Source organism: Pipistrellus hanaki (assembly GCF_964339955.1).
Source record: "Pipistrellus hanaki genome assembly, chromosome: 16".
Taxonomy (NCBI): domain Eukaryota; kingdom Metazoa; phylum Chordata; class Mammalia; order Chiroptera; family Vespertilionidae; genus Pipistrellus; species Pipistrellus hanaki.
In genome coordinates, this window is record NC_140518.1 from 7,564,762 (window position 1) to 7,636,275 (window position 71,514).

The 71,514-nt window shown below is 42.0% G+C and overlaps 4 protein-coding genes across 8 annotated transcripts in view; 3 read left to right on the forward strand and 1 right to left on the reverse strand.

The window, feature by feature from the left end:
* Nucleotides 1–2,512: 2,512 nt before the first annotated feature.
* ORMDL3 (ORMDL sphingolipid biosynthesis regulator 3) lies at nt 2,513–9,396 on the forward strand. 5 transcript variants are annotated; one of them, XM_084863740.1, is made up of 4 exons: nt 2,513–2,671; nt 5,980–6,172; nt 7,107–7,258; nt 7,897–9,396. In XM_084863740.1, the coding sequence occupies exons 2-4, from the start codon at nt 5,999–6,001 to the stop codon at nt 8,030–8,032; spliced, it is 462 nt and encodes a 153-aa protein (XP_084719866.1). In that variant the 5' UTR covers nt 2,513–2,671; nt 5,980–5,998; the 3' UTR covers nt 8,033–9,396. The 5 variants fall into 5 exon arrangements, with proteins under 5 accessions (XP_084719866.1, XP_084719864.1, XP_084719865.1 ...); XM_084863738.1 differs by having other exon boundaries at nt 2,533–2,671; nt 5,975–6,172; XM_084863739.1 differs by lacking the exon at nt 2,513–2,671 and adding an exon at nt 2,866–3,213 and having other exon boundaries at nt 5,975–6,172.
* A 2,326-nt stretch (nt 9,397–11,722) lies between these two features.
* GSDMB (gasdermin B) lies at nt 11,723–17,380 on the forward strand (the record flags this gene model as incomplete). Its single annotated transcript, XM_084862332.1, has 6 exons — nt 11,723–11,929; nt 12,444–12,591; nt 12,875–13,116; nt 16,478–16,663; nt 16,785–17,031; nt 17,277–17,380. The coding sequence occupies exons 3-6, from the start codon at nt 12,889–12,891 to the stop codon at nt 17,378–17,380; spliced, it is 765 nt and encodes a 254-aa protein (XP_084718458.1). The 5' UTR covers nt 11,723–11,929; nt 12,444–12,591; nt 12,875–12,888.
* A 1,952-nt stretch (nt 17,381–19,332) lies between these two features.
* On the reverse strand, nt 19,333–28,697 carry ZPBP2 (zona pellucida binding protein 2; the record flags this gene model as incomplete). The annotated part of the gene is made up of 7 exons (XM_084862333.1): nt 19,333–19,341; nt 23,249–23,331; nt 24,173–24,391; nt 25,361–25,522; nt 26,849–26,974; nt 28,462–28,527; nt 28,649–28,697. The coding sequence occupies 7 exons, from the start codon at nt 28,695–28,697 to the stop codon at nt 19,333–19,335; spliced, it is 714 nt and encodes a 237-aa protein (XP_084718459.1).
* A 3,537-nt stretch (nt 28,698–32,234) lies between these two features.
* IKZF3 (IKAROS family zinc finger 3) overlaps nt 32,235–71,514 on the forward strand; it is a gene marked incomplete at its 5' end in the record, with an annotated part of 73,685 nt that continues 34,405 nt past the window's right edge. Inside the window, 6 exon segments of the mRNA XM_084863695.1 lie at nt 32,235–32,318; nt 32,321–32,369; nt 32,372–32,534; nt 32,536–32,552; nt 52,419–52,472; nt 53,862–53,963. Of these exon segments, the coding sequence (XP_084719821.1) occupies nt 32,235–32,318; nt 32,321–32,369; nt 32,372–32,534; nt 32,536–32,552; nt 52,419–52,472; nt 53,862–53,963 (469 nt within the window).

Sequence of the window (71,514 nt, forward strand, 5' to 3'; positions counted from 1 at the left end):
AACCTAGCATTTTCCCACACTGCTACATCGTTTTCACAACCACTTACTACATGGCTTCATACTATTCTATCCAATGGATATACTATTTTTCTTGGGCATTTAGGTTGCTTTTGGTTTTCCACTATTATGCATAATGCTGGAGGGGGTAGTTCAGTTGGTTAGAGCCATGATTGTGGGTTTGATCCCTAGTCAGAGTACATACAAGAATCAACCAACGAATGTGTAAATAAGAGGAACAACAAATTGATATCTCTCTCTCTCTCTGTATCTCTCTCAGTTTTCCTCTTTTTCTCTAAAAATCAATAAATAAAATAAATAATGCTGGAATGAACCTCCTCACATATAGTAAGTTCCGGGGGTGCTACTGGAAATGCAGTTCCGAGGCCTGAACGATTTTCCAGCATCTTGGCCCATATTACCAATTATTTGTCCAAGGGGGTGTGCGTTCCCCAGCACCACATAAGAGTGCTGCCACTCATCCTGCACAGTACTTAGGCCTATTCATTGCTCAAGGATGTTTGGTGAAGACATGGTAATTATGAGGGCAGAGAGCTGCAGAAGGAGAAGGATGATGACAGGGACTCGGGCTACATTAAGCAGAAAGTGATGTACCATTTACCACAAACCTAGAGTGAGTCAGAACTCTATTCATTTCCATTGTGAAAAAAAAAACCTTGATAATAGGAGTTATTAATAGGGCATGCCCGTTCAGTTATCTTTCCGTCAGAGTATGCATTAGTCAGAACCTTATTTGAGATGTGGGTCCAGTCGAGGTCAGTGAACTTCACTGGCAAAGACATAGACAACTTGATGGAGGTTGGAAGAACCCCAGAGAGAAGTCAAAGTACTCAAGTAGGCTCCACTTTGTCTGTGTGTGCGGAAATATATATATATATATATATATATATATATATATATATATATATATATAGCCTGTGCATGAATTCGGGTCCGGCCAGCCTGGCCAGGGGGAGGGAACATGGGCGGTTGGCTGGCCTGCCTGCTGGTGGAACTGCTGGTCGAGGGGACAATTTGCATATTAGCCTTTTATTATATAGGATGTACACGGAGGGGCCAGATTACCATGCGTTCAGAGATCATAATAATCTGGCCACTCCGTGTATATCCTCAATGTTCTGGAGGTTTCTGCGGGGAAGACAACACTCAGTTGTTTGCTTACGTCTTCAGAAAGCGGACTGTAAGGAAAGGGGCCTCCAGGAACCAGGAGAAAACTTCTGTAGGACACAGGGAAGAACCTTTTCGGTCTCCGGGGTGATTATTTAGCCTTGGGATGAGTGCTCTAGGGCCACTGGCCCTGGCAATATTTGAGAAGCAGCCTGTTCTCCTGCCCCGAGTGCTTCCGATATGCACCTGCTCAGTGCCCACTAGGTGCTCCCCGGCCCCACTCCAGGTCTGTGACATCTGCTTCCTGGCAGCCCTCTGGAGAGGGGTGGGTGAGGTCTGAAAGGAGTGCTCCCCAGACTGCCTGGGCCAGCCTCCTCCTTCTGTCCCCTCACATTCACTTCAGTGTGTGTCCATAGCCAGTCTGGTGGGCATGTCATGACGTCATCTGACCCTGCTGTTCCAGCCTGCCATGCACAGTGGACTCAGAAAGAAGCTGGGCAGGGCTAGTGGAAACTACTCAAACAAGGCCCTCTTGGTGACTCAGGAGACCTCAAGAGCCATTTAGTTCAACCTCCTACAGAAATAGCTTTCTACAGTGCAACAGATGCTTTACATACATTCTTTTGAATTTGCACAACGTTGGAGGGAAGGTTTCACAAGTGTGGAGTTAGAGACTGAGACAAGTTATTTGCTAGTAGAGGAGTGCCTGCTGAGTCTACATGGCAGTAAAATCTGTGTCCTTGTATGCAGATGTGAACACCGCAGGCCAGAGAGCTGGAGCCTCCCACCCAAGGCCACACATGCCAACCTGGGACTGGAATTAAGGGTCCTAACTATTCTTCAAGGAATCCTCCCAAGACAGGCATCCTCTTCTGTCGTTTAACGTGGGAGGTCAAGGATGTGGCCTGGCCTGGGCCAGCCTGAGCCACCTGTATCTGAGCAGCCAGGCTCCGGACAAATGCTGCCCACAGGCCGCGCTCTCGGCTCTCCAAACTCTCGTTCTAAGCCCGCTTCCAGGAAGACAAAGGGCTGGGCTAGTCCGATTCTGGAGGAGCCACTCTGGGGCCAGGGTGGAGGCAGCGAGGTGTTATTGAAAAACTCTGACCTGAGATCAAGTTCTGGCTTGGGGCCCAGCAAGCCACTTAAAACTCCGAGTTTCCTCATCTGCAAAATGGGGGATGTGTGTAAACTGCACTTAAAGCGGGCACGAACGCAAAAGCAGTTATTCTGCTCCAAAGCAATACCATCTGATCTTTGCATCCGTCCTAGGGAATCGCCTAGAGAAGGTGGGCGCCGGGAAGGAGACTACAAGTCCCAGGTGGCGTCGGGAGGGCCGGTACGAGGGCAGGGGAAGAAACTACAACTCCCAAGAGGCACCGGGCAGGTCGGCGCTGGGCGGTGACGCCACGAGGGCCGGCGCGGGGCGCTGATTCGGCCGGAGGGCCAGCGGGGTGGCTACCGCCGCGGGTTGTTCCTAAAGCAGTGGCCCCCGCCCCCGGGCACCTCTCGCGGGCCCTCGAGGGCCCTAGACCCCCGGCCCCGCACGGTGAGTCCGAATGGGCGGCCCGGGTGGCCGAACTGGGAGGCTCCTGGCGCTCGAGGTGGGGCGGGAGGGGAGGTGGGAGCTGCAGGGGAGGCGCCCCGAGCTGGAGGGGGCCGCGGCCGGGCGCACACGGAGGTGGGGGCGTGCGTCTGCCCGCGGGATACCCAAAGGCGACCGTGGGGGTGGAGGCCGGGGGTGGAGCGTGGGGAGGAGCGCCGGAGCTCCTGCTCGGGGTGAGGGGCCCGGGCGGCTGGCTGGGCTTCGGGGATGAAGGTTTGGCCGCTTCCAGGGCTGGGTGGACGCGTGGAGGTGGGGGTGAGGCTCCGGACCCGGCCAGGCTCCGAGTGCGAGGTCCCGGGCTGGGGAGCGGAGCGGGAGGTCCCCCATTCGGTTTGAGGTCCCACTAAGGAAACCCAAACAATAGTGAGGACCCCGCCTCTGTGCTTCACCTTCTCCCCGGGAGAGTAGGGGGTTCGCCCCAGGATTCGCCTTCTTTCCATTCCCACCGCCCTCCGGAGCCCGGGAGGCAGGGCCCGAGCTAAGAGGTAAGCGACGGTGGTGAGGGGTGGGCAGAGAGACAACGGCATCGTGGCGTGCTGCCAGCGACTCCCCTTTGGGGTCCATTTGCAGGCTTAGGTGTTTTGTGCTCCTCACCCCGAAGGGAAAAGGTTTGCGCTTAAAGGGCTGCCCTCCTTGAGCGAGAGAGTGGGCATTGCCCACCTGGCAGCTGTCCTGGGACACGCTATGGTCTTGGCAGGTGTTTGACAGACACGCCGGGCGGGTGTGTTTGTGTGTGGAGTCGGGGGGAGGGGAGGGAAGTAGTGGGGAAGAGCTACCAGCAAGAAAGTAGTTAACAACAGAGTTGCTGGAGGCTCTGGTTTGAGGCAGGTTATGAAACCACTTCAGGGGCTGGCACGGGCGGCCACCTGCCAGCTGTGGCCGGGGAACTTTTCAGCGTTAGCTGCTGAGGACTTGCTTCTCCTCTGCCAGCTTCTTCTCCCTGGCATCTCTCCTTCTGGGCTGGGGGCAACTGGTTAGTGTACAGAGGGAAGGGAAAGGTACCCTAAGCCGCACACAAGCCGCACACAAGCCGCACACAGAGTGCTTCCTGGCTGCCGATCGTTTTCTCAGGTTATTGATCGGGCCTGTCTTTTTGGGAGGCTGTGGATCTCCTGGGATTCCTGTTCTCAGGGCAGACAGTGTACAGGTTCAGGAAGAAGCTTTCCAGAGTGTCCGTTAGGCCCTAAGTGCAGGCCCCTCCTAAGCTCATCGGGCTTCATCGGATGCCCAGTTCCAGCCAGAAAGGGATGTAGAATGAGCTGGGATTCAGTAAGACTCCTGGCGCTCCCGGACAAAATGCCAGAGAGGGCTAGGGGTCTCTGCTTCTACACCTTGGAGGTCCAGGTAAGGGAGTAGGGGGGAGGGGCAGCAGCAACTGGTGGACTTGGGAACTGCTTCTCTTTCCTTAGTAAGTCCTTCAGAGCCCTCACTTCCTAGCCAGCCCCAATCTCTCTCCACCTACCCCCCCCAGGCGGAGGCTTTTGCATAGTTGGTTCCCAGGAGCGTCCATTCCTCTAGGACGCACCCTGGGTCATCTCACGTATGTTTGCACATCGGAGAGGTGGGTTGTGTGTCCCATTTCCCCTGAGGTCTCTAAGCTTCGAGTTGTCTGAGAAGAGGGAACTTGTTCTCATTATCCTGGACCTGAGGAACCGATCCTCGAGAATTCTGGCGCCAATACAGGCTTGGCCGTGATCCAGTCAGAGATTGATTGCAACTGAGTCTGAGGGGGTTCGTTGGAGCAGGGTTAGGGTGTGGCCTTCTGGGCACTTCCAGGACACCCCCACCTGGGACCCCGTTCTGTGTCCCCAGGAAAGATGGGGCTGTAACCATGGTGATGACCTTAGGTCTCTATCAGGCGGGACCCTCCCTCAGCTCTGGAGGTGAGCCAGTACAAAGGCACCATCTGTTCCACCTCCTGCTGGTCACAGGGCCCTCAGGGATCTGGGGACAGCGGAGCTCTGGACAGGGACTGCTCCTTCCCTTCATCCAGGAAGGCAGCTGAGCTGCATGGTCACCTGGGCACCAAGGGCAGTCCTCCTGGTTCCTGGCGCTGCATGCTTCTGCCATCAGGGCTGGGCCAGGGAAGGCACGTGCTTCGAACACCTGGAAATAGGTGGTGGGAACGGAAGCGGAAGTGAGGGTGGGTGGGTAAGGGAAGGAGCAGGAGAGAGGCCGCAGGTAGGTTTGGTGACATTGAGAGGGGTGTTGATGTGGGTTCCAGCTGCTGCGGGAGCTGTGGGTGTTGGCTGTGTTCTCTGTCCTCGCCTCTCTGGTGAGGAAAGGCCCTGTTGGTTTGGCAGCAGAGGGGGTGGCATCACGAGGGTTAGCCTGAGCTGCTGCCAAATGGATAAAACATCTGATTGGGCTGTTCTGTGTCACCAAGAAGGAGGCTTCCAGGTCTGGGCAAAGGTTGATCCCAGTCTGTCATTTTCCCTTTTTTTCTCTCCCACCTCTTTTTTTTTTTTTTTTTTAAATATATTTTATTGATTTTTTTACAGAGAGGAAGGGAGAGGGATAGAGAGTTAGAAACATCGATGGGAGAGAAACATCAGTCATCTGCCTCCTGCACACCCCCTATGGAGGGTGTGCCCACAACCCAGGCACATGCCACTGACCGGAATCGAACCCGGGACCCTTGAGTCCGCAGGCCAACGCTCTGTCCACTGAGCCAAACCGGTTTCGGCACTCTCCCGCCCCCTTTTTATCCTGTCAGTCCTCCTGGGTCTGGATTGTAGACCCAGTATTGGAGAATTAGGGGAGCTGGGTAGAAGCAATGACCCCCTCCCCCCAAATATTTCATCCAATGATCTCCTTGCCTCTTTTTATCCCATCTGATGAGGGAAGTGGGAAAGGGTTAGGTGTCCATATCAGCCCCCGTGAGAGCCCAGCAGGGTTTGTGCTGAGTGATTCTTAGGGTACAGGCTTTGCGGGAAGAGGGCTCTGGTGAGAACGCTCTGGAGGATGAGACTGAGGCACGGGCAGTGGTTTCTCTGCTCTGGGGCTGGATGCTTCCTGACCTGTCCACCAGGCAGTCTTCCTGGGAGGGGACTGTCCTGATGGGTGATGGATGGTGCTTGTCCCATCCCAGCACTTGGGAAATGTGTAAGTTAAGACTTTCTCTGGCTTCCTTGTTTATGAACCAACACAGTAGAACTGCCTGGAGTTCTTGGGGAGAGCAGGGTCTGGAGGGGGCGGGGGCAGAGGAAGCGGGGTGACCTGTCTCACCTGTGCGCGTGCTTGCAGAGCAGCGGCAGGAGGGGCAGCAGGATGAACGTGGGCACGGCGCACAGCGAGGTGAACCCCAACACCCGGGTGATGAACAGCCGCGGCATCTGGCTCTCCTACGTGCTGGCCATCGGGCTCCTCCACGTCGTGCTGCTCAGCATCCCCTTCGTGAGCGTCCCTGTCGTCTGGACCCTCACCAACCTCATCCACAACATGGTGAGGGCCGGCCTGCCGCCCGCCGGCCGGGGGGCTGCCTGTGGCGGGGCTGAGGAGTACAGGGGGCCCCAGGCCTGGGCCAGAAGGCAGGGTGACATCTGGTAACATCTGTCACCACCGTCCAGACCAAGCTCTCATCTCTGACCCACTCCCCCTCCTGAGCTCCCTTCCTGTGCACTCCAGTAAGAGGACTAAAATCTGTAGATTTGTCCCATCTCCAGGATGGGGTAGTTTGTGGACCTGGAGGGTGGGCCATCGAGAGCTGAACTATGAGTCCCAAAGGGCCCCCGGGACCCAGGTGCCAGCCTGGAGCAGAAATGCCCCTTTCCCAATTGAGGGTCTCACATCTCCTGCCTCTCTTTGCTCTCTCACCACCTGCCTGCTACCTTTCACTTTAAAATATATATATATATATATATATATATATATATATATATATATATATATATATTATTTATTTTTTACAGAGAGGAAGGAAAAAGGGATAGAGAGTTAGAAACATCGATGAGAGAGAATCATCGATCAGCTGCCGCCTGCACACCCCCCACTGGGGATGCTCCTGCAACCAAGGTACATGCCACCTTGACTGGAATCGAACCTGGGACCCTTGAGTCTGCAGGCCGATGCTGTATCCACTGAGCCAAACCGGTCAGGGCTACCTTTCACTCTTTGTGGCGAGGCAGGGGCCCAGTTCCTTCCCATCAGCTTGTCCCCTCCCAGCTGGCACCGGGAGGCTACCCCCTTCCATGCCAGGCCTGCCCTCTCACCCTTATTCTCCTGCCAGGCTCCGGGTCCGGCTGCTTCACCCTGACTTCCAGCCATGCCCCGCACAGAGGGAGGCGCAGGCCACCGGAGCCCACTGCTGTGCCGGTGGAGGAGCGGAGCCGGAGGGCCTGTGCCTTTTGTGTCCTCTGATGCAAGCCTCTCCCTTCAGGGCATGTACATCTTCCTGCACACGGTGAAGGGGACACCCTTCGAGACCCCGGACCAGGGCAAGGCAAGGCTGCTGACCCACTGGGAGCAGATGGACTACGGGGTTCAGTTCACAGCGTCGCGGAAGTTCCTGACCATCACCCCCATCGTGCTGTGAGTGTCCTGGACAGCGGAGGGTGCTGGCAGGCGGGCCAAGGCCCCGGGGGACCCGGGGGCCCCACCAGGTCTGAAGCCCTCCAGTTTGACTCTTAGTGTGGGAATGAAGAGAGGAAGTCAGAGCATCCCTGGCCATGTGCTGGGCTCAGGCCTTGTGCCTCCCTGACCCTTTTTTCTTTTCTTTTAAAAAAAATACATTTTACAGAGAGGAAGGGAGAGGAATAGAAAGTTAGAAATATCCATGAGAGAGTAACATCGATCAGCTGCCTCCTGCACACCCCCTACTGGGGATGTGCCCGCAACCCAGGTACATGCCCTTCATCGGAATGGAACCTGGGACCCTTGAGTCCACAGGCCGACGCTCTATCCATTGAGCCAAACCGGTTTCGGCTCCCTGACCCTTTTTTCATTTGGGGTTTCCTTCCTGCCAGTGAGGTGGGCCCACAGGCCTGGGGGGCAGCCGGGGGACTGAGTTGGGAGGGGTCTCTTTATTTGGGGAGATCTTGCTATCTTCTGTCCCGGGGGCCTTCCCCGTAACTTCTCAGCTGTCAGGAATTTGCCTCTCCCCGCCAGGGAGTGAGGGAGGAAGGGTCCTTCAAACAAAGGCTCACACCTCTCCTTAACCTTTCCCGCAGGTACTTTCTCACCAGCTTCTACACCAAGTACGACCAGATCCATTTCGTCGTCAACACTGTGTCTTTGATGAGCGTGCTCATCCCCAAGCTGCCCCAGCTCCACGGAGTCCGGATTTTCGGAATCAATAAGTACTGAGGAGAGAGCCTCTTTCCCTGACCAGATGGCGGGAGAGCGGTGGAAGCTGTGCTGTGTTGCTGAAGACAGGAGTCTCCGGAGACTGCCAGAGCTGGGGGCTGAGCCTCCAGGCCGTTTCCCTCACTTCCCCCGGTAGCCGACTTGAAGTAGCTTGTAGCCGGGTTGGGGTGGGACCTCCCCCCACCCCTCATCCCCCGGACTCTGACCGTCTGATTTTTTGAGAATCTTTCTTTTGCCTTTTGGATAGAGACTCTGAGGGGGTGGTCATGGCATGAGCTGGGCTCCAGGCTGAACACAGACCTGTGAGCTTGGGACAAGAGGCCAGGGAAACCCCCTGCTCACTCGCTCATTCTCAGACCGCTGAAGCACTTTAACCCCCGTGAGGGTACGGTACAGCTTCTAGATTGTTCCACTTTAGTTCTCATGTCGTTAGGATGACTCGCAGTGTGTGCTTGTATTTATGAAAGCCAGTGGGTGATGGCGCCTCATCCCTCTGGTGAGAACGTCTAATCAAAGCCTCATGCTCCTGTCAACTCCCCTACAGCCCACCCGGGGGAGTGGGTGGGAGTGGGGAGGGTGAGGAGAGGGATGGTGGGGCTGGGCATGGAGATTCAGACAAAGGGGGTCACATAGCAGCAGAGATTGGTGGGAGGGAGGGAAGGGGGGAACAGAAGCTAGACGTCATTCTTTGGAAAGTGGTCAGAGAGGGGCCCCATGCCAGCTCGGAGAGTTGGTGTCCCCATGGCGTGAGGGTGGTAAGACGAAGGGAGGCTGCGGTGGGTTTGGAGCTCCGGGGCTGGTGTGATGGGGTGGAGATGGTGTAAGAGGCCATTACGTCGTTAAAGCACAGGCCCAGGCGGACACTGCTGCCGCAGTATTGTGAAGGGGTGGGGACACGGACAGAAATGACGAACGGTGCGGCCCTTCACCTCACAGCCCTGGGGCAGGGCCTCTCGTGTGACATGTGGGGCTATTGAGGCCACCCCAGGCGGGTCAGTGGGCTCAGAGTCCTGCCTGGGCCCTGCTGGTGCAGGGAAGGAGTGAGGAGGGGCAGGCGCTGTCTCCTCACGCTGAGGGCAGAGAGGTGGGCAGGAGCCTGAGCGTGGCCGGGAGGAGCAGCCTTCTCCTTCCCATCTCACTGGGGTCTGTGTTACTTTGCAAAGGCCTGGGTTCCCCCTCCCCGGGCCCTGAGGACCGAGGGGATGCCATTGGCTCTGGTTTCTGCCTCTTGGGCCCCCAGCCCCCACCCCATGTATCATAGGGAACTTTCCCCTCCAACTCTTTCTAAGCAAAGTGTGAATAGGATTTTTACTCCCTTTGTACAGTATTCTGAGAAATGCAAATAAAGGACCACGTGTTCCTGAGTCTGGCCTCTGCTTCCTAGAGAGCCCTGGGGCGGGGCGGGGGAGGGGGCCTCAGCCCCTGCTGTGGGCAGTGGGCGGCTGGGTTGGGCCATCCGCCTGGCTGGGGAAGGGGCCCTGGGACTGCTGCTCTCCCTGCAGTCGGTCCCCAGCGGAGCCGGGAGCTGTGGGGACAAAGCAGCCGCAGGTGGAGAGCAGAACTCTGTCTGTGACTGCCTGGCTGTTGGAACCTCGGGAAGGAACTTCCAGACCCCACAGGCTGGGCTGGCAGAGAGACGGGGTACGCCATGGCCAGGGAGGAGGTCAGTCCAGCAGTGGCTTCAGGAATGAAGCCAGAGTCCGAGGTGTGTCCCATCTTTTCCTCTGAACGCCTTCCCCGTTCTGGCTCCCCCTAGTCCTCCCCTCTGGGGGGGCTCCCCCTCCTCCTGGCCTTTGTGTCTCAGAGGATCTTCGTGCTTCTCCCTCCCTCCACCTGTAAGCACGAGTGGGAGGGGCAGAGGTAACCCCCAGGATTTAGTTCGGCTCACATGGCCAGAGAGGGAGTCCTTTAGCAAGGGAACTTACCTCTTTGAATTCTTATCTCCAAGGTTCTTAGCATTCAGTTTATTCTGAGCAGTAACCGTCTGCTGTTCCCAGGACGGGTACAAAGTCCTGGGTGGAAGGGAGGAGCGGCCCGCAGCCTGGGCTCCTCGCTGGCCCTGGTCCAGCATCTCAGTCCTCGGAGCGGGTGTCGGGGAGAGTACGGGATCTTCGCTGAAATCCACCTCCCACCACCCCTGCTGCGGCTCACACAGCACTGGGAGGAGAATGCAGCCACCGGGCTCAGTCCTGGAGGTGGGGTGCCTCGGGAGCTTCCATGGACCCGCGGAGTGCAGCCAGGTGAGGGCTGGGGACGAGCAGCAATCATTTGCTTCAAATCCCAGCTCTGCTGCTTGCTGGCTTTGTGGCCTTGTCAAGTTACTTCTCCGAGCTTCAGATTCTCCCTCTGCTGTATAAAGATAGTACTTCTTGCACTAGCCGGTTTGGCTCAGTGGGTAGAGCATTGGCCTGTGGGCCAAAGGGTCCTGGGTTCGATTTCGGTCAAAGGCACGTATCTTGGTTGCCATCGCCTCCCCAGCCTGGGTCTTGGTTGGGGTACATGCAGGAAGCAACCAATCGATGTGTTTCTCTCACATCGTGTTTCTCTGTCTTTCCCTCTCTTTTCCACTCTCTCTAAAAATCAATGGAAAAATATCCTCGGGTGAGGATTGACATCAACAACAAAAATAGTGCTGCTGTGAACTTAAATGTGAAAACATCTCTAAAATAAAGTAAAAAAGATAATACCTCTTAATGCTATTGTTACAATGCCTGGCATGCAGTAAACACTAAGTATGTGGTAGGCATATTGGTATTATTATTAATTACTACCATCACCCTCTCCTGAAATGTTCTTTGGGAGCTGAGGGAGGCAGGGGCCAGCAGAAGGCAGGCTCACGCTGGGGATTGCCTCTGACCAAGGAGTGGAGCCAGGGCCCCTCCCCGGGAAAGGAGGCGGGTGAAGAAGACAGGTGGCATCTGCCCAGAGCCACCTGGGAGCTTGTGAAGGGGCAGCGAGGCTGAGTCCTCCTTTTTGTTTTTTGTTAATCCTCGCCTGAGCATATTTTCCCATTGATTTTTAGAGAGAGTGGAAGAGAGAAGGAGAGGCAGAGAGAAACATCGATGTGACAGAGATACTTCCATTGCCTGCCTCCCGCGCATACCCCAACCTAGGCTGGAGATGGAGCCTGCAACCGAGGTACGTGCTCTTGACTAGAATCGAACCTGAGACCCTTCAGTCCGAGGGCCGATGCTCTATCCACTCAGCTAGGGCTGAGTCCTTCTTTTTGACCCTGCCTGTCTCTACAGGTGTTAGTTACTTTTTGCTCTTTGAGTTTTCAGTGTTACCTACCATTGCATGGCATCCAGGTAGCTGGTTCTGGTTTGATCACTCTCGTGATCCTTAACAAGCCTTAACCATTGACTACTGGCCCTTGGTTCGTACCACCCATATTTTGTTTATTCCAAACTCACTGAATTGCATGGCCTAGCGTGCCTTGTTCTGCACCACTCCCTGGCCCAAACTCACCTAATCAACTAGAATATATATATATCAGTTAAAGATAAAGCTATACACATGCCACCTGCTCCCTGTCTTCAAAAGGAGAAAAGGGGTTCTTACCTCTGGCCTCCAGCTCTGCCATAAGGCGGCATACCTAAAGGTCTGATAGGTGGGGCACCTAACTCTACCCAGCTTCCCAGCTCCTTTCAATCCCCTTGTGACAGCTTCCTCTGACACCGCGGGCAGGAGTTGCGCAGAGATCTCACAAAGGGGATTCTCACAACCTCCATTTCCGGGGAGCAGTTGAGGACAGAGGAGAGGCGGGTGGCTCCTGCCATGGGCCTGTGGGCCCTGGGCACACTGACTGCCTTTCCAGACACCCGAAGAATTCCTAGGTTGGGAGCGAGGCGAGAGCTGGACACCACGATGGGGACAGGGACAGGAGAGAAAGCATGGGTGAGTAGGTGCCTGGCCAGCCAGAGGGACCTAAGGGAAGGTGGTCAGAGGAAGGATGGAGAAGTGGAGCCCTGGCCCCAGGAGGGAAGCCAAGGAGCCTGAGGAAAGGGAAAGAGATCTTAAAGGAGTTGTTGAGTGGTTGATGGAAGGGGAGGGAGTAAGAAGGATTTAGAGACAAGAGAGCCCTAATGTGGGGACAAAGCTGCTGCTGAGTAGAAACGGGAGGGAGCAGCTGTGTCAGACGGGATGGTTGGCGAGCCTGGGGAGGGTCCCACAGAGCAGGGGAGATAGAGCGGGACAGGGGCCAGCGTTAGACCGGGAGAGGGTGAAAGGGAGAGTGGGTGGGGGGAGATGCCCCAGGTGGCATTTTGGAATTCATTTAGGTTACCCAGTGTAAGGGGACCCTTCAGAAGGTGACCTGAAACTGAGGAGAGAGGACCCGGAGGTGCGCTGGCCAGGGTGCCCAGCTCCAAGCCACTCTTGCACTCAACCCTCTCTTTTGTTTCCTTCTGAGGCCGACTTGTTGGGAAATGGTTGGTAGGGGCACCCATGGAACTGCCTGGCAGAACATAGCAAGGGAGCGAGGCCCAGGAGTCAGAATGGAAGGAAGAAGTAACCAGTTGCCCCTCATCCCTTCCTGGGTCCTCTGCTTATCTGCCCTGGTGAGAGTCTGGGATGGAGGCCTGCCTTCCCATCCCTCAAGGCCCCTCTGGGCAAGGGGACAGCTATGCTGTGGGAGACACAGAAAACAGGTCTGACTTTCCATTTGGGGCCAATCACTTCCTCCAGAAAGATCCCATGAGGGGCAGAAACAGGGAGGGCAAATAATCCCCAAGTCCTGGTTGTCCTAAAACCTTTGGATCCTCCTTGACCCCAACCTGCCTGAGGTAGATTAAAAAACCTGAACGAATATCTCCCAAACTGAAATTGGCTTCTTTTTCCCAGTAGGTCCAGGCACAATGCCCGGTGTATTTAAGATAATCACAAGAGCTGTGGTCCAGGAGTTGGACGCTGCAGGCGATATGATTGAAGTCAGAAGCGTCCTTGATGCTGACAAGTTGCATTGTTTCTGTCTGGTGATGGGGACGAATTCACGCCATTTCTACAGAACAGACCTCACCCTGGAGGACATACTGGAGGGTGAAGAGGGTGAAGGGCAGTGTGAATGGCTGGATTCTGGCTTCCAGGTCAGTATGAGGTCCAGGAGAGATGGCCAGCCAGGAAACTTGGCCCCCTCCTACTGCCCCCCACCGTCAACTCCCCATTGCTAGCAACCAAGTCAACCAGTCAACAAAGGCACTGTAGAATTTGTATGAACACACCTCATTTAAGAAATGCACAGAAGAGCTGCACGGCAGATGGGAATGAGGAAGTGGAAATTTATTTTTCTTTTAAAAAATGTATTTTTATTGATTTCAGAGAGGAAGGGAAAGAGAGACAGAGAGAGAGAGAGAGAGAAACATCAATGATGAAAGAGAATCATTGGCTGCCTCCTGTATACCCCACACTGGAGATCAAACCCACAATCCAGGCATGTGCCCTGACTGGGAATCGAACCCTGACCACCTGGTGCATAGATTGATGCTGAACCACTGAGCCACACTGGTTGGGAGGAAATTTATTTTTCTTGGAAACTATTCATAGTCTTTCTTTCCCAATTTTCCCTTTGTAAATAATTTGTTTTAAAATTAGCTGATGTCTTCATATGTGTTTATATGTTTATCACTTAAGTGGGTACATAAATGGAGGTCATTTGCTAATTGGTTAAGGAACACGCAGGCTTCAGAGCTGGGGACATCTGGTTTCTAAGCCTGGCTCCGCCACTTACCAGCGGGGTGACCTCTGAACAAGTTTGTTTTCTCATCTGTCAACTTGAGCAAGACTGTTGCAAGAATCAAATGAGAAAAATTACGTAAATCATTTATCACAGGGCCTGCACAGAGGAACACTCAAAGTTCACCAAGTCATTCTCTGTGGCGGTTATTATGATTACCCCTTGGTGTTCCCCGGAGATCATGACTAAGTGGCTGGTGAGCAGAACTCACCAAGGGCTTGAGGGGCCTCACAGAGGAGTATGCTCTACCCCCTGCCTCCACACTTAGCTATCCTTGGGGTTTTCTGGATTTGAGGAGCCCCAGGGTAAGTGTTGTGGAACCCTCACTTGAAGATAGACCAGTGTCTCACACCTCGTGGAGAGGAGTTTTACAGCTCAGACGCCTTGGCTGTCGCCCAATTGGGTGTCATCCTGAGACGGAAGAGAATTCTGACAGTCCCTCTGTGCAGTTTTAGAGCATCTGCCATGCCAAGCACTGCTGTCATGTGACGAAGATCAGTGTCCAGATTACTCGGATGTGGGGGCTGTTTTCAAGTTGGAGTTTACTAAAGCAATCGGGATGTTTTGCCACGATCATAAAAATTTGACTAAGTCAGTTTAACTTCCTTAAAGGGAAAGTCTATCTGTTTGCATAAAACATTCAGAGGCAGAGGTGAAACTAAACTTTTAAAAAAAAAATCCATAAGGATGAAGTGAATTGGTAATTTGAATTGATTTTTAGCAACTTGGCCTGCTCCCTTTTCAAGTGGTTATTTTTTTTTTTTAACTACGTGGTGCCCACGGTGTTGTTAAAGCGTGCTTAGGGTTTGTTTGTTTGTTTTTACTACCTAAAGTCCACACTTCATTGAGATTCTCTTAATTTATCTAATATACCTTTCCTGGTCCAGGACCCCATTTAAGATAACACATTACTTTTTTTTTTTTTTTTTTTTTTTTAAATATATTTCTTTATTGATTTCAGAGAGGAAGGGAGAAGGAAAGAGAGATAGAAACATCAATGATGAGAGAGAACATTGATTGGCTGCCTCCTGCACACCCCCTACTGGGGATCAAGCCTGCAACTCAGGCATGTGCCCTTAGCGGGAATCGAACCTGGGACCCTTCATTTCGCAGGCTGACGCTCTATCCACTGAGCCAAACCGGCTAGGGCCCACATTACCTTTAGTTGTCATATCTCCTTACGCTCCTTTTGGCTGTGACAATGTCTCAGACTTTCCTTGTTTTTTATGATCTTGATAGTTTTAAGGGGTATTCGTCAGGCATATTGTGGGATGCCTCTCTATTGGAATTTGGTGCCTTTTTCTCATGATTAGACTGAGATAATAATGGGTTTTGGGAAGGAAGACCATAGAGGTAGAGCTATTCTCATTACATTATATCAAAGGTATGGACTATCAGCATGTCTTTCACTACTGATGTTTACCCTGGTCCCTTGGCTGAGGTCATGTTCTTCATGTCTCCCTATAAAATTAGTCTTTTATCCCCCTTCCTATGCTGTACTCTTTGTGTGCATAAGGCTTGCTTTTGCTTTTCTCTCTGATAAAGTATATGCAAACGGTTACATTGCTCAAGAAACAAACTGGTCCTGAGACATTGGTGTCGCACACACAGGACTGATCCCAGGCACTGTTTCCACTTCTGTCATGTCTCACCAGTTCCAAATGCGTTTTTCTCTGGAAATTCAGAGATCGGTGTGACCTCTATCTCTCTCTTTCCAGGTTCACAGGCTGAGTTCCAAGCTGTGGATGTGGTAGGCTCAACGCGGGGAGTGGACAGGGAAATTGCCCAGGGGAATTACAATCGGAGGCGCCTTCCAGGAGTCCCACAAGCATGACATCACGATGTTGAGGTCCAGGGTATCCCAGCGATATCTGGATTCGCTCCGGGACAGGTGAGGCTGGAGGGAGGCAGCAGTGGGGAGAATGAAAAGGAGCAGCCCATATTGCGTGTCCAGGGCATCTGTGTGGAGGGCAGCCTCACTCCCTACCCCAGTACTCCTGCCACCCACTCCTTTACTCAGGCAGGCCGCTCTTCTTCTTCTTCAGGAAGCTGTCTCGTTCTCCCAGGATCAGGAAATCTTCTTCTGATGCCCCCAATTCGCTCACACCCCTGCTGCCCTCCAGCGTGACTGATTTCTCTGGCTTGAACCAAAATGTACTGGTTTCAAGGGGCTGCTCTGTTTTCTTATATTGAGTTGCCCAAATCTGTATTTTGTGCTTATTTCAGTGTCTGGGTTTATCGCTAGCACTCAGTAAGGGAGTACGGACCTAGGGGAACTTTGAAAGTAGTGATGTCCGAGTGCCAACTTCGGAAATTCTTATTTCATTGATTTGGTGGTATGGCCTGGGCGTCAGGATTTTTAAAATCACTTCCCAGGTGATCCTCATGTACAGTCAAGGCTAAGAAGCACTGCTCCAACTTCCTCTAGACTAGATCCTCACTACTCTCAGTGTGATCGAAAGACTGCCCTTTGAAAGGTAAGGACTCAATAAGCTTGGATTTCCTGGAGGTGGAGGAGAATTTGGGGTTGGTACTAGACTGGGGGTGAGCGAGGGAGATGGAAGTGGAGTCAGCAGGCAGCAATTATGGTGGGTGTTTGGGAAGAAAGATGCTTCATTTTCCTGGAAAAGATTGGAGGGAGGGAACCGAAGTGTTCTCCAGAAGAAACAGACGAGGAATAGGGTCTTGGTAATGGAGCCTGTTGGGTTGGGTAGGATGGGTTCTTAGCTGCTGCCTCAATAGGGAAGTCTTTGAACTTGGAGGATTTAAGAAACATGAAGGAGAAGGTGCAGGACACAGCGAGAGGTCTCCAGGATCTGACTGAAGAGGATCAAGACGTGCTAAGCTACCTCATTAAGTGCCCCACCACAGACGAGGAGTTGAAGGATCTAGATGAAAAAGTAAGAGGCCCTAGAAAGAGCTCGGGCAGAGAGAGGGACAAGGCGAAGTGCAGGGCAGCAGACATACTGCAGGCAACCTGCTCTAGTGGGACTAGCTCACCTCCCCACCTCCTGGCCACAGGTGTCTCAAGTCCTGCCCTCCGGTGAGCTGCAGATGGAGGGCCCAGCAGGTCCGCTCCTGAGTAGCCTTTTTAATGCTGCTGGCATCTTGGTTGAGGCATGTGTAGAAGCCATTCTGGAGTTCCTGGAAGCCTTGAAGGGTGAGGAGGAGTCTGGGTGGGTACTGATGTGGAGGACGTGCAGAGGGGTCTGTGGGGAACCACATCTTGGGAGGAAGGTGGTACACATTGCCTTTACCTTTTGTGAGGAATAAGCCATCGCATTCAGAAACCAGCCATCTTCCCCAGACCAGGGGCTGAGGGATGCCTCCTCTCGCCGTGTGGCACGGTCTCTGACCACCTGTAGGCTAAGGAGCCACAGCAGGAGCCCGTTGGAAATACTCCCAGCTCGCACTCCCAGGAGCTCTCTGGAACCTCTTCTCATGCTTGTCTTGGTCTGACCAGACCCGGAAGCCCTGTCCCACTACGTGCCCCTCCCTCTTTTTCACCCTCAGAGCTGTCTGAGGAGGAGCAGCTTATGGCTGAGACCCTGAAGAAGGGGACCCTGCCCCTGTTGAAGGACCAGTTAAGAGAGTCTGGGCTGAGGGCTAGGTCTTAGTAGAAGTGAATGCCCGTGATTTTCAAGGGACCCAGAAGTCCCAGGGTTTTGTCCCTTCTGACTTTGTAGTTCTTTGTCAGCTCATGTCTATTAAGCTGGTTTGTGGCAATTCCCTGGACATATAGTTTCCGGGACAATTAGGAATGGGCATGAGAGGGGGGTGTATAACTATTAGTCCCAGGATGCAGTTGGCACCATCTTAAGTGCCAACCTGATTGGTTAGCAGTGCCTGTTACTATGCCAGGCTCGCAGGGAAGATGTCAACAAAATTGGAATCATCTAAATAGTCCAGCTGGCAAATTCTAAATATAAAAATTTTACCCTGTGGGGAAAAAAGTAACATTTATCAAGTGCGTTAAGTGCCTGACACTTTCACATACTACCACTGAGAAGGTAAATTAGTACATTCACTTGAATACTAATTTGTCATTACAAATGGAAGATTTACTACCCTACGACCCAGGAATTTGACTGCTAGTATAAACTCTAGAGTAACTGGTACACATGTGTATCACATGTGTTGTACTTTTCAAGAAATATGTTTTTATTGATTTTAGAGCTAAGAGGAGAAAGGGAGAGAAAAATAACCATAAGAGAGAAACATCAGTCGGCTGCCTCCTTCACTCCCCCAGCTGGGGATTGAGCCCGCAACCTGGGTGTGTTTCCTGACCGGGAACTGAACTGGCAGCCTCTAGTTTCATGGACTGATGCTCAACCACTCTGCTACACTGGCTGGGCACCACAGTTTGTTTATCCATTCTATTGTTGGAGAACACTCAAGTTGTTTCCAGTTTTTTACTATTACAACATCCTACAAACAAAAATTCTTAAAAGTATCTATTGGCTGGCAGGTGTGGCTCAGTGGTTGAGTGTTGGCCCATGAACTGAAAGATTGCTGGTTCGATTCCCAATCAGGACACTTGCCTGAATTGTGGGCTCAATCCCCAGTAAGGGGCAGGAGGCAGCCGATCAATGATTCTCTGTCATTGTTAATGTTTTTATCTCTGTCTCCCTTCTTCTCTGAAATCAATAAAAGTATGTTAAAAAAAAAAATCTGAACAACTCACCAAAGAAGATACACCGATGACAAATAAGCACATGAAAAGATGCTTAGAATTTGATGCTATCAGGGGATTGAAAATTAAAAAGACAATGAAATACCACTATATACTTATTAAAATGGCTAAAATCCTAAAACTGAAAATAACAAAGCTAGTGAGGATGAGGAGCAACAAGAACACATTCATTGCTGATGGGAATTCAAAGTGGTCAACCAATCTGGGAGACAGTTTGCCAGTTTCTAACAAAACTGCACACAATTTTACCATAAATCCATGTTCTTAGGTATTTACATGATTAAGTTGAAAACTTATGTCCACACAAAAACCTACACACAACCCTGGCCAGTGTGGCTCTATGGTAGAGCATCAGCCTGCACACTTAAGGGTCTTGGGTTCTATTCCTGGTCAAGGTCATGTAACTGGGTTGTAGGTTATTCCCAACCCCGGTCTGGGTGCGTGGCACATACGAGAGGCAACCAATTGATGTACTTCTCTTACATCGATGTTTCTCTCCTTTCCTCCCCCCTCTCCCCCTCCCTCCCACCTACTTTCCTTCGTCTCTCTCTAAAGAAAAAAAATCAATGGAAAAAATATCCTTAGGTGAGGATTGACAACAACAAAAACATGAAGAACCTTCACGCAAATGTTTACAGCTGCTTTATTCATAATTACCCAAAAGGGGGAGCAACTAAGATGTCCTTCATATATCCATACAATAAAATATTATTCAGCAATAAAAAAATTATCAAGTCACAGAAAAACATGGAGGAGCCTTACATATATATTGGTAAGTAAAAGAAGCTAGTCTGAAAAATTTACATGCTGTATGATTCCAAGTATAGATTTTTCAAAAAGGCAAAATTATAGAGACTGTAAAAAGATCAGTGGTTGTCAAGAATTCTAGGGTGAGGGGGAGAGATGAACAGATGAAGCACAGGGGATTTTTAGGGTGGTGAAACTATTTTTAAAAATATATTTTATTGAATTTTTACAGAGAGGAAGGGAGAGGGATAGAGTTAGAAACATCAATGAGAGAGAAACATCAATCAGCTGCCTCCTGCACACCCCCTACTGGAGATGTGCCTGAAAACCAAGAAGGTACATGCCCTTGACTGGAATCGAACCTGGGACACTTCAGTCCGCAGGCTGCTGCTCTATCCACTGAGCCAAACCTGTCAGGGCAGTGAAACTATTTTGTATGAAACTATAATGGTGGATGCATATCATTACGAATTTGTCAAAACACATAGAACTGTATTACACAAAGAATGAACCTTAATTAAACCATGTACTGTTACAGCTAATAATATATTAGGTTTGGTTCCTAATTGTGACAAATGTATCATACTAATGCAATATGTTAGTAATAGGGAAAACAGGAGGCGTGAGAGTGTGGGCTAGAGCGAGTATATGAACTCTTTAATATCTGCTCAGTTATTCTATAATATAAAACTGTACTAAAAAATAAGGTCTGTTAATTACATAAAAATAAATTAAAAGCAAAGTGACAAAAAGAAAGAACTTTTTGTTTCTAAATACAAAAATGATATATATTTATGCCTTTATATTGTATAAGTGATTTCAAGCAAATTAATATATGGAAAGTACAAAGTTTTTATTACATTATATTTTGCTACTCTTTTTGACCTTACTATAGTCTTAGGCACAAAGCAACAGATTCAGTTTGTAAACAACAAAACATTTCATTAAAATCATCCACTAAATACACATTCCTTTGTAAAATGGCGATATTAGATTAAATGCCTTCTTAGAAATGCCATGTCAACTATCTTTTTTTTTTTTTTAGTTTCTAAAATGTATGTTTTCCAATGTTTGTTTCATTGATCTTTCTTAATGGAACTATGATGCTCTGGGATGTGAACAAATCTTATGTCCCCCACTTCGACAAGCAAGTAGCAATGCTTTCACCTCTAGTCTTCATATTGCAATTTTTGTTTGAAGTTTATGGGCAAAATTTAGCTCCGTAAGCAATGATGGAAATGCAGGTGTGACAAGTAACATCAGCATCAGGACTAAAAGTCCCAGGGCTACAAGCCACTGCAGAGGAAAACACATGGAGTAGATTATTATACTTTCGATTAGAGATATTTTATACCAAGAGTTTAAACCTGCCTTTAATAATACATCATTTCTATATCTATGGTATATTGAGTAATGTTCTGTCAAGTAAGTTATAGAGAATAGTTATGAATTTCAAACATTGTAATTTAATGATATTAAGGCAGGAGAAAGTTAGAATCCCATCTTTCCCATTACTATCAGCATTTATAATATCTTATGCAATGCCCCATTTATGAGTTCCTTTGCAGGCCTGGTCCCTCCCAAATGCCCTCTCCTGCTGGCCATCTTTTGCTGGCCATCTGTGTCCACATGGGGGCAGCCATATTGTGTGTTGGAGTGATGGTCAATCTGCATATTACTCTTTTATTAGACAGGATAAAGCCCTGATGCAAGAGTGGGGGCCAGCTGGTTTGGCCTGAAGGGTGTCCCGGATCAGGGTGGGGGTTCCCTTGGGGTGTGTGGCAGCCTGGGCGAGGGGCCTGTGGTGGTTTGCAGGCTAGCCATGCCCCCTGGCAACCCAAGTGGACACCCTGGTATCTGGAATTTATTTACCTTCTACAATTGAAACTTTGTAGCCTGGAGCCGAGCCAAGCCTTCTGCTTACTCTATGGCTGCCGCCGGCAAGGGCAGGCAGAAAACTTGACTTCTTCCATTGCCAGAGAAACCCAATCCTCCCTCCTGCTCTCCGTGGCCGCAGCCATCTTGCTTGGGTTTATTTGCATACTCGCTCTGATTGGCTGGTGGGCATGGCTGGTGGGTGTGGTTTGTGGGTGTAGTGGAGGTATGGTCAATTTGCATATTACTCTTTTATTAGATAAGATTCTCTAGTTCCTATTTTCAATTCTGTTTTCTAGGTAGGACCATTCTGTTTTCCTTCACAGTATAGTAGCTTAAGTCAGAACACTATAGAAATGTTTTGTAATATAAAAGAGTATATTAAGAAGAATTGATTGCTATAAAGGTTCAATTCAATTATCCTAAGTGATTATTAATTTATTCTAAGTACCCTAAATATATATTTTTTAAATTTTTATTGCATTTATTGAAATTGGTTAATAAAATTATATAGGTTTCAGGTATACAACTCTATAATACATCATCTGTAGATATTTATATTTTATAATTACCGCAACAGGAAGCACAATTACTGTGTAGACCTTCATTTTTCCCAAAGCCTGAACGGCAGCTATCCATACGTGCCATTTGAAAACTGTGGTCGATAAAATGCATAGCTGGTAGAGTTTTATTATATTCACGGTAGAAAATAAATGCTTGGCTTCGGAAAAATTCTGCTATTCGATCTTTTGCCTAGATTTTAAAATAGCAGTGAGAAGTACAATGATTAAATTGTGAAGCAATTTCTCCTCCTGCATCAGAGGCAATGAAACATACTATCAGCATACTCATGCCATCCATGTTTTACACAAAAGATGAATTCCTGAAAAGTTATGTTAATACTAAAATTAGCCTTGACCTTATCAACTATTAATTCATATGTACACTGGTTAAGAAAAGTTAACATTTGTTTTGAATTAATTGCAGCATGTCTATTCCATTTTTAGATAATATTATTTCTAATTCCAAAGAACCAAGTAAAATGGAAATTAAACATTTTCTTTAATCAGCACTACAAACTAATGAATATTTTTTTTTTTTTAAGCATAGAGTTTAATGAGGACTAATATAAACTCAGTGCTTCCCATAACACATGCATAAAATAAACGTTATGGACTCAGGAACTAGATCAGGAGAGTGAAGAAATTTTTTTTAGACTATGTCCTTAGCCTCTGAGGAGATATGAACCGGTGCACAAATTCTTGCATGGGTGAGGTTCCTTAGCCTGGCCAGATCTAAACTGATCTGGCCAGCCAGCCAGGGGAAGGAACCGTGAGACACTGGCCAGCTACGGGAAGTTGGCTGTGGGAGCGCACTGACCACCAGGGGACAGCTCCTGCATTGAGCATCTGCTCCCTGGTGGTCAGTGTGTGTCACAGCTACTGGCCAGTCATCCAGTTGGCTGGTCATTTGGTCCTAACGGTCACTTAGGCTTTTATATATATAGATCACATGTGTCAAACACAAGGCCCGCGGGCCAAATCCAGCCCGCCAGGCCTTGCAATGTGGCCCGCACCGCGCTGTCATCACTGCACTCCGCTGTCAATTTATGACATTGTCAGTTTATGACTGTTCAGTAAACCATTCGGCCCGCGATTTAGGCTGGATTTTAGATTTTGGCCCCTTCTCTGATTGAGTTCGACACCCCTAATATAGATCATAGATACAATTTTGAAAGAACCATTGGTTTAACCTAGGACGACCTGATTGTGAGGTTGTTCTTCAAGCTGCTACTTAGTTAACATTTGGGAAACAAAAACCAAGAACCCATTTTCTGTCACAGAAAAACATATTAACCTAGGGAGCTATATAATATTCCATATGTACTATTTCAAAACAAAGCATCTTGAAATAGCCAAGACTCACAATCTCAGTATAAATAACAAAATCAAAAATCAGTAAAAAAAAAAATGAAGACTTCTGACTTAAGCCAATAATACTTTATATTTGTTTTTAAAATAAAAGAATAATTTAAGTCTACTTCTGTAGAATGTCTTTATTATTGATAAATATTCACAGCATGGAGAAATAGATTTTTTAATTAATTAGAAAAATTTTAAATAGCTTTATTGACTATTCAAATGGTTTTCCTTTACAATGAAATTCTCACCTGGAGGATGTTATGATTAGTGATATTTTCACAGTCATTAACTTCATTGCATGAACTTCCCCACTGTGGTACAAAAGCATGAACTGGAAAGGAAAAATGATATCTTCACAAAAGGATCCTAAAAAGTTCCAAACATTCCAATAAAGCTCTAAATACTGAACTCAGCAGTATGAATGGGTGCATGTGTTGAATCTATCTGATCCCAGTAATAAAGTTGCAAAAACTAAATAATTTATACATTATGATTTTACTCCATCTGGGGGCTAATGGAAGTAACTACAAGGCTTTAAAATAAATAGAAATAAAATAAAAATACATTTTTTTTGGTTCCTCCCTTTTATTAAGTTCTCCAGAATCCAATTTAAAATTCTGTAAAAAGCTATGGTAAATACTAGCTGTATTTATAAAAATAAGCAATCATATATCACAATTGAAGGTAAATACTGTAATGTGTTAATTTTTAAAATTTTTATTATTATTTTTTTAAATTTTATTGATTATGGTATCACATAATTGTCCTCATCCCCTCATTCCCATCCCAAACCCCTCCCCAAATACGCCCCCACTCCCCTTTTGTCCATGGCCACTGGCTAGGCCCATATGCATGTACACAAGTCCTTTGGTTGATCTCTGCCCCTTACCCCCTTATCGCTGCTTCTCTTTCTCTGGGTCTGTTTTTGTTCATCAGTTTATGTTGTTCATTATTTCCTCTAGATGTGTGAGATCATGTGATCCAAGAAATACCCTTGTAAGTGTAATGTGTTAGTTTTTTAACCAGGCTAAGACTAACAATATATTTTAGTGCTTAATAAACATTTAAGGCCTACTATTTGTAAGATAGCTCACATTAACATGGTAATTAGTTTTGTAATCTGTCATGGTTCAAGATTAAACTCATAAAATTAAAGTTTAAAAATTTTTTACCTTGAAAGGCTATAAATAATTCAGGTATGATGCCATGTTTTGGAAGTTTGACAAAATGGCACTTATATGATGGTTGTTTGATATGGCAAGACAAATCAGAAATTAAATTATTCAAGATTTTCTTCAGCAATGTAAAAAGCATTTCATTATATCTTCCTATACAAGATTTTGTGGTAAAATGTACAGCCATCTGATATGAATAATCAGGTTCCCGATAGGCTTAAAGGAAGATGAGAATAAAAACAATTGTGCCTAACATTAATTATCCATAACAATTTTCAAGTAACATGTAATAGTAAATTCATCAATCTTGCAAATCAGCATAGATACTTAACTTAGCCAATAAAATGTTTTATCAGTTTGCTCTCATAAAACTATACAAAACTAATAACTTGAATGAAAAGAATATTATTTTCATCTGATATATTATCTACTCAGTACACGTAAAGAAATGGCTTTGGTGGACTGGTTATGTATATGTGTTAAGGAAAAAATAAGATTGGGGGAGGGTCTTCACTGGCAGAGTGTCATTGTTGTCGGAATAGCCAATGAAAGGGATCATTAATTTGCTTTTATAGGATTAAACATCAGTTTTTAAGATACCTGTCAAAATTATGACAAAGTAGATTGCATACCTAAACAATGGGAAGTGGGAAGCTGAAAGGGAATCATTTAGTATACAATGTCTTGACATTAAGAGTTTGCCTGGTCAGCCGAAACCGGTTTGGCTCAGTGGATAGAGCATCGGCTTGTGGACTGAAAAGTCCCGGGTTTGATTCCGGTCAAGGGCATGTACCCTGGTTGCGGGCACATCCCCAGTAGGGGGTGTGCAAGAGGCAGCTGATTGATGATTCTCTCTCATCGATGTTTCTGGCTCTCTATCCCTCTCTCTTCCTCTCTATGAAAAATCAATAAAATATATATTTATAAAAGAGTTTGCCTGGTCAAATACACTCAGAATGCTCTGTAAATCATGATTAGATAATGTATACACACACTTAGAATAATTATAAAGGCGATGTTTATTAAAATACATTTCATTTTCAAAATTGAGCTATCAGCTGTTAAAGTGCATGTACATTTTTGGGGGATACCCTGGATATGACAGACTCATTTTCACTAAAGAAACTATACACTTAATTCTGATCAAGCTAAGCATATTAAGTTAAAATGTGCCTATATTCTTACCAAACATCATAAAGTCATATCTATTTTTTACCATCTTTTCTTTTTGGGTCTGTACTTTGATAATCTTATAAGAAAGAGTACATGAATAAAGTCCAGATAAAGACTCCAGGAAATTTTTCACCATCAGCTTTCCTGTTTTAGTTATATTTATTCGATAATTTCCTAAACAGAAATAGTAAATTACTTGGTTATTTAATATATAACAATTCAAACATTATTTAGTAAGCTTAGGGTTACAAAAAAAAATACAAAAATGTAAAATTTAATGGACTATTTTAACTTTAAGAATTCGACAAAATCTTAATTCTGTCATATTGCTCTTTGGAGAACCACATGAGATAAGTACAGCTTTGAAATAGGTTTTGGTTTTCTTTAATTCATTTCTTGATGCATCTAATTTCAATTGGTTTATACTTATAATTCAGTAAATAAAATTACACTGTCCTATAATGCTATTCAATTTCTTCACATAAGACAGAAATTAATATTTATAATCCACTGGCACTCTTCTAATATCATGAAAATTACATATTAGACACCTCATTTCCTTTTACAGGTGCTATAAGGATAAATTTTTTAAGTTTTATAAAAATTTTTAACTAATACAACTCTGGGAAGTGGGATGCAAAAATTACTGCTTCAGTTTTTACATAAGGAGAAAATAAGGCACAGACCAAGGTATATGATTTTAAGTATGGAGCAAGTGGAACTGCAATTAAAATTCAGCCCAGCTGTCGTGGCTCAGTGGTTGAGTGTTGACTATCAACCAGGAGATCAAGGTTTGATTCCTGATCAGGGCACATGCCCAGGTTGAGGGCTCAGTCTCTATTGTGAGGTGTGCAAGAGGCAGCCAATCAATGATTCTCTTTCATCATGTTTCACTCTCTCACTCTCCCTTCCTCTTTGAAACCAACAAAAACATATTTAAAAAAATTAAATTTTTCATTTGTTTATTCCAATAAGTGACAGTGCTTTTCTAAACAAAACTAGAGGCCGCGTGCATGAAATTCATGCATAGGGGTTTGTCCCTCAGCCCGGCCTGCACGCTCTCCAATCGAGGACACCTCAGGGGATGCCCCACTGTTGATTTAGGCCCGATCCCTGTGGACGCCAGTCAGACATCCCTCTTGCAATCCAGGACCACTGGCTCCCTAACGCTCACCTGCCTGCCTGCCTGATTGCCCTGACCACCTTTGCCTGCCGGCTTGATGCCCCTAACTGCTCCCCTGCCAACCTGATCACCCCCTAACTGCCATCTCCTGCTGGCCTGATCATCCTCTAATTGCCCTTCCTTGCTGGCCTGATCACTTCCTAACTGCCCTCCCTGCCAGCCTGATCACCCCTAACCACTCTGCCTTGGCCCCTGCCACTGTGGATTTGCCTGGGAGGACATCCTGAAATTGTCTAGTCTAATTAAGCATGTTACCCTTTTATTAGTATAGATGTTCACATCATTAAAAAAGAAGATATTAAAATAAAATAATTTACCTGTTAATGGCTTTTCATCAGGCCCAACCCATGAGTAGGTGGGGTCCACTGTTTCTTTTTTAGCAAGTTGTATATCCATACAGACAAGGAATGGGCTATTTTGGTGTAATTCTACATATATCTTCACTGTGATAAGATAAAATAATATATTACTACATTATATAGCAAAATTTACTTAATAAATGCAATACCTACCATTTTGTCCCAAAGATACTCTGATTAGTTCTTTTCAGATTTCACTATTTTTAAAATCAGTGTATCATTCATGATAACATTTAGAATGCTAAAGCCCTTTTTGTTTTTCATAGTTTTTGTTTTTTTTTAATCCTCACCCTAAGGTATTTCCCCATTGATTTTTAGATAAACTGGGAGGGAGGGAGGGAGGGAGAGAGAGAGAGAGAGAGAGAGAGAGAGAGAGAGAGAGAGAGAGAGAGAGAGAGAGAGAGAAGTATCATATTGATGTGAAGAAACACATAGATTGGCTGCCTCCTGCACATCTCTAACCAGGGCCCAGGCAGAGGAGGAGCTTCCAAACGAGGTAGGTGCCCTTTATCGGAATCGAACAAGTGACCTTTCAGTCCGCGCAGACCTTTTATCCACTAAGGCAAGCCGGCTAGGGCTCTTTCTCATAGTTTTTAAAACTCTAGACTATTAGTCAATACTTTTCTTTTTCTGTGATATTATAGTTTTGCTTATAAAAAATGTACACAATACAATGTACACATTCAGAATTCACTGCAATCATAATTATTTGAAAAGTTAGTGGAATCAGTTTAAAGATCAGAAAAGGACTTGGGTTTGGTTGCAAAACTATTTTAGATGATCATTGTCACCCCTAAAGGAAACTTGATATTTAACTATAAATGTCCTCTAGTTGGGAACAATAGTTAAGCCTCTATGGGGCATGCTAGGTCGAGTTTCTGCCATTAACCTATTGTTTCAGATTTGGTGGCAGCAGCAAGAATCCGCTTGGAACCAATGTGGCCCAAGTTATTAATTTTAAAGCCTCTCGAATGCCGGGTTCTGAACATATAAAGAAGACTCCGTCCTACAATGTGGTGATGTCAGGGAGGGGCAGAGCCCCAAACACCGAGATTCCAAACATGAGAAATGCTATGAGCCAGTCCAAAGTTATCTAAAGTTAGCGATTTGACTAGTTTTCCTTGGGGAATGTGGGAGTTTCATCAGGGATAAAGGGCATTTGAGCTGAACCGTAAAAGCTGCTGGAGGAGTTCTAGATAAGAAGGGGGAGAGATCAGAGTGTTCCAAAGAGGGAAACTTCCGGTCCTGGACATTCCTCCTCTGAGTCGGCCTGGTACGTGGCAAAGGAGCAGAGACACCTGTACGTGAGATGGCATCAGAGAAAGAGATCCGGATCGAGTCCTAGGTCCTTATCCTCAGGAGATGCGGGGCTTCCGGCAAGGTGACATAGCTAAGGCGCAGTAGGGTAGCTGTAAGGATGACGCGAAGCAACCTCCAGGAAGTGCCACCCAGCACCCAGCAGACGGTCCGTGTGCCGTGACTGCCTTTCCTCCACGGGAAGAAGAACTTGAGCAGGTCCATGGCACCCTGGCTCTCCGGATAGACTGTGCAGGTGACGAGGTCTTTATTACCTGTGTGCACCAGGTTGCCATAAACGAAGCCTTTCTCAGTGAATTCGGAAAAACGCTGCCATCCAACTGTGGGGGAAAGAAACCACTGACATTTTAGGCGGAAGAGGAGCCGGGGGCTCAGAGTGGGGCGAAGCGAAGGAGATAGACAAGAGGGGAGGGTCCTGGAGGCCCGGCCGGAGCATCCCACCTCTGGTGAGGTACCAGAGCACCGTGGACACCAAGACCCACGCTCGCATCGCCTCTCCGGGGCTAGCGTCCTGGGGAGGCGTCGAGGGGGGCCTGCTCCTTCCTCTCTCGGCCCCGCCCAATGCCTCCTCACCCCCCCTCCGCTGGGCGGGGCAAACCGCCGGGGTCACGCCCGGGGGCGGGACGAGAGGGCTCTGGGCATGCGCACTGGAGGCCAGCGCCCTGCCCCGCCCCCTAGAGCGCATGCGCACGCACGCACGTGGCCTGCGTCGTGTGGAAGCTTCGCACCTCCGGTCTGACGCCATTTTCCCGCGCGTGTTGGCATCCTGCTTCTCTGAGCAGCCTGGCCTTCCCGGAAGGAAAGAGGACAGGAAAAGAGCCCAAGGCGTGGCGTTTCGGCCACTTCCGTTGGCTAGGGGCTGAAGAGTCCCCAAGAAGAACACTGCAGGTCCTAAAGATGGCGGCGGGGTAGGGCGGGCTGGGCGTGGGATTATAGTAGGCCCCAGAGAAGGGAGAAGCTTGTGAGAACTTCCACCCTCACAGGGATCAGAGAGCATTTCCGGTGTCCTTTTTCTCGTGAACAGCGTCTGAAACTGTGTCGCCACCTTTTTCAAACTCTCATTACCCGCTTTGTACCCAACTGCATTTTCCTACCCACGAGACGAGCAGGTGTTTCCATCCTTCCCACTCCAGAGGAACGTGTGAGCTTCGTTCTCAGCTTCCCCAGGTGACAGGAGAGACCTTGCATTGGCTGCAAGTCTGTGTAGCCATGCAAATCTGTGCAGACACCTTGCGCTTAGGAATGGGCTCTGTGGAAAGGCAGGAGCCCCCAAACTGCTATTCCCGGGGGGATGGAGAAGGCAAGGTCAGAGGACGCCACGGAGACCAGGCCGGCGTCTTTCCTGCTTCCTTCCTGGCTACTCACTCAGAGGCCCGAAAGCCTCTGCGTGTTGTCTGTGTCTTAGCAGCGGGACACCCTCGGTCGTGGTTTTGAGTAGGCTGGTGGGTAGAGAGCCCAAGGTTCAGACAGGGTGCAGAATGATTATTTTGGGTGAGATCAAGAGATGGTGTGTGTGTGTGTATTTTTTTTTATCTTTCTTTTTTCAGTTTTATTTCCTTCCAGCCGAGTCAGTACTTGGACTGTCTCAGATGGTCCAGGAGCAACCTTTGTGAGTGATTTCATTTTTAGTCACCGTTAATTTTACTTACATAGCATAAGCCATGAAATGTGATTAACTGAGTCAGATCCACCCCTGCCAGTTACCATGTCTAGATTCAGTTTAGCCCCAACTGTTCCTTCTTAAGGCGACGAAAATGAGGACAAATTATCTTTGATTCCCTAGAAGTTTACCAAAGTTTATTCCTGTTTTAGTCAAAGTACGTTATAAATCCAGTGTTTTATTAGCTTCCCAGTTATAAGTAACTGATCCTTGTAAATCCTGTGTGATAAATGTGAATGCTATCAGAAGGGATTTAACCAAATGAATGGTATATTTTTGTTGGTTTCAGAGAGGAAGGGAGAGGGAGAGAGAGAAACATCCATGATGAGAGAATCATTGTCTGGCTGCCTCCTGCCCGCCCCCTACTGGGGATCGAGCCTTGAAACCTGGGCATGTGCCCTTCACCAGAATCGAACCCGGGACCCTTCGACTCTAACAACTGTTCAGATCTAACAACTGAGCCAAACCAGCGAGGGCCAGACTTCCTTATTTTTTAGCTAATGTTCTTTTTCTGCTCTAGGATCCCATCCTGTTTCCCATATTACATTTAGTTATCATGTGCCCTTAGGTTCCTCTTGGCTGAAACTGCTTCTCAGACATTTTATAAAATTTGATGGCTTTGACAGTAACAGTTTTGATGACATCGATCTGACCTTTGATCTTAGCTGGTGGGGTTCTTTGAAGAATGTCTTTCCTGGAATTTGCCTGTTTTCCTCACTCGCAGTCTGGGATTGTGGGGTTTTGGTGTGGAAGGCTACAGAGGTAAATGCCCTTCTCCTCACATCATAGCAAGTGAAAATTCTATCAACATGCCTTACACTGTTAATGTTACTGGATCACCTGGCTGAGTAGTGTTTACCAGGCTTCTCTACTATAAAACTCTCTACTATAAAGTTACTATACTTTTTGGAAGGAAGCCACCATGCGAAGCCCACACTTAAGGTGTGGAGAGTAGCCACATAAATTATTTTACCCATTTACTTTTTACCCACCCTCTTAGGTATCACTCTCTGGAGTTGGAAATACACAATTTTGAATTATTTAGAGAGTAGTAACACGTTCCAATGTTAACTATAAAGAACATTGCCAGGAAGATAAAAGTTTTTTTTTTATAACTTCTTAATATTCATCCTTACACCATCCATGTGAAGTTTTACAGTTCCTCTTCTGTTACTTTGATGTGCTATTTTTTGCTTATAGAAACTAACAAACAACAAATTTCCCCTTTCAATACTAAAATTAGACTTTGTGTTTAGAGTATTTCTCTGAAATTGATATTATCCTGTAGAACTCCAACCCATACAAGTCTAGAGATGCCTAGCCTTAAAACAAAGCCAATCTAAGGCACTCACTAATTTTTTAAAAATCACACACACACACACACACACACACACACACACACGTAGATATGTATATATGTTGACCTTCTGTACCAACGCGTATTTAAAATAAACTAAAATTCATAAAATTGCAAGCATACTTTAACTTGTAAGAGTGGGTTTCTTCCAATATGATCTGCTGATGCACAGACTCCCAACCTTAAGTCTCCGATATATTTATATTATATACACTAATAATATAAATTTATACCAAGGGTGGTAGTGATCTTTTTGAAGATCATTTACATATTGTCCAATTCAGTACACTAGGTATCTTTATAAGTCTAAACATGTCCCTTAGACTTAGTGTGAAGAAAAGATCTACTTTTGAAAAACTGTTATGTGGTCATTTTCCCTTTCCTCTCCCTACAGACATATGTGTGCTTTACTCTGTAAAGTGGGAAGGATGTTGGGAAAAGATGCTTATAGTACATCTTTGTGCACTGACATCTTTGAGTTAATTTTACCCCTGACCCTTACCTCCACTTTTTAAAAACGTACTTTTCTGACACATTATATATGTATTTTTGTAAGCTGTCTGGGGTCCTATTTGAAAGAAGGCAGGGTAGTAAAAAATTCACAGTCACAGAGTGTGTAGCATTTTGTGAGTGGCGGCAGATAAACTCAGCAGTTCCCAGGAAGGAAAAGCCAAGTGAGAGAATGCTTCCCCAAATGAAAAAGTGGAGTTGATAAAAATGTCCAAGTCCTTTTGAACTGTCCTAGAAATTTCTGCAAATTTGGACCAAGAACTTCCATCGTGTGAAATGAAAAACTGAGGAAGAAAAACAGAATCCTTCGAATGAAGTTCTCATTGTTGTTCATGGCTATGATCTCGGAATCTAGACCAAAAGTTCCAGATCTTGCTCAACTTAAGACAAACCTCTTTTAACTTTAAACTTGCAAGAGAGCCATGCAGACTCCCCCTCCCCTGACCCAATACTCTCCTATCCATATTCTTCTAAAATAGACATTTTGAGACAAGTTGCTGATGCGCCATTTCCATCCTATAGGGGTTCTCCAGTTTGACATTCAAAAAGGGGATGGAGGCGCGGGACCTCCTGCGCTCCTCTCCTCGGTGAGCGTCTTTCAAAGCGGCCGCCAGCCAGCGCCGCTGTAACCCCGCGCACGGCAGGTCGCGGGCTCCTGTCCCTTTCGATCTGCGCCGACTCGCCAGCGGATCTCGGGGACTCCCCGAGCCGGGAATCTCCCGCCAGCTGCGAGCTGCGTCCTGGCGAAGGCAGGAGCACGTGGAGTGGCCGGATAGCCAGAGCGGCTGCTCCAGCCCGGCCAGGCGGCGAGATGGAAGGTGAGCCTCCAGCCTGCTTCTTTGGTAAAGGGTCTTTGGAAAGCTCGGCCAGGGCACGCAGCAGAGAGAGTTCCTTCTGAATCTCGGTTTTGCTTCTATTTGCTTCTTTGGTCAAAAGTAAACATGAGGCATTTCAGAGGGAAAAGCGCGTCGGTTCTCCTACATCTCATTTGCTTCCCTTCTCCTTGCCAACTTTGGAAAGGGGTAACTTGTCCGAAATGTTATTTTTTAGGGGGTGTCAAACATGAGGGGTCAACGCTTAAGTCTACAGAGGAAGAGCGCTTACGGGCGACCCTGAAATGGCAGCAAACATGGCTTGGAATAAATAATCCTTTTGGATCTTTCTTTTTTCATCTGGGGCCTCAGTGTCCATTGGATTTAGGCTAGTCTGAGTGGCGTGTTTAGAAAGAAAGGTGACTTTTTGCTTTTAAGAATAAGTGCTGTCATATGGGAAAGGTAAATTTTAAAGTGGTTGGCATCTGCTGGTCCCTTGGAACTGGATCTTCCAATGGTCCTTTCTTTCCCCAGAGCAAAAATCAGGCTCACATTGAGTTTCATTTGAATTAACTTTGAAAGCCATAAAATTATCCTCGCTTCTCCAAAAAATCTCCATATGTACTTCTTTGGGATAACTAAAATTTCACCCTATTATAAACTTTTCAATAGTCTTTTCAACAAGTGTTTACTAAAATCTTGAAAATGGCAGATGTATCTCAAGTTGGGGGAGGTGGTCCTATTTAGAAAATCAGAATTTATGAGAAATGTGTTCATTTAATTAATAAATGAGAGAATGAAACCTAATTGAAATGTTAATTTTATAAATAGCATGAATAGCACAAATTTTTCTTCATAAAAAAATCAAAGGATCTCTTATTGCCAATGAACCTCATCTTTGGCAGCGTGAGGTCTAGAGCATATGAAGTTATTAAAGTTAGATTAATTTGGGATATGAAAATAAATATGATGAAGCTTTTATTTCACAATATAATTGAGTGCCGCGGTGTGGCTCTAAATCCTCAGTTTGTACAAGGGAATGCTAACAGGTTTTTGGCCCATATACACATCTTTCTCCCCTCTAAGTAGAATGCCAAATAAGTCAATGAACAGTATGTATTTAGTGTGTTCATAGAAACTTTAAAATGGCCATTATTGAGTAATCTTCAAGTATTTTCTCTGATGAAAAATTTTTTATGCTTAAAAAATGTTTAATTATTAGGGTTTTTTAAATAATTTAAAAATTGGCACTTTGAATATTTTAAAAATGATTTATGAAGTGTAATTTTTAACATGTAAAAGTTCTGGCCAAAGACAGGAAAAAAATTAGATTACTGTACATAATGAAAAAATACTTTTAAGAACTCTCATTCTTTTATTATAAATGAATTGCTAAATTTGTTTTTATGAAATTATAAATCAGGACGCCAACACTATTTTTTCTAGTCTTAGCCATTTCACTTCTCAAGAATAATGTACAGAATAGTATAAATTCATGGAAATTAGGGTGATTCTCTGTCAATGTTACTACTACCAAATTCATTTAATGTGAAGTAAAGAAATTATTAACTAAATAGCATAAATTAGAATATTAATGCTCTAACAAAAATTTTTAGGTAAGCCTGGATGAAGACTCTCTGGGCAAGGAATGAAAACTTATATAGAATTCAGAATGTACTATATATGGGAAGAGATAAAATGTAGAATATAGATCAGTGATCAGTTATGAGTTTAGATGACTAAATTCATAGGTCCATGGAGATGGATAGTATATAGTAAGCTTAATGCAAAAATTTCAACACTTAATAAAAAAATTAAAAATGGTTAAAGATGTGACTTAAGCTATTCTAACGTTAAGTCCTTGAGGACAGAGTAATGTAGTTAAATATCTTGTTCATTGAGAGCTACCCAGGATTGATTAATAGGGCTCGTGTGTGATATTTAAGGTATATTTATATTATTTTGATATTTTGGTCTCAATCTAGCATAGAGATTTGATCTATATTGTATGCTCATTTTTTGACAATGTCAGAAAGTGGAGTACTTTATGGAATGTCTTTATTTTTTGCCCAATTTGTTGGCCAAATTGATATGCTAGAGTTTACTGTGAAGCTATATAGCTAATTATTTCTTTAGCATACAAAATCTTTTTAAATTCATTCATATTTTTATTCAATAGACATTTATTGAGACTTTATGTGTGCAAATATCAGATAAAATATGCCTTTGAAGTATAAATCTTGTCATATAAAATTAGTCAATGTACATATTATATCAGAAACTATAAATTTTTTCTCATGATCTGTGATCCTAAATATTTTCTTTTTGTTTGTTTGTTTTTCATAGTACATATTTTACTTACATAGAATAGTGAAAGGTGAGCACAAACAATGGCTTGTACTCCAGTTTATATAGCATTATGCGCTGGTTATTTGTTCTGATGATCCTAAATATTTTTTTATCCAAAGACTATTTATGTTACTAAATTTTGTTATTTGTACTGTAATAATTAGTTCCATCTATCTGGTATGGTTGGGAAATGAGGTGGTTCATAAATATGAATTTCACAAGTATTGGCATGTTTTTCGCTAAATGTAAAATCTTTCTCTTTAAACAATGATGGATAGAGATTTTTCTAAGTGTATTTGTTTTACAGCCCTCTGCTTTATAAAAGGTACACAAGAGATAACTTTGTTTTGGTGACCTTGGGTCACTATTTTGACCATCAGCTAACGTCTTGTTCTATAGTATATTCTCACAGGGGTTTTGAACTGTGCAGAACTGAATGCCCCTACACTAATTATTCCCTGGGTATTGTGCAGTTTTTGTCTCCTTCTTGATGTCACCTTCTACTTCTTACCATATTGCTTTTGTGGAAGCCATTTTTATTTCAAGGTCCCTTTCCATGCTCTGGATGGTTGAGATTTACAGAGATATACCCTTCGGATGGTGGGGTATACTAGCCCACCATTATGAGCTGATGAAGGGTGAAATGGTAAAAGTCAAAGGAACAAAAGCCACAGAAAGGCCATGGGGTCCTAGTAGGACATAATTTTAGAAAATTACCTATAATCCAATGAAATAGACTCTTTCACACTTCTTCTATGTCTGCTAAAATTTTCACCGCATTCATTACCTGGCTGTGCCTGTCTGCTCATCTTTCAAGACTCAGGCATAATCTCCTTCTGATGACCTTCCCTGAACCTTCTGGTACTTATTCTACCCAGTTCTTCACCTCCCTTAGCTAGGCTAGAGGCTTTTTCTTTCTGTGCATACTTCTGCCAATTGTACTGAAAATATTTGTTGATTTAAGTGTTTATTTCCCCACTAGTCTTTAAGCTTCTTATTTTTCTACATTCAGTGCTGGAAATAGTTCCTGGTTCATAAAAGACCCTCAGAGTTTGTTGCATTCAGTTGAGAAACTAGTGCTGAGGAGTAATTTTTATTATGTTTATTATGATGCCTTTTTTAAAATTAATTTTCGTGAGTAGGGGATTGGTATTAGCAATTCTTTGATAGAACTCAGAAAATTCATAAAGTACTTAATTAAATGGTATAATAGAAAAAGGAAACTTAGAAAACAAAAATTTTGGTTTTTGTGTGTGTTTTGGCTAGCCTATAACTTAAAGCCAGATCTTATCTATTAACTTTATATCAGCAGATTTTAGGATTACATATTAATTCATTGAAATACAGATCAGATATAAGCAGAAATTTGTTTTCTCAATCAGCAAGATATAGATGATTAAAATTAGCATAAAAATTTCCAGAGAAATTTTAAAAACATTTTATTATAAATTTGTCATTAGTATATAAATGTATAGTAGTATATACTTACACTTATTTGGGACTAAAATATCATTGGTAGGCATTTTATTGGCCATCCACTGTTAATTGGCTCCTAACTCAAGATATAGTTCTTAGGTCATGTGTGAGAACTGATCATCACAGAAACCTGCATGTAGTAAGTGCTCAATAAACCTTTTATTGTGCTAAGGATTCATTAATTATTGTGAAAAGAGACCCTAAACATCATAAGACATATAGTGCACTCTGCTACTTGGCTTTTTAAAAATAAAATTCTCCATTAAGTGGTATATTTATAATTATTAAAAATCATAAGGATGACCCTAAGGCCTTTTAAATCACCACAAAAAGATGAAATAATATAAAAGTAATTATAGTATATTTCTATTATATGTAAATGTGATCTATGTATAACTATTACTATAATGTAATATCTCAAAATACTGTAATCCCCAGTGATTATGAATGATAAAATTTTCAGTCTTAATTGAAACCTGTTTTTTGCATTCAGTTTTTAGAGTCTAAAGTCATGGTGTACAGTAAATCAAAATAATATGTAGTTGATACCATATATTGGATACTAGAGACCTGGTGCATTGGGGGAAGGGTCACTCAGCCTGGCCTGTGCCCTCTCACCGTCTGGGAGCCCTCAGGGGGTGTCCAACTGATGGCTTAGGCCCACTCCCCCTGGTTGGAGGTCCTTAGTGTTGCTGTGGAGGCGGGAAAGGCTCCCGCTGCCGCCACTATACTCGCTAGCCTGTGAGCCCGGCTCTGGCTGAGCAGCGCTCCCCCTGTGGGAGTGCACTGACCACCAGGGGCAGCTCCTGCATTAAGCACCTGTCTTCCTGTGGTCAGTGCGAGTCAGAGCAATGGGTCATTCTGCTGTTTGGTCAATTTGCATATTAGCCTCTGATTATATAGGATGTGTCCCATCTAAGAGAGATAAAAAAGTTGTGTTTACTAATGGATATGAAACAGAATAAAAGCATTTATAGAACAATATTATTTTTAATATATATTTTTTTTATTTCAGAGAAGTAGGGAGAGGGAAAGAGAGATAGAAACATCATTGATGAGAGAGAATCATTGATCAGCTGCCTCCTGCATTCCCCCTAATGGGGATCAAGTCTGAAACCCAGGCATGTGGCCTTATTTGGAATGGAACCTGGGATCCTTCAGTCTGCAGGGGGACACTCTATCCACTGAGTCAAACCAGCTAGGGCTAGAACAATATTCTTTACTCATTATCAGTAATTCAAAATCAGCTGACTTCCTAACATTTATAGCAATGAAATTGGCAACACATACACATATCACAAATTACACTTATTGAGTGGAGGAACAGGGGACATATATAATACTTCAGCAATAAAGAAATATTAAGAAAACAAACTATAATTATTGAGTGTTTTTAGAAATGAAAACATCAGGTTATTTGTTGGTTTATAAAGAAAACTTTTTTAATAGGAGAAATAGTAAACATTTCAATAGCATCATAATAAAAAACTATATTTTCCATTCTTAACTCTTAATTATATAAAGATTATTTAACTAGATTACTTACATATTTTGGACATTAATACCCCTGTAACCCCTTCTAGACTCACATTTCAAAATGTTGGGATTTTTTTTATCACGGCCCAGTCCCCAGCACATAGTAGGAGTGCAGTCATATTTATTGAGTGAATTAATGAGTGAGTTCCTGTATGTTTGGTCATTTGACCATTGGTTTGGCTTTTATGGTAAAGAGAGTAAGGTAAATAGTGATATTGAGAGGTTTGGTAGGAGAGTTTGAAATATTGGCTAAATCCAATGGGATGAATACTACCATCTTTTTAATCCAATATTGGCTCTTCTCTGCTCTGGGAAAAATAATATAGTTCCTTCTAACTTTTGGATTTGCTCCATTCTTTTTTTTTTTTTTTTTATTGATTTCAGAGAAGAAGGGAGAGGGAGAGATTGAAACATCAATGATGACAGAGAATCATTGATCAGCTTCCTCCTGCTTTCCCTCTACTGAAAATCGAGGCTGCAACCTGGGCATGTGTCCCTGACTGGAATCAAACCCAGGACCCTTCAGTCCACAGGCCGACGCTCTGTCCACTGAGCCAAACGACTAAGGCTGCTACATTCTGTATTTCAGTGAAGCACTGAAATTTCCACAGTATTTTTTCCTGTGAATATTTGTTCATGTAAAATTATTTAAGTAAGAGTATCCGTAACTTTACTATTCCCTGTACAAAGGCATGAGCTGTACCATTCAGAATTTTAAAAATAGTCCAGCAGGTGTGGCTTAGTGGTTGAGCATTAACCTATGGACCAGGAGGTCACAGTTCAATTCCTGGTCAGGGCACATACATGGGTTGTGGGCTCAGCTCCCAGTGTGGGACATGCAGGAGGCAGCCGATCAGTGATTCTCTCTCATCATGGATGTTTCTATGTCTCCCTCTCTCTTCTTCTTTAAAATCAATAATAAAAATATATTTTAAAAAGTCTTATGTGGAACAGACGCAAGTGTGATATTCCACTTGAGATGGGGGAAGAGAGCAAGAGCCTGTTGCTAGGCCTACCTAGCTATTGGCCCTTTCTTTCCCCAGCCACAGATCGACGCTTGTGCTAGCCCTCTGAAACCCTGGAGTTCCACTGAACACATTGTGAAAATTACTGATTCAGATGGCTGTATGTTTTTTTCTATTGGTAACCCTGTATCTAAACTTGCCTCTTTCGATTCAATTTGAGTATTGCTGCCAAAATGATCTTCCTAAAATCTCAAGTTACTCCCCTATTCAAAAACCATTTTAAGTATTTCTTTAAAAAAAAAACTATATATATATATATATATATATATATATATATATATATATATATATATAAAATTGATTTTTTACAGAGAGGAAGGGGGAGAGATAGAGAGTTAGAAACATCAGATGAGAGAGAAACATTGATCAGCTGCCTCCTACACACCCCCTACTGGGGATGTACCTGCAACCAAGGTACATGCCTTTGACGAATCAAACCCAGGACCCCTCAGTTCGCAGGCCAACGCTCTATCCACTCAGCCAAACGGGTTAGGGCAAGTATTTCTTTTTAAAAATATATATTTTTATTGATTTCAGGGAGGATAGGAGATGGGGGGAGAGATAGAAACATCAACGATGAGAGAATCACTGATTGGCTGCCTCCTGCACACCCCAGGGATCATGTGCCCTGACAGGGAATCAAACCATGACCTCCTGGTTCATAAGTTGATGCTCAACCACTAAGTCAGGTCAACTGGGCCATTTTAAGTATTTCTTAGCTGGGCATTTCAGATAACTCACAATGTAGCTTCAATATTCCTTGCCAGTGGTATCCTTATCCCCTCACGATGTTCTGGGCTGCTTAGTTTTTCCTGCTTTGCCTAACTCCCCATTTTTCTAATGCAGTTCAAACTCAATAATCCAAAAATGAACTCATGGTCTCTCTAACCAAAACTAACTTCTGACTTTTCAACACTTTTAATATGATTACCATTGTGCCAATTGAAATTCTCACTCATCCATTATGTCCTTCATTCTAAGTTGGAATCTTTCTCTTTTCTGATACTTGGTAACATTTTATGTATGTCTAATGACTGCTAGAACCGAACTGCATTTTATATATAAAGATGAAGTATTTTTGCATGGTTTTATTATGATCCAAATTGTCTACAAATGCAACTACTATATAAATTAAGAGATGATTCTTTAGTTTAGAGCCAAGAATTTGGCCCTTATTGATACAACTGCATTCTTCTGTATTTTTAGCTCTTGCATTTATGGTGATTCTACAAATATATCTGACTACTTTATTATTATGTCTTCTAGAATAATTATTCTGGTACATTTATATATTGAAATACAAGTTATCTTATCATCAGTTTCACTTTTATATTACAGTTAGGGCTTTATTTTAAAAACAACTTGTAGCCGAAACCAGTTCCTAAACCGACAGTTGGACATCCCTCTCACATTCTGGACCGCTGGCTCCTAAATGCTTACCTTCTTGCCTGCCTGGTCACCCCAACTGCTGCCCCTGTCTGGTCGCCCCTAACTGCCCCCCCACCACCAACCTGATCGCCTTTTATTGCACCCCACTGCTGGCCTGGTCACCCCCAACTGCTTCTCTCTGTTGGCCTGGTCACCCCTAACTGCCTCCCCTGCCAGCCTGGTTGCCCCATGCAGTTTGCTGTTTAGTCATTTGGTCATCCCTCACTAACCCCCCTGCCAACCTGGTTGTAGGCAGCCATCTTGTGAGGGCGTGAGAGTTAATTTGCATATTACCTCTTTATTATATTGAATATAGAAGTCTTCATTTTTTATTCAAAAATATTTATTTATTGAATGCTTGCTATGTGCTATGTATGCAAAAATATTGGTAATATGGTGGTAAAGAAAACAGACAATGCTTTTGCCCTCATGGGATTTATAGTCAAGTAAGAAAACAGGACTCCAAAACAAGTAAATAGCAAAAGAAATAATTAAAACTATGCCATGTATTATGAAGGAAATAAATAGAGTGCTAAAGTAGGGGCAGGGCTGGTGAACCTCTCCTCTAAATAAGAGGTCGAGCTAGATAGAAGTTTGGTTATCCTTAGCACATCAGTGATTTTTAATGCCGTGGTAATAAATTGTATCACCTAAAGAGAGCATGTAGTGAGAAGAAGACTCAGAATTGAGGTCTGAGAAACATCTTATTTAGGTAGTCAGGTGGAGGAGGCTGGAGATAGCAAAAGAGAAAGAGCAATAGGGCAAGACAGGAGGAAAATCAGCAGATTGTGGTGTAACGGAATTCATGATAGGAGTGTTCCAAGAAGGAGTGGGTGGTCAGCTATGTTGAATATTGCTGAAAAATCAAGTAAGGTGAGGACAAAAAGTGTGGGTTAATTTTGTTGACATAAAACCTGCTATTGACTTTAACAAAGCTGTTTTTTTGTGGAGTAGTGGGGATGGAAACCAAATTGAAGTGGTTTAGAGCAGGAATGGGAATAGAGGAAGCGGAAACATTGATCAGACCATTTTTTTCCAGAAGTTTAGCTAAAAGATGAGAAGCATATAAATAAGTGGGGCTGATGCTGGAGACAAATGTGAATAAAAAAAAAAATGCTATTTGGCCGAAACTGGTTTGGCTCAGTGGTAGAGCGTCGGTCTGCAGACTGAAAGGTCCCGGGTTTGATTCCGGTCAAGGGCATGTACATTGGTTGCGGGCACATCCCCGGTAGGGGTGTGCAAGAGGCAGCTGGTCGATGTTTCTCTCTCATCAACGTTTCTAGCTCTCTGTCCCTCTCTCCTCCTCTCTGTAAAAAATCAATAAAATATATATTTTTAAAAATGTTGTTTATGCCAAAACCGGTTTGGCTCAGCGGTAGAGCGTCGGCCTGCGGACTGAGGGGTCCCGGGTTCGATTCCGGTCAAGGGCATGTACGTTGGTTGCGGGCACATCCCCGGTAGGGGGTGTGCAAGAGGCAGCTGGTCGATGTTTCTCTCTCATCGACGTTTCTAGCTCTCTATCCCTCTCTCCTCCTCTCTGTAAAAACTCAATAAAATATATATTTAAAAAAAAAAAAAATGTTGTTTATTTTCTAAAGATGAATGGCAAACAACCTATATCCTAAGTTAATAATAAAAAAAAAAAAAAAAATCAAAGGCCAAAACAATCACATGACAGAACATCTTGAAATCTCAATTCTCAGGGAAATTTGGGAAATTAGCTATCACTGACACCACCTTCATATTTAATTGTCATATGATATGTAAATAAATTTCCTAACCATGAAAAATTTTAAGATATATGGTGTCTTTTCAGTGGATGGTTAGTGTAGATATAATCTATAAAGATGATTAGAAGAATCATTAAAACCCGTGGAATTCAAATTTTTTGCAAAAGTTGGAACATACTGCCCTGGCCTGTTTGGCTCAATGGAAAGAGCATCAGTCTGCCGACTAAAAGGTCCCAGGTTCGATTCCGGTCAAGGGCATGTACCTTGGTTGCAAGCACAGCCCTAGTAGGAGGTGTGCAGGAGTCAGCTGATCGATGTTTCTTTCTCATTGATGTTTCTAACTCTCTATCCCTCTCCCTTCCTCTCTGTAAAAAATAATAAAAAATATATTTTTTTTAAAAAGTTGGAACATACTGCTCTAATTGCACTTGTAAGGTTTGGATTTTAGATATGTGATAATATTTGAGTGTTCAACAGATTTTTAAAATATACATATTTTGATTGCTCAGCCTGTGTGGCTCAGTGGTTGAACATTGACCTATGAACCAGGAGGTCACAATTTGATGTCCTGTCAGGGCACATGCCAGAGTTGCAGGCTCGATCTCCCTGTGTGGAGCCTGCAGGAGGCAACCAATCAATAATTCATCCCTCTCTCTTCCTCTTTATTAGATAGGATTGATTTCAGAGAGGAAGAGAGAGGGATGAATCATTGGCAGCACCCACAGCCAATAAGAAGGGAATATGATAATTGACTGCCACATCCTCAATGGTGGTAGCACCCGCAGCTACAAGAGCTGCAAGTGCTCTGCATGGCTGGGCCTACCCCCAGGCAGATCTGGCAGCTCTGCACACTTGCTTCTGGAGTCTCCCAGGCCCTCAGCCCCTCAGCTGCCCAGGGCTGCCTGAGGCTCAGGTAACTAGGGCCAGCTGAGGTCACTGCAGCAGAGGTGTGATGGGGTGTCGCCTTCCCTGATCGCCAGGTCACCTCCTGCTCCTGAGGGCTCCCAGACTGTGAGAGGGGGCAGGCCGGGCTGAGAGACCTGCCCCCCATCCAGTGCATGAATTTTCATGCACCGGGCCTCTAGTAAAGCTATCTATTTATATATAAAAAATAAAAAATATATTTTTATTGATGCATACCCCACACTGGGGATCAAGCCCACAACCCAGGCATGTGCCCTGATTGGGAATCTAACTGTGACCTCCTGGTTCATAGGTCAATATTCAACCCCTGAGCCACACTGGTCAGGCCAACAGAAATTTTTAAAATAAGTACACATGTCTTAATGTATGTAGCTTGATTTATTTTTACCTGTATAAACACCTTCCAGATCAAGATATGGGACATGTGCATCACCCCAGAAGGTTCCCTTGTGTCCATTTATAATTAATATACCCTCCTCACCCAAAGTTAACCATTATTTGGACTTGTATAAATCATATATCAGTTTTCCTGTTCTTGAATTACATACAAATGGAATCATACAATATGTCCTTTTTAAATGTCTGGCTTTTTTTTTTTTTTTTCCTAAATATACTCTTGAGATCCATTCATATTGTAACATTTATTCATTCTCATTTGTTGTTGAATAGTATGAATATACTACAATTTGTTTAGTCATTCTACTCTTGATGGACAGTTGATTATTTCCAGTGTTTGTCTGTCTTATGAAAATGCTTATGCATGTCTTTTAGTGGACATATACACTTATTTCTCTTGGGTATAGATTTAGGATTAGCATTTCTGGGTCATAGGGTAGGTGTATATTTAGCTTTCATACATATTGTCAAGCAGTTTCCAAAGTGGTTGGGCCAGTTAACACTCCCACTAACAATGTCTGAGAGTTCAAGTTCCATATCTTGCCAACATTTGCTATTGTCAGTCAGCCCTTTTTAATTTTAGCCATTTTGGTGGGTGTGTAATGGTATTTCATTGTGGCTTTAATTTGCATTTTTCTGATGAATATTGATGTTGATTACCTTTTCATATGTTTATTGGCCATTTGGATATCCACTTCCCTGAAGTGTCTGAAGTGCATTTTTAAAAAATTTGGTTCTTTATATTTTTAATTAGTTTTGTAGGCATTTCAAAAATATTTTGGAAATGTATACTTTGTCAAAAGTGTATTATAAATATTTTCTCCCAGTCTATACATTGCTTATTTATTTTCTTAATCTATTTAATGACTAGAATTCTTAATTTTAATAAAGGCTAATTTATCAAATTTTCTTTTTTGGGATTAAGTGCATTTTATGTCCTGTTGAAATCTTTGCCTATTCCAAGGCCATGAAAATATTCTATTTTGTAGAAATTTGATTTTTTAAAACTTTTACATTTAGATATATTACCCAATTTAAATTAATGATTCTGTTTTCTACCCCAGTTATTTTATTTTAAAAAATCTAGGCATTTTACATTTATAAAGTGAAAAATTTACTAGGAATATGTGGGATTCACTTATATTAGCACAAACATTTTTTTTTAAAAGTAGCAATAACATGAAATGCACATTCTTCCTTTTCTCTCTACATGCTCATTTATGGCATGTGATAGCCATGGTAAAATTGAAATATATCTGTCTATAAATTCAGAGTAACTGACCTTTCAAGGGAAAATAGCATTAGATGTTAAATTTGTTGTTTGAAACCTGTGCTCCATAGTCTATAATTTCTTCATTAGACATTTAATCTAGGGGGAAATAGAATACTTAATTTTGAAAAGAGGTAAGGTAGGAAGAATTGGAATAGTAACATGGGCTGTATTTGATCTGGTGCCCTCAGAAAGTAGCCTTGATATCTCTTAACCTTTATCTTAATCCAAGGAAGAAAGAAAGGAAGTATTTCATGGTTGGAGGGATTACTCTCATTTTAAGTCATGCTCCTTGTTTTTATGTCTTCATTCCCCTTCAATTATAGTCATTTGAAATTAATTAAGTCTAAAATTTGTTCTATTTCTGTTCTTCTAAGATCGATAATCTATAGGAAAGCACTTAAATTAAAATATTAAATTCTTTGAAACAAAGGTAAAACTCAAGAAATTAGTCCTGCTTCTCTCCTTAATGTGTCACCGACATTGTACCCTTGGACAATTAGGTGATTATATTTTGTCATTCTTTGTGTCATGAACTTTGTTGGTAAAATGGGGAGAATTATAAATGCAATTATACCTCTTCATTTCCCAGAGATGCTGTGAGATAATGCGAAATTTCATTTAAGTGCTTCATGATACCTTTTTGGAGGACCACAAGCAAACAAAACCAGATTCAGAAGAAAGCTCTCACTGGGGTTAGGGAACTGAGTAATAGCATCTGAGTAATAACTTATCTGTGTGCTCCTTGGAAGCTGAACTGGGACCTGAAATGGACATTTCAGGAAATTTGAGTTCAGCTACATTTAGCTTATTAAATGTTTTTCCTGGAATGGAAAGCAATAACTTCTGTATTATTGGAAGTGTCTAAGGGGAGCCCATTCAGCCCAAATTAGGCGATATTGGAGGAAATTCAAGCATCAGGTGGCAGAGGAAGGTCACTGGCTAGTTAAGATATCCACTCCATTTCTAATATTCTGATTTCATTAGTCTTAGGTGTCATTTTTCATTATGCAGAATTGTTCTGTGATGCCAAGATTCCAGGAATTGATTATATGTGGTAGTATTAAAAAAAATGGTGAAGGACCTTTCAGAAATAATAGCTAACTCTTCTGTCCCTAATGTTAATGTTAAGTACATTTTTATAGTGAGGACTCAGTTTCCAAAGATTTTGGTTAAAAAGTAAAAGTGATAATTTTAGATTAAAAAAAGCTATTTTTAAGAGACATGGGGATAAGAGTCAGTTTATTGTTATGAGGATAAAAAGGAATGTCAGCGTTCAGGGACAGCTTTCTGGCAGATACCAGAACTGCTGGCAGCTGGCAGAGTCAATGCAGCAGTTTTTCCTGAGATTTGACATTTTGCTCTCCTTTAGCACCTACAACTTCCTACTGGGAAAACAGAACAGCCAGTGAAAATCTGATCTCTGAAACTTAAAGTATAATTTTGTTAGCTGCTATTCTCAATTGAATAATAATTACTTAATAGTCTCAAAATGAAGGCAAGTTCATAACCATCAAGTTAAAAATATGGTTACAAATTTTGTTGCTAATGTAAATATTTGGTTTTGTTAGTAAGTGGTTTATGTTAGACCAAAGAGGTAATGACATTCCCGTGTGAACTTTGATGAAATCCTGATTAACCAGACTCATGCCATTTCCACGTTTAAATTTTAGTTGTAATCTACTCCCTTTAATTTTGCAGCACATAAAAATGCTGAGAAAAATATTGATATTATAACAAAAATTCTAGCTATTGAAATTTTTTTAAATGGCATCTTTGTCAATGAAAAGAGAATCTGAAGGAATAAAAACATACTTGAAATTGTCATCTTTCAGTAAGCATGTGAGGAAGGGTGGTTTTCAGTACTGGTAGAAAACAACTTGATATTGCTAGTAAAGCTTTGAATTGGTGAAGTGCTTTGGAAAGCTACAAAAGAAATAGCCTTTAACTTTTACAGTCCAATATATCTGTCAGCCCTCTCAGTAAGAGAATAGCTATGCCTTTTATAAGATTTGTTTTTAAAAGGTAAGGTGTCACTAGAAAGCACTCATGATTTAATTAAGCTTAAGAAATATTAGATTGAGTATTAAGTTGCAGGAAAGGAAGAAGAGCACCTGATATGAATGAGTGTTAACTAGGGTTTTCTGCTGGTTTATAATTTTGGCTTTTAAATTAGATAAGAAATATTTTTTTTATTTAATGATACCAAAAAATCCTAATGGAAGCATGATGCCACATATATATTTGTACACATACATATAAGTACATTTAAAAATATTTTATCTGAATATTTGGCATCATGTGGTGGGTTTTATTTTTTACGCTCTGAAAAGTGACATTAATTTTTCAATCGGTCACATTTGTAAAATATTTTGTGTGAAAGGTGCTGTCTAGATGACTTGTAACTTTGATAACTACATTAATGGAAATCACAACTGTTTCCTAGAATTCCAATAATAAAAATAGAGATATTGATAGGAGATAGTCCTGTTAAGCTGTTTCTTGGCATAATATCTTTGAAACTTTGATTAATGTTTAACTTCTTACATGGTTTGATTTACTTTTTCCCCCTTCACTCAAGTTACACAAAACAATATACTTCTAATTTTTTTCTAATGATTTAAAAATGTAAAAACCAGAGTTTTCATATTTGTTTTAAAATTGCAGTGGTATCCCAAGCAGCAGTGAGATATTCTAAAACAGTGCTATTTGGTATAACTTTCTGAGGTGATAGAAATGTTCTTTTTGTTGTACAATTGAGTAACCACTAGCTACATGTTCTTTGAATACCTGAAATGTAGCTGGTGTGACTGAAAAACTACATTTTTAATTTTAATTAATTTAAATTTAAACTTAAATACCACAAGTGCCTAGTAACTACTTTGTTAGACAGTAAAGTATTACTATTAGATTAGTATTAGTAATAGATCGAGAATTTGGCAAACTTTTTCTGTAAAGGATCAGATAGTGAATGTTTTAAGCTTTGTAAGTCATATAGTCTGTGTTGCAACTACTCAACTTTGCTGTTGGACTATGAAAGCAGCACTGGACAATATATAAGTGATTGGGTTTATCTGTATTTACAATAGAACTTTATTTATGGGCAATGATATAGACCTTTACATAGTTTTCAAGTGGCACAAAATAATATTATCATTATTTTCCTAACCACTTAAAAATATAAAAAACCATTCTTAATTCACAGGCCACACAAAGACAAGTGGTAAGTTGTAGTTTGCAGAACCTTACTCTAGAGTTCTCATAAGGATTAAGAGATGTAAAAATTCATGTCCATCATGAGTAGGCACTATTTTGGGAGTTAAAGACACAGCAAAATAGCAAGAAAAAAATGCACATAACATCTCTGTTCTCATGGACCTTACATTCTGGTGTTGGGAGGCAAATAAAAACAAAAATGGCCAAAAATATGTCAGGTGTTGACAATAAATAAATTTATGAAGAAAAATAAAGCAAGGTAAGAGAAAACAAAGTGACAATGGAGGGTGACATTTTATTTAGGGTAGTTATGTAAAGCTTATTTGGTAAGGTGACTTTTGAGCGTACAACACCTGAATGAAGATGGGAGTGGCCAGGGAGCTAGCTGGGGAAGAGCATTCTGCTCAGAGGGGAAGGTAAGTACAGAAGTCCTGAGGCAGGAGCATGCTTTGCCTAGTCAAGTAACAGGAGAGTTATAGACAATATTGTTTTCCAATGAAATTAACCTATTTTGAAATTCTTCCATCATCTGTACCGGATATGTATAAACATCAGTAAAGAAAACTGTATTTCTGTGAAAAGCAATATATGGTCCCTTCTTTCTTAGTTTTCTAGAATGTTCTTTTAAATATTTTAAAGCTATGTTGACTGCCAACACATTGAAAAACACCAGTATATTCCACTAAATGGAAATTTTTTGAGCTTTTTTTTAACTGAAGTATAATATAAGAAATTACAAAACAGTCCATTAAAAATGGAAAAGTTTTAGACATATTTAACAGTTGGGAATTCCTTTACCATCTACCTATGACTTCATGTTTTTATAAAGACCTTAATTTCAGGGGGCGAAAGTGTACTTCAATCTATTTTGTCCTTGTGTTTTAAGTGTTTTTTTAGCACCTAAGAAGAACATCCATGCTCCTGATTATGCATGGTTTAATGTCTCCTTAAAATTCTGAATACTAAGAGTCAGAATCTTCTGTTAGAAACTACTCAGTTATTTCTAAGGTTATTTACAGCACACAAAGGCCTCTTGAAAAAATATTGAGAGTTATTTAAATGTCATTGTCAGAGGGTTTAAAGGGTTCAGGGGACCAGGACCTTTTTCCTTTAGGTCACCAAATCAAAAGCCATCTTTGTAGCAACTAGAAGATGTTTTCACATGAAGGTTGCTCATGTGAAACCTTTGAACTAGGTTTCTTTCCTTTTTTTTCTGTTAAGAATCCCCTTAGTATGCAATTAAAAGTTTCACAACACTATCAAACTTATAGAAAAGTTGCAATACTGTACAAAAAAAACCCTGTTTTTTCTGGAAATTTTGAGAGTAAGTTGCTGATATGATACCTTGAATACTTTAGTATGTATGTTCCACCTTCTACAAAACAACTATCAAAATCAGGAAATTAACATAGATATATTACTACTATTTAATCTTTGGACCCCATTCAGATTTCTCCAGTTGTTTCTCTAATGTCCTTTACTACAAGAGTATTCAACTCTGTATTTAGTTGTCATAACTCTTCACTCTCTTTCAGCCTGAAACAGTTCCTCAGTTTTTCATGACCTTAACACTTTTGAGGATTACAAGCCAGTTATTTTGTAAACTGTCCCCCAATTAGAGATTAGTTTGTTTTTCCGTGGTTAGATTCATGTTATGCATATTTGGTGGAATATCACATGTAGTGAAGGCCTGGGGTGGGGCAAGTGGGAGTGGGCTAGAGCGAGTCAGTGGGGAAGAGGGGGGAGGGGATAACTGTAATACTTTCAACAATAAATATATATTTCTTAAAGAATGAGATAGGATGAGGGTTAGGGTTAGGGTTAGGGGTTAGAGTTAGGGTTAGGGGGTGTGCAGGAGGCAGCCAGTCAATGATTCTCTCTCCTCATTGATGTTTCTATCTCTCTTATCCTCCTGGCTGGGTTTGACAGGGGACCTCAGGCCATGCCTCCCACCCAGCAGGCCTTTAAAGGGGATCTCAGGCCATGTCTCCCACCTCAAGGCATGCCCCCCACCCCAGTCTGGGCTGGGGACCTCAGGCCATGCCCCCCATCCTGGAGCCGGGCCAGGGGATCTGAGGCTACACCCCCTGCCTGGAAGGGCTTGACAAAGGTGGCACTGGTTGGGTCTGGGTCAATTGGGATTGGGTGAGACGGCCCTGATTGCTGGCCAGGCCAAGGGACCCCACCTGTGCGTGAATTTGTGCACCGGGCCTCTAATATATCAGTGAAAGTATTCAATCTGAACAACAGAGATAAAAAATATTGAGGGGGGAAGAAGAATAGAATCCGAGGGAACTGTGGGGAAATATGAAAAAGTCTAACATATATATGCAATTGGAATCCTTAAAGGAAAGGAGCAAGAGAATGGAGGAGGAAAATTTTTAGAAATGATGTCCAAAATTTTCTCAAGTTTGGTGAAAAACATAATTTTACAGATAATTTCAATGAACCCAAATGGGATAAATTCACATAAAATCTACCTGGGCATATCAAGCCAAAAATAAAGAGAAAAAAGAGAAAATCTTGAAAGTATTCAAGAAAAAGAATCTATACTAATAAAACCAGGAGACCTTCCGGACAAAGCCATGGTGGCAAGGCCGAGGCAGAGGAGGTTAGGGGCGATCAGGCTGGCAGGGGAGGGCAGTTGGGGGCGATCAGGCCAGCAGGGGAGAGCAGTTGGAGGTGAGCAGGCTGGTAGGGGGGCAGTTGGGGACAATCAGACTGGCAGAGGGGGCAGTTGGGATGAGTAGGCCAGCTGGGGGGCAATCAGGATGTGGGGGGGAAGTTGGGGGTGATCAGGCCAGCAGGCAGAGTGGTTGGGGCAATCAGGCAGGCAGGTGAGCAGTTAGGAGCCAGCGATCCCAGATTGCAAGAGGGATGTCCAACTGCTGGTTTAGGCCGAATCCCACAAGGGTCCCAGATTGGAGAGGATGCAGGCTGGGCTGAGGGATAATCCCTTCCCTCCACACACGAATTTCATGCACAGGGCCTATATAATAAAAGTGTATTATGCAAATAGACTGAACAGCAGAACAACCGAACAACCAATCAAAGCGTAATATGCTAATGATATGCTAAGGCTGCTCAACTGCTCACTATGATATGCACTCACCACCAGGGAGTAGAAGCTCTGACCGCTAGGTTAACTTGCTGCTGGAGTCTGGCTGATCAGGACAGATGGGCCGGACACACCCTGGAGCCCTCCTACGGTTCCTCCCCAGCCTGATCATGAACCGGTGGGGTCCCTCAGCCTGGCCTGCACCCTCTCACAATCCAGGACCCTTTGGGGGATGTCAGAGAGCTGGTTTCAGCCCTATCACACAGGCCACTCCCTTTGGGAGGGCACCAGATGCAGGGCGAGCCTCTCCCATCTGGGACTGATGGGGCATGAACTCATGGCAGGCACAGTAGGACTGGGATGAGCGGGTAGGAGCTGTAAGTGGTGTTGGACTGCAGATTTCAGCCCGATTCTGCAGGCCACCCAGAGGATGGGTTCATAAATGTGTGTACTGGGCCTCTAGTAATATGTAAATGTTATCACTAATTTATCAGAAACAGTAGAGGCTAGAAGACAGTAGAATGCCATTTTTAAAGTGCTAAATGAGAACTGTCAACCCAGAATTCTATATCAAGTAAGAATATCCTTTAGAATTGAAGCCAAAATAAAAATATTTCCAAATAAATTAAAACTAAGTTGTCATTCACGCAGTGGCACCACTAAAAATGCAAAAGGAAATTATTTTTTTTTTATTACTTTTTAAAATATATTTTTGTTGGTTTCAGAGAAGAAGGGAGAGGGAGAGAGAGATAGAAACATCAATGAGAGAGAATCATTGATTGGTTGTCTCCTGCTCACCCACAACTGGGGATCAAGCCTGCAACTTGGGCACACATCCTTGACTGCAATCCAACCCTTTAGTCTGTAGGCCGGTGCTTTATCCACTGAACCAAACTGGTGAGGGCTAAAGGAAGTTTTTTAGACTGAGTTCCACAGATGGGAGCTCATGTCTTCATGAAAAAAAAAAAAAAAATCAAAAGCACCAGACATATTAAGTATGTGGGTAAATACAAAGCACTAATTTTTCTTCTTAATCTCTCTCTTTTTAAAAGACAATGTAGCAAGTTCTTTCCTTCTTTTTAAAATAAATTATTTTAGAGAGGAAGGAAGGGAGAGAGAAAGAGAGAAACATCAATGGATTGCCTCCCTCATGTGCCCAACCTGCAAGCTAGCTATGTGCCCTGACTGGAAACCACACCCACTACCTCCAATCAACTGAGCCACACCGGCCAGCGCTCTTCTTCATCTCTGTAAAATACAATTGCTGTGTAGCTAACACCTTTTATACTCCTAGAGGCACTTTTTAAGGAGGATATAGAGAAATAAAATTCTGGATTGACAGTGCTCTGAAGAGGAAATCTACTGCTAAAGCTTCCAAAATGGTATCCTTATTAATTTTTAGGATTCTCAAATCTGAAAAAATTTTCTCTAAGCAGCTAATATTTATTATATATACTTTTTCAGATATAAAACCAAATGTGGAACTGAAAAGCAGTCAGGAGCAGTCTGTGCCTACAGGTAAAGTAGCATCAGTTCTTTCCTGTCTAGAAATAGAACTTTACTGAAATTACCAAAGAAAGAGGAACATTCTGATTGCAGTAAAAATGCTATGGAAATGTGTTGAGGAAGAAAAATATGGTTGTCTCTTCCTGTTACAAAAACAACTCATCAATTTAGATAATATAAGTTCTTTGGTATTTTAGGACCAAACCATACCCCACCTACTGATTCGCTTGAAGTAAGACAGTTTTTGTTGAGTAATATAGTAGCTTCTATTTGAACAACTTGAGCTTTTCACTCTAGAACACTGATCAGCAAACTTTTTTTGTAAAGGGCAGATAATAAATACTTTAGATTTTCTGGGCCACATCTGGCCTCTATTGCAGAAACCTCTTTATATTTTTTACAACCCTTTAAAAATGTAAAAGCCATTCTACCTCCTGAGCCCATACAAAGACAGGCCATGGTTAGATTTGGCCCTTGGGCCATAGTTTGTTGATCGCTGCTTCAGAATGAACTTTAAACATTTAAAATAATTTATTTCCCCCAAATAACTCCTATGTTTTCTGTGTTGGTTAACTCACTTTTTAAATCAAAGCTTATGTTGCATTAAAAAATTTATCACTTAAATGCCTTTTTGTGTTACTGTGAGTTGGCCCCAGTTTTCCTGTGAGTGTTCCTTTTTAGGGTGAGTTTTGATCCTGTTTATCACATTTGTTTTCATGTAGGAATTTTGTTATTTGCTGGGCTGATTCTTTTTTCTTTTTGATATATTTTTATTGATTTTAGAGAGGAAGAGAGAAACATCACTGATGAGAATCATTGATTGGCTACCTCCTGCACGCCCCCTACTGGGGATTAAGCCCCAACCTGGGCATGTGCCCTGACCTGGAATTGACCTCCAGTTCATAGGTTGATGCTCAACCATTGAACCACACTGTTATGGCTCCACATAATTACATTTATAATGTGAACAGAAAAGGAAAATAGGAAGCTTACTCTAAGGAAAGCATCTTTCCAAAATTGGGTTATATTAATATTTTCAGGCTAAATATTTCTCATCACTATGTATCAATACTTATTGGTCATAAATAGCAATAACATCCTACCAGATATTGTGAGATCTCCCAAAGGAGAGAAAATTTCTATACAGAAAGAACCTGAGTTCATTTTAACTCAGGTGAAAGAAATATTCAAGAAAATCATGTTTAATGGAAAAGTGCATGAACCCTAGATACATTTTCTAAATCTCAAGAGTTTTCACATGTATCACTTAGAGTATGTGTAAAAGGGCTACTATCACTAAGAATTTGTGTGAAGCTGAGATGAGAATCTTGTTTCATGTTTACATGTTTATAAAAAATTGTTTAAGTTGGCTGCATAATTAAAATTCTTTTTATCTCCTAGAAGGTCCAGTGATTTTAAATGACTACAATTTAACCAAACCTCATGAGACAGAAAATGTGGACAGTGCAGAATGCCCAACCAATGAAGATGAAGACATGGAAGGTGAGCCATAGTGTACAGACAACTAATGTTGTAGATATGGTTAAGACTTAATATAAAGAAAAAATGAGGAATTCTCCAAGGAAAACTTGTATTTGTGGATTGATTTAGTTTACAAGTATTTGCATTTAATAATTTGCTATATAGGTTATCAGCAAATTTTGAGAATTTTAAGTATTTAGTATTCAAGTTATACTAACTTTTTAAAATGTTACTTTTACTCCTTTTTACTATAAAAACAATACATGTTCATTATAGAAAGATTTGTCTGGAGTGTTTTCCAACACCAGCAACCAATTCTTCAAATCTTAGACACCAACTGGGAAACCAACAATTCAATTATCATACTAACTCCTGGAGTTAATGCTGAACCCCCAGATTAAGGGATCAGTTTCACAGCACTGCTCTGACTTCAGACGCGAGTTTAAGTACCAGGTCCCCTGGTTACCTGCACTAATTCCAATTGGCTACAATTCAGGGTTTTTCACAAACCTCCCTCAGGTTTGATAAGTTGCTAGAACGCCTCACAGAACTTAAGAAAGCACCTTTCTTACTACAGCCAGTTTATTATAAAGGATATAAAGCAGGAACAGGCAAATGGAAGAGATGCTAAAGCAGGATATGGTGTGAGAGTTTCCATGCCCTCAGGGCATAACACTCCCACAACTTTGATGTGTTCACCAACCCAGAAGCTCTCTGAATCTCATTGTTCAATAGTTCTTATAGTGCTCAATCTATAGTCCCTTCTACTCTTGCTGGTGGTTGGTGGATGGGGCTGAAAGTTCCAATTTTCTAGTCACTTGGTCTTTCTAGTGACTACCCCATACTGAGGCAATTTAGGGTCTCCACCCTAAGTCACCTCAGTAGCATAAACTCAGGTGTGAGTGAAAGGGATATGTTAGGAATAATAAAATATACTATCACACAGAAAATTGCAAGGGTTTTAGTAATTCTGTGCTAGGAATCTGAGACTAAGACCAAATATATTTTTGTATTATACCACAGGACACCCTCTGGTGTTTGACAATGAATCTCTTATAGCAAAAGGACCATAAAGGTCAAGAGATCCTGGTATAGGCAAGGAAGAAACTTGCCTCTAGCCTTCAGGGTTCATTCAGCTCTTCTAATAACTAAACCTACAGGAGGCAGGTTAACCAGAGAAAATAACCAAATCTAATTACTTTCATCTGTATGGGGAACCCACATACATGAGAATGTCAGAGATCTCACATTATGAGAGGTTCAGAGACAAAAAGGGAAAATGAGGTATATATGACATTCTGAGCTAAGGATGAGGTAAGATACCTCAGCACTTCAGGAGATCTTAAAAAATCAATGTTCCAGTTGTCAGTTCCAATTCTCTATGAAAATATTATTATGAGCATGCTACCTTTCTGCCATTGGTTGACATTATGGGCTAGAAAATGTATGCCTTGGTCTGAAGAAATATGACTTGGCAGTCCAAATTGGTATAATGGCTCCTGTTTAGTTCTTTTTGTACTCTGACCATTTGCATCTATCACCAGGTAAGCTAAGTCTAATTCAGAGTCAATGCTTATTTTGTAAAAAACCCATATGTACCCCTTTTGGGGCTACTGCCATTGGTTCTTATAATCCACTTGTCAGCTATGTGTCGGGCCTTCTTCCTGAGGAATCTTACCCATAGTCATCTGCAACTTCTGTGTCACTTGTTAAAAGAACGGTTGGTTGGCATTCTGAGCCTCAGAGGGTAAAAAAGGAATATGTCAAGATTCACCTCTCTTCATTTCTGTGGTCCTCAAATGTCCACTTATTTCATGGACCCAAGTGGCCACCTTAAGCAAGTACATTGCAATATACACTCATTGGTTCTAGTCACCTTTTCAAACCTGGAAGAGGGTTCTTCTGATGGGTATTGACATGCCCTACTTTAATGCATCCATTGTATTCCTATAGTGATTTCCATAAGGCAGTGCCCCATATGGGCATCCTTTAATAGACCAAGTTTCTGTTGTCCTTCCGCATAGCCATATGACCAGACAATTGGCCAGGCTCTTGGCCTTGACCCATGAGTCCTCCTGGTTCATAGGTTGATGCTCAGCAACTGAGCCACATCAGTCAGGCTGTATATGTGTTTCTTAAAGGAAAAAAGAAAAAAATGTTTCCTGGGATCTTTTGTCTTAGATATTTACGGGATCAAGTAATAGAGTCCTATGTCTAAAACTTCTGAGATTCAAATCACAGCTTCAACTAACATTCCAGCTCTGCCTAGCTATACTTTAATTTGTACTAGTTCTTAACCACAGAGACTGAAAAATGCTGCCTGGCACAGGATGTGGTCATTTGTGCTGAGGAAAGGCATATGGTGTTCTACCAGCTTTATGCAATTTCTTGAAGGTGACATCCATGGAGCCACATTCAGAATGAGGCAAATAACTACCTTCCGCTTGCGTTTTCTGTGTTAGGGCTTCTTAGTTCTGGTAGGTAATGCCATTACGTATATGTTTGAAATGATGGTTTCTATACAACATTTGGTCTGAAAATTTATAATTTATGTTAGAATTTGCTCTGGGTTCAGAAATAGCTATGGTTTCTATATTCTCAGGTAGTTATGTGTGTGGGGGGAGACAGATTAAATACCCAAAATAAAAAAGAAGCCAAATAATTTCTACTCAACAATAGAAATTTAAAACAAATATTGTAAAAACCTATGCTGTTCATTCAGCACTTCTCGAAGAATCCATACAATAGTTTGCAGCCTCTGAATTAGATCTGCTCCAGAAGTGCTTCCAAGGAGAAAGGAGAGATTCAGCCCCCACGATCCACTTGTTTTGGGTCATTTCCAACTGCTGTAGCTGCCTTTGCTATTTCTATCACCTTACCTCTGATACATGTCAGTGGGTTGATGGAATACCTGTGAGTTTTTCTCACTTATTAGAGCTCTGGGAGTGTCATTCAGTACTCGGTATAAACTAGAGGGTATACTCAGCCATTCTGAATAATTTGGGAGCGAAAAAATGGTTCTCTTTCTAAGCCTGATTTAGAAAGAAAGAAATATGTTAACTTTAGTGTTGAAAAGTAATCCATTATTTCATAATTAAGCTTCAAATTGATTACTGTACTATTAATGTTGGCATTTAATCTGGGTCACATACATTTGGAACAGGTTATAACAAGGTCTCTGCCTTTTATTTTATTTTATTTTTTTAATATATTTTATTGATTTTTTACAGAGAGGAAGGGAGAGAGATAGCTAGAAACGCCGATGAAAGAGAAACATCGACCAACTGCCTCTTGCACACCCTCTACTGGGGATGTGCCCGCAACCAATGTACATGCTCTTGACCGGAATCGAACCCGGGACCTTTCAGTCCGCAGACCGACGCTCTACCACTGAGCCAAACTGGTTTCGGCTATTTTATTTTTTTTTAAATATATTTTTACTAGAGACCCGGTGCACGAAATTCATGCAAGTGTAGGCCTTCTTCCCCCGGCAGCTGGCACCGACTCCCCTCTTTATGCATATTTAGAGAGAGACAGAGCATCAGCAGGCCACTACTTTTAAAAAACTATAATATGAACAATATATTTAAATTATATATGCTAAATTATAAAATAACAGAATTGAAAAGTAACTGGTGTGACTCACTGGCTTAGCATCAACCTATCAACCATTAGGTCACAATTTGATTCCCTGTCAGGGCAAATGCCAGAGTTTCGGGCTTGATCCCCAGTAGGGGGTGTGCAGGAGGCAGCCGATCAATGATTCTCATCATTGATGTTTCTCTCTCATCACTGATGTTTCTCTCTCATCATTAATGTTTCTTTCTCTTTCCCTCTCCCTTCCTTTCTCTGAAATCAATAAAAACCATTTTAAAAAGAGAGACAGAGATCTAACTGATTTGACTCAGTGGATAGAGCCTGCCGACTAAAGGGTCCCACGTTCAATTCCAGTCAAGAGCATGTACCTTAGTTGTGGGTACATCCCCAGTAGGGGTTGTGCAGGAGGCAGCTGATCGATTTTTCTAACTCTCTATCCCTCTCCCTTCCTCTCTGTAAAAAAAGCAATTGAAAATATATTTAAGAGAGAGAGAGAAGAGAGAGAGAGAGAGAGAGAGAGAGAGAGAGAGAGAGAGAGAGAGAGAGAGAGAGAGAGAGAGAGAGAGATATGCAGTTAAGGGCTGCATAACTAAGGTAGAACCTCAGTTTTTTATTTTAGTCCTTCTTCCTCTGAAATTGGATCCTCATCTTTGCCATTTCCCACTTAGAATATGGAAGGAAAGATTCTGTCTTGGCATGTATGTTTGAAGTTGTGATTCTACATGCATATGCTTGTGGCATTACTTTTCTCTCTTTGAATAATTAGGGAATATTTATTTGGCTACTAACTCACTGCATTGAACACTCTACTGGCCCCATTTTCAGCATCACCCTGCCAACCACCATTCCTTTCTACTTTCACTAGCAGTTTGTTCTGGGGCAAAAAGTACACAATGTACCTCACTATCCATCAGCATCAACTCTTTACCCTAACTTGTACATTTCCCCTTTGCTTAGTTTCATAGGGCTTCTACAACAAATTACCACAGTGGCTTTATTCTCTTACAACAAAACTTTATTCTCTTACAGTTCTGGAAACTAGGAGTCCCAAGCAAGGTGTCAGCACAGTCCTTCTCCCTCTAAAGCAGCGCTTGCCAACCGATGGTCCGTGGACCACTGGTGGTCTGTGAGATCCAAAAGGTTGGCAACCGCTGCTCTAAAGGCTGGCCCTCTAAAGGCTCTAGGGAAGAATGCTTGTCTTTTTCTAGCTTCTGGGAGCTTCTGGCAGTCCTTGGTGTTCCTTGGCTTGTGGTAGCATAACTCCAATCCCTGCTTCTGTCAACACATGGTCTTCTTCCTTGTCTTCTCTTCTTGTAAGGACACCTGTCATTGGATTCAGAGCCTATCCTGATCCAATGTGACTTCATCTTAACATTGACCTTATTTCCAAATAAGGCCACATCCGGAAGTTCCTGACAGACATTAATTTGGGGGGATATTCAATGCACTACACCCTTCATCTCCCAAATTTTTACAACTGAATATAAAATATACCTGGTACTATGTATGTGTGTGTGTGTGTGTGTGTGTGTGTGTGTGAATATATATACACACACACACACACACACACACACACATACATACCTGGTACTCATGAATGGATTTCTTTTTAATGACTTGTACAGTGGTGATCAATTAGTGTATTTGTTTAAGTACTTTCGTTGTGTAAGAGTTAGGATAGTACCTAATTCCATGAGAAAAGTTAAATTTGATAATTTTTTGAAAGGCCTTGCATTTTCTCTCTTGCAATACCTTATGTGAAGCTTAAATCAAAGATAAGAACTTTCATTAGAAAGTGTGCTGAAAAAAATTTTCCCTCTTAGGAAATAAAGTTCCCATCTTCAGTAGCTTTCCATGTCAGAGTCTCAATCTCTTTTGAGGTGTACAACTTTTTGCACTCATGAGAAATACAAATTACTTTGATGCTTCTGAAAGGGGAGAGAAAAGAACAAGCCACATTTGCGGTTTATGGATGCTAATTACTGCTACATTCAGATACGCGAAGGAGGGGCCTATGGCTGGAGCGGGCTGGGAGAGACCAAGTCAGCCTCGCCTAGGCACTCACTGAGGTTCCAGCGGTACTGCTCATACACGCAAGTATATGCTTCAAAAGGAAGTGCCGTTTTTTATCAAAATATTACATCTCTCAAGCCCAGATCAAGACCTGTTGCTCAAGGGATGTAGGGGTTATCTTACAAAATCAGCAGTACTTGGCTGCAGCAGTTCACTCACAGGGGATTTCTGTAAATACTCACAAGGGGCAGAGAGGCGTTATGGCTGCTACTGTGTCAACGGGTAAGTTCTGTTGGTGATAAAACCCAGACACTTCTCCTTGAATCTTTTAAACAAAAAATATCACATCAGAATTTTTCTTAACTAAGCTGAATAGCACAGGAACTTAGAGGAAGATAATTGACATCTGCCAAAGAAAAATGGACTGCTGTAACGGCTGACAGAAAAATGGGCCTTTCCGCTGTCCTTAGTGGGTCTTCTGAGACTCTTCCCCTCCTTTTGCTTTTCTTTAACTGTGGAGCTGTAGTAGTGGTGCCTCCTTGCAGTGAAACCAGATGAGTAGGAAATAAAATGGATCCCAGTCCAGTTGGTTAGCGGTGTATGAAATACCTGTATGTGCCTGCTAACTCGCCTAGCAGTCCTGGCCAAGTGAGTTCATCTGCTCAGAGTTTGACACCAGGCATGATGTCCTGGGCCATTGCATGCTCTGGTGCAGTTTGGTAACCACATGAAGGCACTCTGCTAAGAGATAAGTGAGGAGTCCCAGTGCTGTGCCACGGTCAGCTCATAATCCATTGTTAAATTTTCAGGAATTTTGTGAGCTGGCTGACTTCATGTTGGCAGCTTGAAATAGGCCATGGTGTTTATACCACTGACATCAGCAAATGCTACAGAAAAAAAAAAAAGAAAAAAGAAAAGCCCGTCCTTCATTCTTTGATTTGTAAGCATTTCCCAGCACACTTCAGACTGAGGAATGAAATCCTGTTCTCATTCATTAGGTCATGGTTTTTCATAATTTGTCAGAGGGTGTGTTTTTTTTCTTGTAATTTGCACGAAAGAGAATAGTTTTTAGAGATCAGATGAGTATATTGAGTTCTCTCCACAAAAAGATAGATAGGATTCAAAATTTTCATCTTTAAATACAGAGGTCACATTATTGTAAAGTTAATGAAATAATGGAGTTTGGGCTAGATACTGTTACAAAAAGCATAAAGCAACAGCAGTGAAGTTTAGACTAGACACAAGTGACCAGACATTAAATTTAAAAAGTCCCAAGTGATCATGAGGCAGTCACTTCCTACCGAATCCCATGGCCTAAGAATTTTAGCTTGCTCCTGTCAGAGACGGGAGGAACAGAGGACAATTGGAGGCCATCACCATTCCTGTTGGATCCAAATCCACACATATTGCATGGTGGCAGGGTCTCACTGTACTTTATTGTTTACCAAAGAGTTGATGAGGTGGCAAAGACAGAGTCTTTTTCTTTTATGCTGTAGTTTGGGGTAACAGTAAAAGCTCAGTATTTCTTCTTTCTGTCTTTCTACCCAGCCATTTATCCATCAATCCCCTGCATTGCTCCTATTGCTCACTAAATCATTGTCGGTTGTATAAAGGGAAGAAGAGCATATTGAGTACATCTTGACAATGTGGTCTTTTTTAGCAGTGTTTTTCCACCTGGGATAAGTGGAAGACTTTCCAAGGATTACATGAGTGTGGATAATTTTAAGAGAATTAATTGCCCAGTCTTCAATTTCATTATGTGTTCTTTCCTAAAACTTTCTGCCCCAGAAGGCTAGTGTAGTTAGGTTCTCCTTTCTGTCCTCCCCTTTCACAATGATCCTTCTCCACTCTATGAAGAGAGGCATATCTTTCACCCATCCCAAAGCTTGCTTCTTTGCCATGAAGTACTAGAATACATACTTCCAGGATGCCAAAAAAGGGCCAATTGAATAATTCCTTTAATAAAAACTTTCATAAATGCATCTTCTTTCATCCATCTCATTTAAGAGATACATTCCCCAAATTTTTACTTTTTATATTTAATAATTATTGATCAAGATTTGTAATATACCCATATTTTATCAACTGTATGCTAATAACTCAATCCAGAAGAAATTTTCTAACATATAGAACTTCATGATAACAAAAATAATTTTAATTTATATATATTGTTGAAGAGACATGTGACAGAATGAACAATAGAAGGTGCAAGCCTAAAAGAATAGTAGATATAGATAAAATTCAATGAGAAAAGTGAAATTGAAATAAAAATTTAAGGAGAAAATTTATTATTAAAAACCGTATGTATTTTTAAATTTATGATGGAGTAGATCAAATCACTAAAATGTATATTCCATTAGATACATTTGAAAGGGTGCAATAACAGTTAAAACTATCATTCTTTACAATAAACAAAACATTTTTAGGCCTTTAAATTTTTTATTCAAGTACCCTTGAAAAAATTTTGAAAAATTTTGTTTCTTATTCAGAGTATATATTAAATTGATATCTAAAATTTTTTATTATAATCCACAAAAAAGTTAAAGGCTAACCATTGTCATATAAGTATAGCACAGAGGAGCCTTCGGCTTAAACCTGAGCCTGTTTAAAGGCATAATGCAAAGATTCTCACCCTGAGATTTCAAGATTTGAGAAACCTTTTAAAACTATGTGAAATTTTGTGTCTAGGGCATGTGTACACTTTTCTGGGCAAAGAGTACAATTCTTAAAAGAATTCTAAAACTCAGAAAAGATGAAAAAGCCCTGACCAAAGTGTATGAGGTCTTAAGGCATCTTAACTTTGCTGTTTTTATAATAGTTTCATATGTAATAGACTATGAATTGCTGCCAACATAACCAATTTTGGTCCAGTTTTGTATAGCTATAAAATAATATATATTAATTATGAAAAAGTCATGTGGTAGGCACAATCCCCCTTTTTTCAACACCGACCTGAAACCTGTCTTAAAGCAATCTTTTTATTTTGTTCCTTGCTGATTCAAAGCCTTTTCTTTTCTTAATTTTGATGGGGAAAGTAGCAGATGCTTCATCCATAGTAAAATGCTGGATGAAAATATGGAAGTTTTTAACAGAATAGACATCATCTGCCCTTGACAATTCTGTTATGTGGTTTCCTCCAGCATCTAATACTCAGTAATCTAGTAATAGGTTGGCATAGTGTTTTGGTTTAGAATTAGGAAAATTACATTTGGAAATTACAATTCCTTTAATAAAATTCAAATGACAACACAGTAGTATTAAAGCTTTGGATTTTAAAGTTCCACACACATAGAATGAAGATGTCAGTGCCAGGCCTGAAGGAGGGCCCTGGTAATCCACCCCTTGGTGTATAACCTTCAAATACCAATAAACAAGATTATCTGGATTTAACATGTGACCTTTCTCATTCTGACTGGTAGGTCCAGATGTTTTCTCATTCTGCTGCCTGATTGAAATCTGCTTTTTAACCAACAATTGCAATTGGGTCTAGATTTGAGATTGTAGGAATGACAGTCTTAAAAACTAGATTCTGCAATGAATAATGCTGTCTAAACAGTAACCTAGGGAGACCTATGATTTAATAATTAAAAATAATTTGTAGCCGAAACCGAATTAAAATAATTTGTAGCCGAAACCGGTTTGGCTCAATGGATAGAGCGTCGGCTTGGGGACTGAAGGGTCCCGGGTTCGATTCCGGTCAAGGGCATGTACCTTGGTTGCAGGCATATTCCCAGTATGGGGTGTGCAAGAGGCAGCTGATCGATGACTCTCTCTCATCGATTTTTCTTTTCTTTTCTTTTTAAAAAAAAAATATATTTTATTGATTTTTCACAGAGAGGAAGAGAGAGGGACAGAGAGCTAGAAACATCGATGAGAATCATTGATCAGCTGCCTCTTGCACACCCCCTACTGGGGATGTGCCCGCAACCAAGGTACATGCCCTTGACCTGAATAGAACCCAGGACCTTTTAGTCCACAGGCTGATGCTTTATCCACTGAGCCAAACCGGTTTTGGCTCATTGATGTTTCTAACTCTGTATCTCTCTCCCTTCCTCTCTGTAAAAAATCAATAAAATATATTTTTAAAAAAATAATTTGTAACCTCATAGTAGATATTTCACTGTATTAGTCAGTCTTGATGGCATTAAAGACATTGACAAGATTTGTTAGAACCAGCCTTTTCTGCACCTGAACCTACAAAAGCAGAAGTCCCAGGCATGCCTTTGTTAACCTCAAGGACGTTCATGGCAGCCCCAGAGAAACAGGAAAGGCTCTTAATTAGCTTCTCTTAAGTCAGTCTAGGCTTGTGGCCATGATTCTATCACCAAAATTTGGACACAACTTAATGTACCTTTGTTACCTCTCTTCATTGCTTGGAGCCCAGAACTATTTCTGGCATTTTTGTTGTTTCTGTTAATCCTCACCTGAGGACATTTCTTCCTCATTGATTTTGTTGTTGTTGTTAATCCTCACCGGAGGATATTTTCTCCATTGATTGTTTTTTAGAGAGTGGAAGGGAGGGGGAGAGAGACAAAGAAACATTCATGTGAGAGAGGTACATCAATTGATTGCCTCCTCCACGTGCCCCAACTAAGAATGGGGATCAAATCTGCAACCCAGGCATGTGTCCTTAACTGGGAATCAAAACCACAACCCTTCGGTGCATAGGCAGATGCTCTAACCATTTAGCACACTGGCCAGGGCTCTGGCATTTTTATATGAACTGTTCCTTGCTCATTGTCATCTTGAATTTCTGATTCTAATCCTTCAGCTTATACAGGGTTCTCTCTCTCAGACTGTATAGAAAAGGTAATTTTTTATTTTCTTATGAGAGCCCCAGTGAACCCTCAGAGAGCTTCCCCGTGGACTTTATACTACTGCTGACTCACAGGTCAGGGACAGTGCTCATTAATTAAATAGTAAAGGCTAGTAAAGCACATTCAATTATTAATAATAGAAAGTGAGGTCTAAAAGCATATAAAAAGAAATATAAAGCAAAAATATTATAAAGGAGTCATATAATTAGAAAACTATGGATATTTATAGATTTTAGAACAATTTAGGAAGAGCAAAAGTCAGGAATTAGGTGTTCTCTGAAGTTGATAATAAAGTAATTAAATGTGGGAGATGTCCCGAAGCCTGTTCTTTTACAGTGGATTATTTCAGTTGGTTATTTCAGCCTGCACCTTGTGCTGTTGTTTTTTAATCTTCATCCAAGGAGTGAGGATATTTTTCCCATTTATTTTTAGAGAGAATGGAAGGGATGGGGAGAGGAGAGAGAGAAATATTTATATAAGTGAGACACATTGATGGGTCATTGGTTGCTTTGGGATTGATCCTACAACCCAAATGTATGCCCTTGACCAGGTTCCCAGTGCTCTAACCACTGATCCACAGTAATCAGGGATGCACTCTGTGTTTTTTAACATAACACTCTTTGAAAGGGGCATGAAATCAGTTGTATGGAACCAAAAGGAGTTAAAGATAGTCTTATGAGGATTTGTCATATGGAAGTAGTTCAAAAGACTGCACTTGTTATGATGTTTCTTGTAGTCGTAGTGAATGAGTAGCAGAACTCTAGAGACAGAGTCAGTATCAGTATAACTAGCTATCAGTTTGGTTTTCTAAATCCTTTTAGAGGTCTTTAAAAAAAAAAAAAAAAACCCGAAGGCTTGATGAAGAAAGGATCAACTTCCAGACTCACTCCTGTGATCGACAAGATTCAGTTCCTTGAGGGTGTTGGACTGAGGGCCTCATTTCCTCCTGGGCTTTGGCTAGCAACTGCCTTCGGTTTGCCATGTGGGCTCTCTAGTTTACTCCATCAGAGAAGCACCAGAGAGAGAAAATAAGAACAAGCAGAATTCACATCTTTTATAAATTAATAACAGAAGTGATTTCCCATCACTCTTGCCATTTCCTATTAATTAGAAGCAAATCACTAGGTCCAGCCCACATTCAAGGGGGGAAATTATACAAGGATATGAATTCCAGGAGTCGGGAATCATGGGGAGCCATGTTAAGAGGCTGCCTATTCTAGTGCCAGACTTTTTCCTAAATGGCTGCACCGCTTTACATTCCCACCAGCAGCACATCAAGGCTCCATTTTCTCCACGTCCTCACCAACAATTATTGTTGCCTGGTTTCTGATGATAGCCATTCTAGTGGGTGTAAAGTGGTGTCTCATTGTGGTTATAATTTGCATTTCTCTAATAACTATTGATGTTGAACATCTTTTCATTTGCCTATTGTTCAATTTGTATAATGTCTTTGGTGAAATGTCAATTCAAGTCATTTCCAGTTTTAATTTGGTTATTTGTCTTATTGAGTTGTAAGATATTTTCATTTATGAATCATGCTTTTGAGAAGTATCAAATCTAAGAAATCTTTGTGTAGCCCAAGGTCACGAAGATATGTGTCAGCTACTACCCTAGGCTTTTACATACATTACTTTGCCTACTTTAATTACTGTAACAACCCTGTTAAGTGTACATATTACCCGGCATTGAAGAAATGAAAAAATTCACAGAAGTCAAGGGACTTGCTGAGGTCACACTGCTAGTTAATACAAGTTGAACTGACATTCTGTCTTACTCCAAAGCCCATGCTCTTTCATCAGAACTTAAAAATAAAAGGCATTCAAATATATTTTCAGTGGGCAAAATAAGAGGGAAATAGCATATTGTTCCTTTCTTATTACCAATACTCATTCTGATGCTATTTGAATATTATTAGTAGAAACCTCTCTGTGATTTTTCTTTTAAAAGATATTTTTTATTGTTGATAATATTACAGATATCTTCCATTCCCCCACCCCTTTACTTCCCTCCTCCCAGTCTTTACCCCCCCCCCCCCAGGTCTATCCATGATCTTAAAAGTTGCCTTTTGAAATAAAAAGGGGTGTGTACTTTAGTTTGTTGGTTAGATTTCATTCTAGTTTTATTCTGCCAGACAATATTTCTTCCACAGTTTCTCGTGGAACTAGGATGCATCTTTGCTGGAAGCCTTTAAGTGTTCCGGGGCAGCTGTTAAACAGTTGTTATACTTTACCCCTAGGGATGAACATGTTCCAGTGACAAGATAGCTTACTCCCTTATGCTTTTACCATTGTACAGTCACCTAGGACAAGTGAGTGCTGAGTTTCTTTTCATGTTTCTTAGTGCTCTATTCCATTATTTGACAGACAGAGAGAAAGAGACAGGGGCAGGCGGGGTGGGGGTGGGGGGGGGGATATGGAAGAAGCAGAGAAGAAGAAAAGTCCAAATAATATATAGCAGGTGGTAAATTTTACATTATTTTGTACATATTTTTCTCCCAGAACCCAAGACACTCTCTTTATTAGAAAAGAGGTTAAGCCATGCTCCGAGTAAAAAGACTTGTTATAGATGGTAGTTGAAGTCCTCGGGCACCTACTGGTTCCCACTGACCACTGACCACTGAAGAACCTTAGATTTGTCCAGGCGGTTGTAGCCCGAGAACACCAATTGTTAATGTCATCTGTCCCTAGAGGGCAACCAATGGGTGTATTGCTGCTGCTTTTTAAAGGGCCGTTTCTCTGACAAAATGCTGTCTTCTGACATGCTGTCATATTTAGTACGAATGTCCGTTTTCATAGTTTTGAAAGAGTAATCCATTTCTTCTTGGAGGTGCTAGCTCCTTGCAAATTTCATTAGGAACATATTCACTTTGTTGCTGAGTCCTTTTTTTTCTTTCTTTCTTTTTTTTTTTTTCTTTAGCTCCTGTCTCAGCTGCCTGCCCAAACAGTCTCTTTGTACATATTTTGTTTTAATTAATTAATCTTTTTTGTTTTTAGTTTATTGATTTTTAGAGAGAGGGGGGAAAGGAGAGGGAGAGAGAAATACTGATGTGAGAGCAAACCATCGATCGGTTACCTTCTGCATACCCCCTACAAGGGATGGAGCTGGCAATTTTTTGCTGCATGGGATGATGCCCAGCCAACTGAGCCACATTGGTCAGGGCAAAAAAGAGCAATAATTTTTTTTGAGGGGGGGAGGGAGCAAGAATTTTATAATACTTAATTCTTATATAATTTCCTTCTCTTCCAAAAATCCTATAGCCTTTGGGTCTGGTTGGCATACCTTAAGTAAGAAATGCTATTTATTGCCAGACCACTTCGGGCAAAGAAGTCAACTAGAGAACTGGTTGATTCTGATGTATCATGAGGAGAAACTCCGCATACTACAGTTCACCTTCAAAATGATCTAGAGAGGTACTGCTCAGTGTTTAAAGTGTCATCCTACAGACCGAAGGGTCTGGGGTTTGATTCCTGATGAAGGGCAAGTACCTGGGTTGCAGGTTTGAGCCCTGGCCCTTGTCAGGGCATGTGTGGGAGGCAACCATTCAATGTGTCTCTCTCACATTGATGTTTCTCTCTCTTCCTTCTTTCTCCCTTCCATTCTCTGTAAAAAATCAATGAGGAAAAAAAGTCTTCGGGTAAGGATTAAAATAAATAAATAAGTAATAAAAATAAAATGTTATAGACAAGTTAGGGAGAGGTACGCCAGATTGACTTATTATTTCTTCCCTGCCTGGTCTTATTATCATGAAATTGGTTCAAGATGCCCAAATAGTTCATTCATTCAATATCTATAATAGCTGGGCCCTCTGAAAGGTTCTGGGGTCACAAATATTATTAAAAACTGTCCCCTGCCTTGGAGATCTTTCTCATCTTTATGGAAAATAAACATGCTGTCATATAAAATGACACATACTATAATATGTATAACAAGAACTTCTTAAGGCTTTGTATGTAGAAGACAATTCAGTCCTTCCCTTATTCATGATCCTGAGTTTGGTATTGTGACAATCAGAATATTTTCAGTCAACTTATTTATATTTGATGACAATTTTTGGATTTTTCTAAGAATAACGTTTTAATATGCTTTAATTTTTTTTTATTGAATTCTGTTAAAAAAAAAAAAAAAGAAAAAAAGAGTAAATTGCCGAAACCGGTTTGGCTCAGTGGATAGAGCGTCGGCCTTTGAACTGAAAGGTCTCGGGTTCTATTCCAGTTAAGGGCATGTGCCTTGGTTGCAGGCACATCCCCGGTAGTGGGTGTGCAAGAGGCAGCTGATCGGTGATTCTCTCTCATCGATGTTTCTAGCTCTCTATCTCTCTCTCTTCCTCTCTGTAAGAAATCAATAAAATATATATAAAAAGAGTAAATTATTTTATACAAGGGTATTATGAATGAAAATAAAAAAATTTCATCTGGATTTATAATTGAAATGTGTACTAGGTACATACTTTAGTCTTTCCTCTATTATGTGAAGCAACAATTAAAGCCTTAATCTCATTAAATGCATTTTCATTCATTAACTTTCATTTGATAACAGTTATTTTTTAGAATACTATAATACATAAGTTAAATGAGCAATAGAAAAAGTTTGTAGTTATAATGGACGGAAATGAAAAACTACTTAATATCTGTGTACTTTTAACATATATATATATATATATATATATATATATATATATTGATTGATTGATTGATTTCAGAGAGGAAGTGAGAGGAAGAGAGAAATAGAAACATCAATGATGAGAGAGAATCATTGATTGGCCGCCTCCTGTATGCCTCCTACTGGGGATTGAGCCCGCAACCCAGGCATATACTCTTGATCAGAATCGAAGCCAGGACCCTTCAGTCCACAGGCCGACACCCTGTTCACTGAGGCAAACCAGCTAGGGCACTTCTTTATAGTTTAGAAGGAACTTTCACACATCATGGTTTTCAATCCATACAACTCAAATAAAAAATTCACCTGGTTCCATATCTGAAGAGCTTAGCCCAAATGAGCAGCTCAAACCTTACCGACTGCTCATGTGTAGTGTAATCCTATTGTTAAAAGTAATAAGTCACCTAGCCAGTTTGGCTCAGTGGCTAGGGTGTTGGCCTGTGGACTGAAGAGTCCTAGGTTCAATTCCAGGATTCTAGTCAAGGGCACATGCCCGGGTTGCAGGCTTGATCCCCAGTAGATGCCATGCAGGAGACAGCCCATAAATCATTCTCTCTCGTCATTTAAGTTTTTATCTCTGCTTCTCTCTTCTCTCTAAAATCAATAAAAAATATTTTTTAAAGTAACAAATATCTTGTTCTAATGGGAAAGCAAAGAACTGCATTGAAATTATTAAGCAAAATTATTTTTATTATTATGACAACGAATGAGCTATTTGATAGTTAGATAAAAAGACAAAGATTAGCCTGGCTGGAGAGGGTTAGTTAGTTAGAGCATCATCCTGTGCACCGAAAGGTTGCCTTTTGATTCCTAGTCATGGCTCATACCTGGGTGGTGGGTTTGATCCCTGATCTCGGGGCGTGTACATACGGCAGCTGATCTCTCTCTCTCTCTCTCTCTCTCTCTCTCCTTTCCTCTCTGGTGAGGATTAAAAAAACAAAACAAAAAACACAGACAGATTAATGTCATTGGTAAAATTGAGGGTGATTCTTTGGTTCCTTTGCAACTGAAACTGTCTTCATGTTTTCTTTTTTAATATATTTTTATTGATTTCAGAGAGGAAGGATGAGGGAGAGATAGAAACATCCATGATGAGAGAGAATCATGGATCAGCTGCCTCCTGCAAGTCCCCTACTGGGGATCAAGCCCACAACCCTGGGCATGTGCCCTTGACTGGAATCGAACCTGGGACCTTTCAGTTCACAAGCCGATGCTCTATCCACTGAGCCAAACCAGCTAGGGCTGTCTTCTTGTTTTCATGCTAGTGTTCTTTAAGGGCAAATTGAAAAGTCTGTGTTTTAATGAGAACTTAAACCAAACCAAATATTATACCGCTATCTCTTATTTCACCATAATTGAGATACTAATATTTTATCACTTATTGGTCTGATTCATCTTTGATATCAGTTTTTCCTAACTTTAAAATAGGTATTTTAAAAATTACTAGATACCTTTAAATTTTAACAAAGAAAAAAATGAAGACATAGTGGATTGTGTAAATCAATGACCCCAACTTTCATTTTAATTTAAGCTTTATAATTTTACCGGTTAGCAAATATTAAAACTTCTTATTCTTTAGTTCTCAAAATATCACTGTTTTTCCCCTTCTCACTTTACACATAAAAATGTACATTAGAAAATTACAATGACCCATAATTTCACTATTCTTGTTCAGAATACAAAGAGGCTGTTATGGGAAAAGAGAACAGAAATTAATTTTATAAGGAAAACTATTCTAGTTCATGTATGTGTGCTATATTGGGTCATAGCAACAAACCCTGTAGACTAAATGTCTACAACCCATACATCTCCCATTTTGCTCTTTAGTGCTTCGAGCTTCTAAATCCTATTAACAGCTGTCAAAACCTGGTAAACTATTTAGATGCTTTCACAATTTGTTTAATTGGATAGTTAGGAAATGGCATGCTAGAAAAGCCCACCCCCCTTTCTTTTAGCTTGGCTGAACATCTGTAGCATTAGGGCCTCATTATCTCTGAATTGGCATAGCAAATCAGTGGCATCATTAAAATGCCACATTAAGATGATTAAGCTTCTTTGTTATCCAGTTGACTTTTGCATGTGCTGAGGATTTCATGGTTATGACCCCCAATCCTTGTAAAACACTTAAACAACATCACCCTTTTATGTCTTCCCTGTCTAACAGCCTTTATTTATTTATTTTTTGCCCCTTCTCACAATATCTCTGGCAAATATGAGGCTGTGCTTCCAAACTTCATCCTTCTTTCAGTTACATCTCAAAGTTCAGAGTGGAAATTCAGAGCCCTCTTTTTACACTAGGAAATTCCTACTTACAACATGCTAAAACACCCAACTTGCCTGTTCTCTGCCATCTTTGAGAGGTTCTTCTCTCCAACAGAACATTTTATGTGCCTGTAAAAACAAACTGAGGCACAGTTGGCTGAGACTGCTATTGCCCCTGAAGGATTTAGACGTTGGATCCTTTCCAAGACCCATTGTTTTTGCAATGT

Bases quoted from the DNA above. Each gene is read 5' to 3' on its own strand.
- ORMDL3 (XM_084863742.1), top strand. From the start codon at position 5,799: ATGGTGCTTGTCCCATCCCAGCACTTGGGAAATGT. The intron at 5,834-5,979 runs GTAAGTTAAGAC...CTTGCAGAGCAG, and splicing joins TCCCAGCACTTGGGAAATGT to CGGCAGGAGGGGCAGCAGGA. The intron at 7,259-7,896 runs GTGAGTGTCCTG...CCTTTCCCGCAG, and splicing joins ACCATCACCCCCATCGTGCT to GTACTTTCTCACCAGCTTCT.